At 42.2% G+C, this 72,089-nt stretch overlaps 1 protein-coding gene across 1 annotated transcript; it reads right to left on the reverse strand.

Moving 5' to 3' along the window:
- Positions 1 to 20,949: 20,949 nt before the first annotated feature.
- Positions 20,950 to 42,076, reverse strand: fgfr4 (fibroblast growth factor receptor 4). Its single transcript, XM_039777898.1, has 21 exons — positions 41,357 to 42,076; positions 38,920 to 39,141; positions 34,275 to 34,447; positions 34,010 to 34,160; positions 33,795 to 33,845; positions 32,513 to 32,782; positions 31,225 to 31,314; positions 30,960 to 31,126; positions 30,682 to 30,805; positions 29,589 to 29,779; positions 29,214 to 29,352; positions 28,817 to 29,010; positions 28,482 to 28,627; positions 28,053 to 28,174; positions 27,860 to 27,970; positions 27,464 to 27,654; positions 25,432 to 25,554; positions 24,964 to 25,034; positions 24,647 to 24,784; positions 24,097 to 24,202; positions 20,950 to 23,669 (listed from the first exon to the last, which is right to left on the reverse strand). The coding sequence occupies exons 2-21, from the start codon at positions 39,005 to 39,007 to the stop codon at positions 23,493 to 23,495; spliced, it is 2,823 nt and encodes a 940-aa protein (XP_039633832.1). The 5' UTR covers positions 39,008 to 39,141; positions 41,357 to 42,076; the 3' UTR covers positions 20,950 to 23,492.
- Between the last annotated feature and the right edge of the window lie 30,013 nt (positions 42,077 to 72,089).

Genomic DNA, 72,089 nt, shown 5'->3' on the forward strand with positions numbered 1-72,089 from the left:
CTGGCGAGTTTTCCCCGAGCTGTTTGTGCTATTTGTTTGCTCATGATCACTTAGTGGATTTAATGGGGATGTGTGTGTGTGTGTGTGTGTGTGTGGTAGATATTCAGAGAATGTGTGTGTGTGCATTCCACAGAGCGACTCGTCCGGCCTCTCCGGATCTCAGCGCAGCGCGTCGCTCTAATCCTGCCTTCCTGTTTTCCTGCAGGAGAAGAAGTGAGGCGGAGAGGAAGAGCACATCTGATGATTAACCTGATAACAGTCACAGTCAGTTTACCAGCGAGAGAGCAAGGAGAAAATGAAAGGACCGAGTTCAAGCCACACTGCAACATTATATTGATAGTTGGAAGACTTCCAACTCAACATAAGGTGTATTTGTTTTACAAAGTTAAAAATAAAGAGTGCAAATACAACTTTGACAGTGTGGGGGGAATGACATTTACACATCGAGGCCTCTGGTGAGCAAATGAGCCAAAGGTTATAAAGGTCAAGGTAACCTGAGAAAATTGTCTCGAAGTCCAGAAAAGAATTTGTTGGCACATTGCAGCTGCAGCTCTAAATGTTATTGATTGAATTATTGTCTATTGAGTTAGAAATGGTGAAAGGAAATACCAGCAAACAAAATTCAGTTTCCTCATGTATTAAATAAGTCGCAGAAACATATTTATTGGATAAATGACTCTGACCTCGCGTGATCCGACGGACGAGTGATTCGGTTAAAGTGGTTTTGGATTTCCTGAAAGCTCATATATTCACCCACCACAGCCTCCTAACCCGCTGCCTCGTGCGGTTGCATGAATGTTAGTAGATGCATTCAAATATTGGCAAGTTCATGTCTTTGTGTCCGCTTTTGGCTGAAAGCATGAAATATAGTCAACACATACAACTGAAACAAAAATGCTCATCAAAGATCTAATTCTTAGATTTTTATTTTTTTATTAAATGAATTAACCTAACAGTTTACACAAGTACAGCTGAAATGATTAGTGGATCAAACAGTCGATTGATAGATGTTTTAGTTAAGGTAGAACTATTATGCTTTTCTGTATTTTCTGTCATATCTATAATCTTATAATGTCAGATGTTCATATTTAATGTGGCTTCAAATAATGATGCCTCTTCCCATTGTTGTGTATCACTGAAGTCCACTTGTGAGAGAGAGAAAGAGCGAGAGAGACAGAGAGAGAGAGACAGAGAGAGAGAGACAGAGAGAGACAGAGAGAGAGACAGAGAGAGAGACAGAGAGAGACGATGGTTTTTTCTGCTGCTTTGACAGTATTGAAGTGTCTAATGGGAAACTGTCAGCAGCTCAGAGAGACCAGGGACCTCGAGACACTGTGGAGACACAGTACATATATACACACACACACACACACACACACGTTCTACATACATACCGTTCGACGCCTGGCCAATTACCACCCACCACCAATTACTGCAGCTCACACATGGCCGCGGCTCTGAAATATCTCCGCCATCTGTGGATCGACCTGTGATGTGGTCGCTGGAGCAATAACACACATGAAGCAGAGTTCCTAAAAGAAATCTAAACGAGGGCGTCATGATGGTTCAGCAGACCAAAGAGCCATGTGTGGTTCAAACAATTTATTAAGTCCTCTTCACAAATAGATGTTATTTAGTTTTGGACATGGAGAACAAAACGCTGTACAATGGTTCAACCTGACTGACAACCGAAAGGGCAGAAAGAGACAAAGATCCCTCTGAGCAACAGCTGAGTAAGAAGAGAAGAAACCAGCAGTCATTGGTAAAAGAAACGTTAAGGTTAGCGTCACAATGTGTGCAGATTTAAATAGGAACAGCACAATAATACAGCCTATAACAAGCTGGAGTAAACAGGCGACAAAGCTCTTCTTCAAACTTCACAACAGGAACAGAAGGTTAGTCTAGGGTTAGCACCTGAGACTGGAAAAAAACAATGAGGACCGAAAATTCTAATTGGAAATAATTCCCTCTGCACAATTTGAATTGTGTTAAAATAGGCTACAGTGATTTTCATATCTTTTGTTCTATTAAAAATAAAAATGACTTTAGACTGTAGCGAATGCTGTTAAAGGAAAAACTACATGTTGTGTTCTCGCTCTGATTGAATGCAGAAGAGTAGCGTAGATTTACAACAAATGGCGAAGTCAAGCCCAAGCCCTGGTGAAACAGGGAAATAGTGTGATTTACTTCATAATACCAAGCAGCGGCCGGTCTAACGTATAGGAAGCCAAGAAATTGCCAGCGAGGACGAGTCGGCACCAGCTCCAGCCCCTCTCGTTAACGTTAACGACACAGAAGCACATCGAGATGCCATATGTGATGACAGCTCCAAACGTTTACTGAGGCTTTCTCAACAGCCTGCGAGGTACTTATTGGGATAGCGGTAAAATGTATCCAGAGTGGGTCAAACTGGCCAAGGTAGCATGCGTAAAACCCATCTCCAGTGTGCCAGCAGAGAGAGGCTTCTCCGTGCAAATCCGCATCAAAACAGCGCAGCAAAGTCTCCTTGGGGAAGGCGGGGGCTTACGTGCATCGCGAGTTGCAGAAAGACATTTGTTTACAATTATTTTGATTCAAGTTGGCACTTAATAATTTTATGAGCCAGTTTGTACTGTTGTTTGTATTGTTTTATTTCCTCAGCCTAGCAATTGGAAAATAGGCCTATTTTAATTCAGATCGGCACAATTACTTTATGTGAATTGATTTAATTCTTTTGCCCTCTCTACCTGTAGCAAGTAGCCTACATTTCAATAAATAGTATAAATCTACATCCATTGATGATATTAGTCTTTATAGCCTGCCTAACAGTTGTTTTTAAGCGCAATAAACACGGAAAATATTTGACCGGAACTTTTTCCCATTTGACCGGTAAAATGAAACCTTACAGGTCACATGACCAATCACCAATTCCTTTTTCAGCGGAAACTCTGGTTAGCACTTAGGGAATATCCGCTGAACATACTATGGACTGACACGTCACAATACACACCTCTCCAATCTAACCACTGAGTAGACTGCAGAGGGCCCAAAGAAAAACACAACAACTCAACATTTAGAGCCACATTGCACCGTTGGGCTTCAATAACGATCAATGGTCACTTATGCTTTTCTGGACTGGAAAACTAATTCAACATCCAAGTTCAAACAGTATTCTCCTGTTTTTATTCATCCTTAATTTAATCAGAAATGTCCCGTTGAGATGCATTATCTCCAGGTCAAGATGGGCAGCAAGACAAAAAGTTTCATGTGTACAGACAGGGACAGATGACATCACAAAACAACATATTTACTTAATTCACAAAACATACTTAATTACGATGCACCATGTGAAGCTGATAGACTCTGCTCAGATCCATTTCACGACTACCTCGTTTGGATCAGACGTTCGCACTTTTCAATTTGATCGATTCCAAAATTACACCTGTGAAACTGTCCGGACCAAACCGCCGAACCTTGGTCTTACAAAAAGAGGTGGTCTCAGTCCGGATCAAACCGATCAGGTTCGTTTCTAGTGGTTTTTTTTGGACGGTTTGGACTTTCGGACCAGTCACAGGAAGTTCTGACAGGACATGGCGATGATGACAGGACGAAGGTATGCCTACAGGACTTACGGGGAAATTCCACCAGGTGCATTTGCGCCCCCCACCGGAGCAATTGTAGCCACTCAAGATAATATTGGTGCTTCCACTAGCCGCGACGCAGCGCGTCCTCGAAACATCCTCAAAGCGTCCTCGAAGCAGCACGCATCTCTGCTTCGCCCAAACTATGTGCCAGGTCTATTTTTAACGGAGCCAAGGGGCGTTCATCAGGTACTTTTTCAAGATAAACACCCTGTGCAGATTGCCGATTGTATCTCACATCACTACAATAGTTTATCTACCAAAACACAGCCACAACTCTTTGATCCATGTCATTCAAAACTGAACTAAATGGAAGAAACCATTTAACTATGTAGACTACTTACTTTTATGGAAGAAGCACAAATATCCAGGAAAAAATGACCAAAACATCCAAATCTGCAGGTCTGGCAGGCAAGGCGCTCCCAGTGTGGAATGGTGCATGGCTGAGGATGGAACAAAACCGCGGCGCAGCTAAAACGTGGCGCAACTGACGTAGACAGGACAGGACCACCTTCTCTGCTGCCGAAACTTTGAATCACGCCTTCATCACTTCCAGAATAGACTACTGCAACAGCATCCTCTATGGTTCACCTGCAAAAGCCTTAAATAAACTCCAATACATCCAAAAGTCTGCTGCCTGTCTCCTCACCCACACCCGTTCCCATGATCCCGCATCACTCCCGTCCTTCAGAACCTCCACTGGCTCCCTGTTTCCCAACGCATCCAGTTTAAAGTCCCCCTCCTCACCCACAAAGCCCTCCATAACCAGGCTCCTTCCTACCTCATAGACCTGCTCCACCGCCACAATCTCCCCCACGTAACCTCCGCTCCTCTGACGCTAACCTCTTCTCCCCACCACTCAGGACCCAAGCACCGTACCTGGGGGGACAGAGCTTTCACCGTTGCAGCCCCCTCCCTGTGGAACTCCTTACCCATACACATCCGCATACACAACACTAATCAGAACACACCTCTTCAGATTAGCTTTCCACATACAATAGTCTTACATTTCTCATCTGATAGTTACTGGTTTTATTGTTTTTAATTGCTTTTAATATGCTTGTTTTATGTGCTGGTTTTATTGCTTATCTGTTTTTAATGTGCTATATGTGCTGGTTTTACTGTAAAGTGTCTTTGAGTACCATGTAAATCGCTATATAAGAGTTCTTTACTAAACTAACCTGATTGAATGAATACAGTGTAACAAAAAACACAAACCCTTAGGCTCAGACTCTCCAGTTTGAAAAAGCCCTTTAAGGCCGGGACACACAGGGCCGAAAATCGGCCGTTGGACAGTCTGGCGAGGTCAGTGACTCAAATCTGTTCGGTGTGTCCCGTGCCGTCGTCAGTCTGGGGGGCTGTCGGCGTTCATTCTGGCCGACCTGACATGTTCGGTCGGCGGCAGGGCAGTCGGGACTCACCGGGAAATGGCGAGCGGAATGAGCGTGACTAGAGTCTCTCAAAACCTGATGAAAATCTTTTAAACTGACCTTTGTTGATCTGAAATGAAGACAGATTCAAGAACTGCAACATGGCCTATTTCTCGCTTAAAATGTTTTCAGAAACATGTTTCAGTGAACTATTTTAGTACAATATGAGATCGTATTCTGAACGAGCCACCATGACAGTCTGGCTTTGAATTTCTGGAGAAAACAAACCCATGTGACGCGTTCGTCCAATCAGCTGCCGGTTTTCATTTCTTGGGCAACAATACAGAGTAGCGCCGCCTGCTGCTATGGAGACGTATTACATTTCTCAAGTCGGTGTCGCCTCAGTGTGTCCCGAGGCAGTTTTTTGGACCTCGGGGACCCAACTGATCATTTCCACTGGCTTTTCTGCCGAGGGTCAGCTGTCTGGTTGGTGTGTACCGGCTATTAGATACACTGACCAGAAACCTGCTGCAATACAACAGGATCTATTTCTAATTCATTTGGACCCGGCCCAACTCCTATCCTATCTCTCAACACCTCTCGTTTCGTGGAATCTTTTGTCAAAACAAAATAAAAACACCAGAAGCTTCCATGTGATCCAAACTGTCAGACAGACACAGCGAGAGGAAATAAGTCATCTGGATGGGGAGGGATGAGACGGACCCCCTGCCTGGATGACATCTGCTGTCTGTTTATCCTTCACACCTCTCAGAAACGGCATCGCTGCTCTCTTCCCGACCGTCTTCTCCGTCTCTGACACTACATTAAACGTGGCTGTCAGCTGAAAAACATCCTGAACATTATTTTTGGTTTATCCAGTATTTTGATAAGGTTTCTTAAGCCAAAGGGAAGGGGAGGTTTCCCAAACCACACGACAGGATGTGATCATGCAATTTAAGTTGGAGCTCAACACTGATCTGGGTTACACTGGGAAGCCAGTGAAGGATCATGCCCTTGTTAGTGCACCAGTAACTCTTTCTGGTTGGTTTGAAAGCAAAGGGGTTCCAATCTCATTCAAACTAAAGTTTCCCATGAAAAAGAAATATCTTGATATCAAGACAGGCTCCAGAGTCAGAGCTTTCATTCATAAAATACCCCACTTAGCCAAGCAGTTTTCACTTACGCTATTAAATCCTTTATTTTTCCACCTAAATACTGTTACCTAATAACTGTTGGAGAATTCTCGCCAGCACCAGCGTGTCTGGTTTAAGATCCAGAAATCTTTCCCCATAAAAAAAGAAGCAGCCGTGGAGTTTTGGGTTGGATTGGATTATTCACACATTTTTCTGCCTCCTTCTCAGAGACACAACCTATTTCCCCCTCCTCTTTCCCGTCTGTCGTAAACTGCCTCGCTGTCTCCCTCACTTTCTCTTCATGCATGTTGCCTCAACATCTGTAACACGACACACGCACACGCAACAGATGCTGAGACTCTCGACAGTTTTACAAATGTTTGCGTGACCCCCCTCGTCGACACTTGACGACGTAGCGTCAGCGACTTCTCTCATTAGGAACTATATCGAGGCTCCTGGGAGACATTAAGCTCAGAAGCTTCACTTTTTTTTTTAATCAAATCCAACTTAAGCTCTGCAACAGCTCAAAGGTCAACGGTTCTACTCCAGTGGGAGCTTTGCAGAAGGATTTGTTACGCAAAACTGAAACTAAAAAACAGCACATTCAAAGAAACAGTTCAACATTCTGGTAAATACACTTCAATTTAGATGAGAAAAATCGATACCACTCCTCATATCTGTCGATTAAATATGTATCTGGAGCTGGGAGATGGTTAGCTTAGCTTATCACTAGAAAAAAAAAAAAAATCTGCCTACCATCTTCTTTCTATAGCTTGTTTGTTTAATCTGTACCAAATTCAAATTGTAAAAACAACAGTTTGCAGTTTCACAGGAAGGATATGTGCCGGACTATTTCTGGACCAGCACAGCGACTTCTAGACCTTGCAGAAACCAGGGTCCTGTGTCTAAAGGGAAAAGCCCCGAGAGCTGCAAACTGTGTGTAAACGGCTGTTTCTACACGCCTCCCGCCTGCTGATTTTGACTAATTTTTGTGAATGCTCTGATCAATACATGTAAACGAATTATGCTTTGGTTTAATTAATTAATTAATGTTTAATTAGTTTTAGTTTTAGCAGCTAGCACCTAGCCTCGTCCAATCTGCTTCAGGCTCTGTGGACTTGTGATGCGTTTTGGACTTTTTCCCTCCCCCTGACCCGCCCTTAGACCCCTTTTTGTGTTCCAGGCCCTTCTGATTTACAAATAAAGCTTTGAGTACAACACATGAAATGTACCATACTCACACTGTGATGTAAAATAAAAACATTCCCCAGTCTAGAATATGTTTTTTCAGTTTTTTCTCCCCAACCATCTGGGGACCCCGAGAAATGAGCTTGTGACCCCCTTGGGGGTCCCGACCCCCAGGTTGAGAACCACTTCTCTAGACCTCCAAATATTGGTGAAAGATCTATGGCGTCCCCTGACTACCACCACTAGGCCTACTACTAAGCTAGTAGTTTACAGTATTTTGTCAAACTCACCCCCTCCTATGTCATGACTGGCTTTCGTTTTATATTTCCTGTTTTATTCTGTAGTTTTTTCTCATGTGTCATGTCATGTTTTACTTCCTGCCTGTCCCTGATGTGTTTCACCTGTTCCTCGTCAGCCCTCGTGTCACCTGTCTCTTGTTACCGCCCTCCTTTCCTTGTGTACATTAGTCTTGGCGTTCTTTTGTTTCAGTGTCAGATTGTCTTTGTTCCTGGCTCTGAGTGTATCTCCCTAGTGTGTAGTTTCCTTCAGTGCATTTAGTGTCTTTCTAGTATTTCTGGATATTATTCCGGTGTACATAAATGGTCTATGTATTTTCAGGCGCGTTAGTATGGACGGAAATTACTTATGAAAAGGTGCTAAAACGCTCGTAGGGACGGTCAAATTTGACCCGTTATCAAAGTTTCTATGTCAAAAATATGGGTTTCTTTCAACCAAATTGCCCAAAAATAACTCGGACACAAAACAGGCTGTGATTATATTTCAACATAGGTTTCTCTGATCTTATATTAGTCAAAATAATTCATAATTTCTGGGGGTTTTTTAATAGAAAATTAGGTATAATTTAATATGAATGAGGTTTATTGACTATAAATTCCATAAATAAGTGCTAAACTAGTGGTAATTATTTGGAATGAAGTTGGAGAAGAAGATGTAACACAGAATTGAGTGATTATTTATTCTTTATGCTTTAAGAACAGGCAAAACAGACAGAGGACAACACAAGCGTTAAAATGCCGTTTTCAAAATGAAAACATAAAAAAGCTGAAAGTAAAGACTTAGGTCAAGGAAATGACCAATTAAAGCAAATCATTATACAGTTATATTTGAAGGGGGAAAAAAACTCTGTTTGAGGGAGCCAATAAAAACATGGAATGAACATAAATAAATCTTGTTTATATCAACAACAGCAGGAGCTGGGGTTGATGGAGGGGTTGCAGTAGAAGCGCTGGAGTTTGTATCTCCTCCAGTCCTCTTCCACCTGCTGTCCATCCAGTGTGTAAAATGAGCCCTGGGGGGGGGGACAATGTCCCCTGAAAGCCTTCTGTTAACAGAACATCTGGACAGCAGTTCATTGATGCTCTTTACATTAAGCAGGCTGATCTCAGCGAGCTGCTGACCTTTACTAAGTGTTACCCGGGGAATAATTTAATTGAACCCTCATTTTCGGACTTGAAACCACTTAGCATGGAGCCATAAATCGTAAAAAATCCAATGCTGACTGAAGGCCACGGCTGAAATAGTGCTAAGTTTGGCCTAAAGGAATATATTTTGTGTCTTTTGTATGTTTCACCCCATTTACTGCTAATTACATACACTTAATGTTTAATTTGCATTCCTGCTGACCATTTTTAAAAGCAGATTGTGCTGCTTTGGGACCGTTTTGAATGCGTTTTCCTCCAATCCAGATAGCTGTTGTTTTTATTTCATTTCATTACACGATAAAGATCAGTTTGCAGACTGAATCGTGCTCAACTTCAGGTAATCCTTCCATTTAGTTACAGAACTGCAGTTTATTACAGCTGGGGTCTTGTTTTCATAGTTTTGACCATCAGAAACTTATTTTAAAGAGACCTTAAGATGGTCTTCAAAATCTAACTATAAGTTACGTTTGCATGTTTGTTTCTCTCATAATCACGGTGTACCTTTTTTGAAAATGTTTTTTCATCACAATTTGTCAAAACTAAATAGAGGTGAGAGAATAAAGTAAGGTGGCAGGTTGACATTTTTATTTTTGCTCAATGGAGTTTTACTAATTTTCCAGGGACAGTTGTGTTACGCACTTCTTCAATGATTGCCTTCATCTGCAGTACAATTAGAGAAAGTTTGCATATTTATGCGTTCGGCTGTCTCCGTGGTTCAAAATACAACCTACTATACTCAAGCGGTACCTGTATCTATATGATACTAGTACCAGTACCAGTCAAAAGGTTACGCTTATGCACAGGCTTTTTGAAGTGTGAGATCTGACACAGTAAAGACATTTTTAACTTTGTTTACACCCAGAATACACACATATATATGTATATATATATAACACACACACACACACACACACACACACACACACACACACACACACACACACACACACACACACACACTTTCTTTCTTCCCTCTTAACCCCTTGGTTGCCTAACTTCCTGTCTCCCTGCAGCCTGAAAGCCGAGCCAAATCAATTAGTCTGCAGAAATTACAGAGCAATAAATAACGAGGGCCAGTCGGAGACGGGCGGAGGGGAAGCCAGAGTTATGGGGCCCCTCCTGTCTGCATGTGCAGCTCAGGATGCCTGGGCCTCCGACCTCCAACAAGATCACAATATGAGCTTTTCATGGGCTTCACCGCATGATGTTTACAGAGTGAAGGATTTGGTGTAAGGAGAGAAGGACGAATGCATTTTATTCTTTCATTTATAGATTTGAACTTGTGTCCTGTGTGCTGTGATTTAGGAGAAGAATAAAATAACAGATTTCTTCCGTACATTCTTTAATAGATATTACCATGAGCTCCATCCTATGGGTAACCGTAGACGCCAGGCGGGGGGTGGACTCTGATGTTACCTGATCCGGCTTGTTGCAGACTGCCTCAGTCAAATATCAAGCTGTCTCCACCGCGCACACTGAGATATTTCAGGTGTTCAAATTATGCTGTGTTCATTTACAAAAGCAGAACAGATCTTTCTCCAGACAAAGGGTGTGAAAGATTTGAACCTTACATAATACTGTTATTTGTGTCTGACACATATTGTTCCTTTCTATAGCCTTAAATATATGTTTTAAATTATTCCAAGTTTAAGATTCTTCTTGTATGGCTGCTACACGTTTTTATACGTGAAGACGGTTCCTGATCACCAGAGGGAGCTAAATAAAGTAAAAAGGAATCTTGAAACATGAAACTGTACATCAGCATGTGGTTGTGTGTATCTTTTTATTTAGACAGTCAGTTTAAAAATGATACTCTCATTAAAATAACTCACAGTAATGCTACATTTTCCAGCCTGTCTCCATGGATGCATTCAGAGAGCTGAATACAGCGCTGCTACGCAGTGGCCACCAGCGGCATTTTCCCCCTAAACCACCATCATAAAGGAGATGTTTGTAAAACAAGCAAACAAGTTTGATTATTACTCCTTAAAGGTACACTGTGCAGGAATTTCTCCCGTCTCGCGGTGAAATTGTGTTTTGCATTCAAACGAATAGCGCTCTCTAGCGCCTCGCTTTTTCAAATGCGTGTCGCAACTACGGTAGCCGTTATGTACCAAAAAGCTATGACAACATGTCTTCCAATTTTCCCTTTTTTGGCGATGAGGATTCCTTCTCCTGTGGCTCGGCATAAGTCTGATCCTCTATTATGAACTAAAGGGCAGCTCGCTGATCTCCTCCGTTTCAGCTGGTTTCAGTCACGTGACGCTGGCTCTGAACGAGAACGCGTTGTGGGTTAGCTAGACAGGTCGGCTAGTGCTTTTTGTCTCTCTCAGCGATTAGAGTTTTTCAAAATGGCGGAACGCCATGAAAGCCTCCTTGGACTTGCCCGTCCAATGTAAACACAGATAAGAAATTCTTCGCTTATGAGGATAAGTCAGATCATTGGCAGATGTCATTTTACACCAATGAGGACATTTATTTTTTTAAGATAATTTTTTGGGGGCATTTTAGGCCTTTAATTTCACAGGACAGATGAAGACATGAAAGGGGAGAGAGAGAGGGGGAATGACATGCAGCAAAGGGCCGCAGGTCGGAGTCGAACCCGCGGCCGCTGCGTCGAGGAGTAAACCTCTATATATGTGCGCCTGCTCCACCAACTGAGCTAACCCGGCCACACCAATGAGGACATTTATGAATGAAGACATTGATTTTAGCTAATACAATACTTAAAACACTACACAGTGTACCTTTTAATATTTAAAAAAAATGTTTGACTATGCACTTGGTGAGTCTGGTACCCACTTCTTATAATACATCCATGCCCGGCTCCTGTAGACCCCAAGACTTGGAGAATCTCAACAGTCAAAGAGTAAAACAGTGCATTGGCATGATCATATATGGTGTAAATGGGAACAGATGCACCACTGTCCTGTTTCCTACTAAAGCGTCATTAACGGCATATCAACTCTCCAGAAAAGCCAACCTGTTCTCACTAAGATGATGTAATAGTTAGAGCACCAACTGTGAAGACTAGTGTGAAAGGGGGTGGACGGGTCAAACAACACAGGACTTTCACCCAGGAGACTGGGGTTTGTGTCCCTCACTGTCACTGAAACGTACATATTGTGACCCCACCCATGATCTTTTCCTAACCCTAACTGTCCCGTTCTTGTCAGTTAAATGTATATTTAACCCTCCTGTTGTCCTCGGGTCAAATTTGACCCATTTTCAAAAAGTTTCTATAACAGAAATTTGGGTTTCTTTCCACCTAATTGTCCAAAAAAACATAACGTGGATGGTTCCATACAACCATTAATCTTTACAAGTAAAATAAATGATCAGTTCACTACTTTCATCGAAATTGGGTGTGTTATTTAATTTTATAGCATTTGAAAAAAAAAAAAAAAGATCAAAGAACATTTTTTTGGAAAAAAGTGACAAAAACGTCACCAAAAAAAGACCCCTGCATCTGACTGAGATGCCAAAGGTGATTATTTTATTTTTTTTGGCGTCAGTAACTAATGTCAAAGGCACCTGAACTGGGAGCGAGAATGTGTTTAACCTGCAAAAAAGCAGCAGTTTTATCACATTCGCTAAGATGATCTGCACATCTCAGCTACTGTACGCCGAATACTTTCTGTCTGGATGAATGAATGATATGTGTGTTGCGCTTTAGTGTCCAAAAAAAGCATTGTTTTCTTATTCCAAGATGAGCAAGCAGACACTGAGTTATAGAAGAAGAGTGTCAGAGAAGGAGGACATTTTGCTGGAAACCCCTCAGGAGAAGATGGAGCGGACCCCTGGGAGGAGAGGCAGGCAGAATCTTCTCATGCAAACAGCGGCCACAGCAGTACCTGTAAAGGCTGGGCAGTAATCTGACCCTGATCATATATGATATTATATAAATAGCATAAGGGTTAAACTAGTCTCGCTTTGCCAGACCATCCACACGCTGCGGAGCGGAGGAGGGTCTGGCTACTCCACACAGCATTCTGGGATGGGAGAAAAACGTGCTCTGGTTTATTGGCATTTCTTTAAACCAATCACAATGGTCATGGGCGGCACTAAGCTCCGCACGGAGCTGCTGCAAAATAGTTGTGCGAGAGAAAACTCCGATTGGACAGATAGTCTAGCTAGCTGTCTGGATTTACCCTGCAGAGATCTGAGGACCAGTTAACCATAGTCCTCACAAATCCACCAGAGTTTAGAATTCCAACACAAAGAAAGAGGAAGGAAACGGACATTGGCGAAAAGACATGCATAGGTGGAATTTCCTACGGCACCGAAGCAAGCCCGGAAGTGGAACGTCAAGGATATAGACTAGGGTTAAACTGACTCAGAGCAGATATTTTTGTTGACAACTAGTGATGAAACTTAATGACAGGCTTGTGAAATAACTGGTTGCACAACAGTAGAAAGGACTGACCTTCTGAAATGTTGAATATTCACCACGACCTCCCAGAGATGTCCCATCTCCGCTCTCTCCCATGTGCTTACAAGGCTCCACCATAGGGAATACTGGGCTTTAAGTGGTGCATATTTCAAGCATATTTGCATGTCATCATACTACCACAAAACCAGCCAATTAAAAGCAGCTTTCGAGCCTCTAAAGGCTCTGGTTTGCGTGAGCAGTTTCCTGATCAGTTATTCAGAGTTTCCAACACTTTTTTGATGTCTATGCAAAAAATCTATCTAGCAGCAATTTACAATAGTCTCAACCTTCACTATGGTGTTTTAGATTTATAGATAGAACATTTACTGTAAAGTTGTAGTGCAGTTATGGATCAGATAATAATTTAAAGATGCAGAAAGATGTATAAGTCCAGAGTGTTTTATGAATATTAATATAACAGTCACACCTTTTTCTATGTTTTATGACAGAGCAGATAATGAGCCCTCCAGCAGACACCAGTATGGATCCACATGGCTGCCTGTGGTGTTATGGCTGCTCCTCTGTGTGATAAGCTGCTCTCATGTTGCCCCCAGCGTAAACTCAACATCCTGTGTCCACACTCTCTTCCTGGCCTTATCGCACACTGTGCGTGTAGACGGAATCACAAATACTTCCGGAGGTCAACAGATAAAGTAGACCAACAAACATTGGACCTGACACACGCACACAAGCACGCACATGCACACGCACACACACAATATAGGGATGTAAACTGCGTGTGTGCTCATGGTCCAGGGTTCAGTTGGCAGCAGCAAAGCGGTTAAACTTTAAACAGTGATTAACAGAGGAGTTGCTACATGTCTCCAGTCCATCTCCTCATTCTGTTTACAAGCTGATTTGATTTTTTAAATGTCCAAGTTTTGTCGAACATGCAGCTGACTCTCCAGGACATTAAAGAAAGAAGACACTGATCATAAATGGTTCTCATTTAGAGCTACAAACTACAAGCCAAACTACTACCAACTATTAGAAACTACAACAACTGGTTTTGGGAAAGCCCCAAAATAAAGACATTGGCTGCGGTCGAATAGTCGAATTTGCTCAGGAAGGTTCTTAACGGTGTGAAATGACCCGGAAGTGGTTAAGTGGCTGCCATGATAAGAGCCGTTTGAATTGTCTAAGTGCTTCATTGCTTCCTCTGTTGCCTCCTTTAGCATAGGATACACTGGACCATCCTTTACGAAAGGAAAGGAGATAATGCCGTCCCACAAGTCCTTGCGGCAGCAAAATTTAAAGCGACGCATCACCATTTCGCCTTCATAATCAACATAAGGTGCGTAGTAGCGCCGTAATCCTGTTCGCACCCTGCATGCATTTTATTTTCAGTGAGACATTGCAACACATCTGATAGGCCTAATAATCATAATGTAGGCTACTTTATGGCACTGTTTGAGTGGTTTAATAAACCGGTTAATGTGAGAACTTTACTCTCCTCTCCAACGCGTAACATGACAGTGAGCATGTGTTTACAGAACTGTGAATGAATTGGACGCTGAATCCAAAGTTACACAGCGCACCGGACACTGGTTTATCCATAGCCCAGAGCAGCGTCTGAAATAAGTTACCTGTTCGCTTATTTCAATATATATGTTTTATTAAAAACTCACTACAGATGTGACTACATTATTATGACCATGTGTAAAAATAGAAATATTCTGTGAGAATGCGCGGATCGGCTCTGACGGCATTCAAATCAATTACCTGAGATACCCCACTCACACCCAACCCAAATAAGTTATTTGCACTTTTTCTACAGTCTCTGTGGGCTATTGCTTTTAAATGATGCATTGTAGTGATGTATCAGTGTTTTCTTCAAAGATTTACTGTAATGATGAGTAAGGCTGTTTTTAGTAAGTGTAAATGTTTCCATGCGCGCAGTAATCTCACTGTAGCTGATATCGTGGGACATTCAAACAGCAAAACTAAAATCTGTAGTTATAAAGTTGACAGAGAAAACATAACTCGACTTTTGGGTCGCTGTTGACTGCTGTCCTCGTGCGTAAAATGCACACAGCAGCAGCAGACAGCTCTGCTCTGTTTACAGTTTAGAGAATATTGTCCTCATTAATACTTTTCTTTCACCCACCTGCAACCATCTAACGCGTTCTGCTTATCTTGTGTATATATTTAACAATTATTTTTCATATAATCATCCTAATTGAGATTTATGTGGATAAAACGGAGTGGACAGGAGGATGAGCTGAGCAACCAATAATGAAAATAAACGTTATTTGCTGAACAACTTTCATACAAGAAACAGCCCACAGCCCAGTGTTTAATAATAACGAAATGACATGCAGTGGGTGCTTCACATGAAACGACATAACTATTGCAGAATAAGAAGGGGAACAAATGGTGATGAAGTAATTATTTTCCACAGGGTTGTCCACGTTTATTAAGCCTGCATGAAACATCACGTTTAGAATGCACAGGGCGAAGTATCCAGATGTGCTGGCAGACCCACGGTAACATCCGACGTCGCATGCTTAACAGCCGATTGTAAGGCGTCCGCTATACTCGCCGTACCCTACCTGTCGTGCGCCAGTGTGACGTCATGGGAGCGCCATAACTATTTATACTTGCGAGTGGTGGTCACGACACTAGTTGCAGTCTTCTCCTGAACAGAGGTGTCGCAAATGAGGAAAGGCTATCGACTTTGCTATTTCTACGGACTAGATGAAGAAGAAAAGGTAAAACAATGGCAGAACTGGCAGCAACATTGACGTCAATGCTTCAATTTGATTGGATGACCTACTCGGTCGGATCACCGTAAAAGAACTCACCCAGTAAGTTTACAAGAGAGACTTGCGGTCACTCTGAGAGTCCTTGCATCCGGTTGCCCTCGAACTCGTCCATTGTGCGCCGCTGAAAAAAATAGAGTGGTGGACGACCTCTGGTCGCGCACTTAAAATCCTGGCACGCCAGCGAGAGCTACGTCATATTGACGTCACATTGGCGTGTGCCAGGTCGGGTGTGGCGACTGTAAAGAGGCCTTAAGGGTAGTCGGATTCCCCTCGCACAGCTGTCTTATCCTAATTCCATACCATCGGGGTTAAGGAAAAGTGGTTAGGAAAAGGACTTAGGAGGTATGTTTTTGACTTTTCGACCGCAGCCACAAACTCCAAACCAAACCAAATGTTAAAGGACTCGGTGTACAGGGTGACAGGTTGTATAAGGATGACTTTGAAGATCCCTTTATTTTCAAAACCTAACTCTTTCTTTCGTGAGTCTGATGGCACTTCCTTTATTTGTTTCTCTCAAACCAACTCTTTATCCCATTGAGAGTTTAGAGCTTCCAGGTAACCAGTGGCTTTGAGAACTGGGAGGCTGTTTGGAGTTGGTACCATATCATTTTTGGCACAGCAAACCTTAAATATTTAGGCTGCCGGAGACGTTGGAGTTTCTGTGATGTTAAGGATGACTTATTGAGGAAGATGAGAAAGATATTGTCAGCAACGGAGTTTATTTTGCCTCTGAGAAACATTTGTCTTGCCTTTTTAAGGATCAAAGCGTCTCGTCCCAGTGCCTTCATAACAAATATGATCCTTTGATTATTGAAATTCGCCAAGTGATGATAACAGCTGTTGATTCAACAAATATAGACCGGAATTTACTGAAAATGAATCTGGATTATGTCTCTCTGTTCAAAGCTGACAGTCTCCTGTTTGGCTCAGGATGTGGGTTTAAACTCTCAAACAGTCCGTTACCATGACCTGCAGTTCACTCAAACTCTGGGCATTTCCCTCCTTGTTAAGCATATTTTTGCAGACGAAAACTTCCATGTGAACTTCCATGATGCTAAATAACTGCACCAGAATGGCTCTAAGAGGAGTGTGACTCGACTCACTTGGAACTATTCTTTTTTGGTTTCCAATTAGCAAAAGTTGTTGATAGTACCTGGTACTTTTTCGGTATCACCTCGGTCGATGTTCCAAGCTAGCTGAGTGCATACTAGAAGGTTGAGTTAAAACACTGCAGACCACTGATTGGTCAGAGAGAATCGTCAATAGCGCAAAACAGGACATTCTGATTTTTTTTTTAAATGCAGCAAAACTACGCCATGGTCAACTGACGAAGTGCAGACGTTCCTCTGTTTGGTTGTCGATGAAAGGATCCAGCGGGTGTCATGTTGAAGATGATGTCACGGCAGTTTTCACTGGTACCAACTGGTACCAGAAGTAAGTTGAGTTGAGCTGAACCATGCAGTAGAAATCCCGGCATTATTGTGGATGGAGGGCCAAAACACAAACGCAAAGATGTGTTCAAGTTAAGCCCTGCTAGCACGGACTTACTATTTGTTTCTTTAAAAAGGAGCTGGTTTTGTGGTTCCTACTGTCATTGAACTAGCTCAGCAACATCCGAAAACATCATGAAAGCCAGTAAAACTGGAGTCTGTGGAACAACAGCAGCAGCAGCAACAGTTTATTTGTCTGAATGAGAGCTGGATTAGTCGTCAAATAGAGTCGCACAATACATGCTGGACCCTCGCTGACAAATCACACGAGTCGAGGAGGAAACAAGTCAGCAGATTTACTGAACACTATACACTCAGAAACACACCCAGTGTGTGTGTGTGTGTCCAGGGTGAGACTGTTTGTATCAGTCTTTAGTCCCTTAGTGTCATAGTCAGCGCAGTTTTCTGTTTCCTCCTGTGTTTCCCCTCCCTTTTTGTGCGTCTACTTGTTTGTCTGTTTGTGGGCGGCACCTTTTTCGGGGCTTCTGGCTGAGTGACACACCTGACAGTCTTTTCCAATCAAGCATCCAATCAACCACCCTGCATAAAGACTCCTGGTTTCCTGATGTCTGTCGCCAGATTATTCCTATCAAGTGGTAGAGAACCACGGCCTACTTGGTGCACTTAAGTTGGTGAAATCAAGTTTATGCTTTCTTTTTCCAGCAACAGCCTGTTTGTCTTTTCTCAGTACTCCAGCCACACCATCTGAAACTGTACTTCACCTTGTAAATAAAAGCCTTCCCTTTAATCACCTGTCTGTCGTGATCTGTATCCGTCTGTGAGAACAACTACGAAACGTAACAGTTAGGGGTAAACGTGAGGCTTAACCTGAGATTATTGAAACATGAATGTGTTCATCAGTTCAATGTTGTAGCTGGTAAAGGTGGAGCTCATTTTAATGACTTTAAATACTGCTGGGTAGATTAACCTATAAAAATGCATCATGATTTATTAGTTGATTATTTTTAGTATTAATAATCTGAATCAAGAGACACGCACAAGAGAAAGAAACTACAAGAATCTTTCCAATCTTTTCTTTCCACCAAACATGCCTGTACTTCAACACTGACATCTAAAAGCAGTTTAAAATAATAAATGCTGGTAGTAATTAATGCGTAACACACACACACACACACACACACACACACACACACACACACACACACCTCCAGACACCCAGACTGAGACTTTTGTCAGCTCATGCAGGAGTGGAGCTCAGAGAGAGAGAGACGCTCGGGGTGATCAAGATTTATTGTGCATGGGAGATAAGACACACACACACTCTCCCACATACAGACCACACACCATGTACACAGGAGATAACACACACACACTGACACATAACCATGTACAGACACACACACACACACAGACATACACACACATCAAACGCCTGGGATCACTGCTGCCCTCTTCTCCCTCCTCTTGACCTTTAACCTCCATCTCTTCATTCTTCCGTCTCGCCGTCTCTGTCTTTCATCTTTTCCACATTTGTTTCTCTCGCTGTCTATAGCTGGCTCTCTATCTTTTCTATGTTTGAATTTTAAATGGCTGACGTTTATTTTTTTAATTTTGCAAGAAACACACAAAAGTCGAAGCTGGAGCTGAACAAAAAAGTAAAATCTGTCAACTTTAAGTGCAGATTGTGTGGTAATACTTTGGCAATAATTACATTTTATTCACCAAGTTAATTGCTGAGCTCTGGGAACTAAAGAAGTCCGACAGGACAAACAGTCAGGTTAGCATAACCTCCGGGGGGGAGAAAAAACAAAGACAAACAGTGACATCATGACCTGTAAATAACATGGTACATGTCATCTAGATAACCTGGAGGCTTGTTTGTAACCTGTCTGATCATCTGAACGCCCCTCCAGACTTTGCTGTAGCAATGTCACCGTGTTCCCAGATCTCAGCTGTTCATTTGTTGATCATTACTGATAGAAATGATGGACAAAAACTGACCTGTCATGTTCCTTTTAATTGCCAATGGAAACAAACAAACAAACAAAAAGACAACTTTTTACAGATACTAGTTGGGGATTCTAATGCACTGAATCACCAAAGAGCAACCAGAAACTGGTACAGTAAAGACATAGTGTAAACACAAAAACAAATTGTATCCATCTGCATAACCTTAAGAGTTGCCTGATACTCCGAAAAATCTTAAACACAATGCTAAACACACCAATGAATAAGCCGCCATTTGTCACAGGAAGTGGACAAAAAAGCCTGAGTTATGCTTTTTGCAAAGGTGCACATGAACGGCTCCGCAAACCTACACAGAGAAGGTTGTTGCAGGTAACCGAGAGTCAGAGGAGCCAATGTGGGGAATATAAAAAAAGGCAAACGTTATTCAATCGGTATGTACAAGAATAAAAGAAACAGCCATGGAAACATCTGCAAACCACTTCTGTGAACATAGAGAACCAGAATCGGCTCAATTGTCACTAAAGTTTCGCCAAAAGCTCAAAATCCTGGACAAGCCCCCATATGTCACATACGGTTTTCAAATTTGTGAGAAGTTCAGTCCATGCAAGAGAAGAAGTGCTCATATTATGCTTTTTGGCTTTTTCCCTTTCCTTTATTGTGTTATATATCTTTTTTGTGCATGTTATAGGTTTACAAAGTGAAAAAGTCCAAAGTCCACCCCAAAGGGACTTACCATCTCCAACAGAAAACTCTGTTCACCAACTGCTCCAAACAGCTCTATTGTAGTCCAGCCTTTACTTCAGAGACAAACATGGTCACTTTGTAACACATGTTATAATGCTCGCCTAGCTGCTAGCAGGGCACGCCCTCATTCTCTGCTTCTGACTGGCTAGTAGTCCTTACCTAGGTACTGTCAGGACACGCCCTCATACTCTGCTTCTGACTGGCTATGAGTCCTTACCTAGGTACTGTCAGGGCACGCCCTCATACTCTGCTTCTGACTGGCTATGAGTCCTTACCTAGGTACTGTCAGGACACGCCCTCATACTCTGCTTCTGACTGGCTAGTAGTCCTTACCTAGGTACTGTCAGGACACGCCCTCATACTCTGCTTCTGACTGGCTAGTAGTCCTTACCTAGCTACTGCGCAACAAAGATGGAACAGAAGTGAGATGTCTCACTCTGTAGCTAAAACAGAGAGCTCAACACACAGGGTGAAAAGAGGAGCTGTGCAGTACAACAAAAATATGGTGTTTTTTGAAAATTAAACCATGTAAAACTATTCTGGTACAACCCTTAAATACAATTATGAAACTGAAAATGAGCATAATATGAGCACTTTAAACAGATGTGTCAAAGGTAAAGGTAACAAACAACGGCATGTGGCAAACAGGAATGAATGCAATGCATTCAGCCGAGGGAGAGAGAAGTAGTGAGCACGTGGAGCTGCACGCAGGTGAACCAGACACGCTGACTGTCAGCCAGTTTCCTCCGGATCTCGACACGGACAGCGCATTTTTGTAGGTTTCCAATGAAAGTATCAGTGTAGCCAATATGACAGAGACAAGGACACAGAGCTGCTTTATTTTAAATTATACTTTATTTCATATAAAAACAAAACAATAAACAAATAAATTAGATATTTCTAAAATAATTCTCTTGAGGAAATGTTTAAGAACTCTGTGATTGTTTACGGTTTGTATCTGGGAGAAGAGCAGATAACTGGAATGTAAAGATGTAAATGTGTCCGGACACTTTGTGTGTTTGTATGTAAATGTAAAAAAGCTTAATTCCAAAACGAGACACCATCTCACACCAGATGATTGACAGCACGAAGAGCAAACAAATGAGGAGAGAAGATACACGAATCCTTCATTGACTAAACGGTTGACTGGTTTCACACAAAGGAAGATGATTGGAGGATGCATTTTAAGCATTTTGGAATTAAACCTTTTTTCATCTTTGCAACACTTAAAAAAAAAAAAAAAAACGACCAGAGAGAAATGAAGCGACACAACTGGCGATGCAGGTACAGCATAGTATAGTACATTTCGGATGAAAGTCAATTAAATTCAACGGAATCACCGGATTAGCTTGGTACAATCTCTTTTTTTGTTGAAATCTTTTTTTTTCTGTCAATGGTTGTTTGCTTTGTGTCTAAATTGTTTTGTCTGTGGTCAGATTCAGCAGGAGGACCGGGACTTAGTTGGCATTTTTACCCCACAGGGGAATTTTCTGCAGCTGGTCCCGATGGTGAATCTGAATTAAGATTGGTAATTTCAAAGATGGTGGCTGTGGGGATAAAGATAGGGGCGTTTGGGAGAGAAGAGGACACATTACCATAATAAGAGCCTCTTCATTTGCACACAAGCAATCCCCACACATCCACCACCAACCCCCCCCCCCACCCCCGCAAAACTCCCTCTGGTCCGTAGTCACACCCATTAAGCCTGCAAAGCCTTCATTGTCCGGCCAGGCTGCGGACCTGAGGACCCCTAACCAACAGATTGGGCTGGGTGAAGGGTTACAGCCAGACAAAGGAGGCTTCCTCCCCCTTCTTCTCTATTTGAAATCAATCACACTGGCTTTCACATTCAGTGCCCCCACACCCCCCACCACCACCACCACCACCTCCTCCTCCTTGTCAGCAGTGACAGTGGGCTTGGGCAAGCTCCCCAACAGAGTCCCCAATGCTATTTAGGTTAAGTCCCACCCTGGACACAACTGTCTCTGACAATGTAGACTGAAAGAGTAAAGCTGTTGTTAAAGGAAGCGCACGTAATGTTGTCTCCAAGTTTACGTGGTTGTTTGAACACGTACATGAGTCTCATGAGCTTTGAACACTTCAAAACTTGCTAAAAACATTTTGGGTGGTTTCCGTCCAACAACAGCAACAAGAACTGGAACTCTCTCTGGTATTTAACCACTAAATTGTTTTCCTGGGCTGGAGGTCGAAGCAGTTTACTACAAAATGACAAATGGAGGGTTTCATTCCAAAATAAAAAATTAAGCCATCTTTCAAGGCACCAATCCATCATTCTTTAACCACATACATTTGAGGTTAGAGTTGTTGAATTTTGTGTTTCTCAGTTGGTCAAGATATGGGTTGAATTGGAATTTTTTTTGCAAAAGTTGCTGATGTGCACCAATTTTAACAGCATGTATTGTTACTTTATGATTTGGGTGATCTTTGGAGATCATTGAATACAATTAGTTTTCTAAATTGAATATTTTTGGGATGAAACCTGGACATGAAGACAATGTGACAGCTGCGACAGGTTTGGCACTTGAAACACCAGATTAAATTCCTCTCTCCTTTCGCCTCCAATAACCTTCATTTTTGTGTCATTCAGAATAATTTATGAAAGACAATCGTCTTTCTGCTGTTGATATGTACATACAATATTTTTTTAATATTCTAATATATTCACAGGAAATCATATGGCACTTTGCTGCCGCTACAGCAACTTCTTAGCACAAGGGATCCTGAGATTTAAGACCGTTTTTCTTTTTAAATAAGCAACACAAAAGTAAAATAATCTTATATAGAGAGATTTAAATTTAACAATCTGTTTTCTTCTTTTTTATCATAGCAAAATAAATCTTTTTTTTTTTTGTTTTGTTAAAAATGTCTTTATCACCGAGGTTTCTCGAACCTGGTTTTGGGATGTGTAAGGAGATCATTGTCCGTCGCCTCGCTGAGGGAGAGTTGATCAAAGAAAGCGTGGGTACCAGGTTCTTTTTTTTTCTGTGGTGTTTAGTGCCGCAGTTTTCCGACTTTTCCAACTGTTCTTGGGCACAGTGCCAGAGCTGATAACGTTTAGTTTGTCCTTTTTTCTTCTGTCCACGATGAAATGCTTTTCTTCAAAACCTTCACCGTGTGATGAAGCCCAGCGGCCTCAGTGCTCCACGTGCCTGCATGTGTTTCTATGTGTGTGTGTAAATGGCCACCTGTATCTAAGGGCTTCGACTGGTGCCATGATGGAGGTCCAATGGAAAACTTCATGAACAGAAGCTTCAACTTAACGTTAGAAAATGCAGCGGCGGGCCTCCAATATGGCCACCAGTGGATGCGTTACCTTGTGTTCGTGTCTGTGTATGTGTGGGTGCCTTCAGTCGTGAGTCTATCGGAGCGGCTTTTTCATGTCTATCCGGGAGCGCACGTCCTGGTAGCCCAGGAGGCAGGGGTCGGTGGACAAGGCATCGTGGGTAAAAACGGAGTCGTTGTCGGAGGAGCAGGAGCTGGACGTGTCCTCGCACGACGGGGAGTACTGCTCGAAGGGTGTCGACAGGTCCAAGTACTGAGGGGAGACAAGGGAGGTCGGATATTAGAGAAACGTTGGTGTCTCAAGACAAGAGGAAAACAAACTAATCAACATTTAAATGCCTCTCAAAGTGTTTCAGACCGCTTTAATGTTTTAGACCAATGCGTCTGTTATGGAAACAAATTGAAATTTAAAGCCTAGAATATTCTTTTAGTGCGTGCACGAAGCAAGAAATCAATCACATGACTTATTGACCCATCCGCAGGCTGCTCTGACATTTTCAGCAAATTTGCAGCCAAACATTTGATTTAGTATTTGTTAGAAGTTCATAATAATTGGATGCTGCTCTCTGTGCATTTACTCTCATGTGCTGAACACATCTGGACAGCGTATTATGAAAGGGTGAAAGAGAGGATGCGTGGGTGTCCATCTTGACGAGCCTGTGTGCATGTTTGAAACCCACCTCGTCTGAGATGGACAGCAGCACTTTGTCCAGCTCCTCCACCAGCTGTTTGAAGGTCGGCCTCTGGGTGGGAACCGCATGCCAGCACTCACGCATCATCATGTAGCTACAGAAAAGAAGAAGAAGAAGAAGAAAAAACTAAATAAGTACAGCTTTCAGCTGTGTAAATTTCTAATTTGAGCAAAAGAAAATCATAACAAATTATGCAAATATGACTTTTCATCCATGTACGTACATGATGCACTACTACACTGTCAAACGAGGCCACGCACATTTAGGAGACAGGAAGTGTGAACTGTTTCATACCATTGGCGCATCTTTAGTTATAGAGAATTTTTGGTTTAAGTTTAGTCTTTAAATTCCCTAAAAAGATAACTTACTGTCCAAAAAACAAACCTTTTTGAGTCAAAGAAATGACATTGATGACAATACACCCACCTCCCCCAATGAATGGACTTTATGAAATGTTATATATGCTTATGCTGCACCATTTGTGCTGATGGAAGCCACAAACCTGCTAAAAAACGACATAAGAAAGACTCTGGCTTACAGTTCATGTGTGCAGTTGGAGGGTTTGTCCATTCGGTGTCCCTCCTTCAGCAGCTTGAAAAGCTCCTCGACGGGGATCCCAGGGTACGGTGAGCCGCCCAGCGTGAAGATCTCCCACATCAGTACGCCAAACGACCACCTGTAGGATCAGGGGGTGTACAAAGATATGTTAGCCTATCAGACAGCATTTCAACATATGATACAATTAGGTTTTTAGGGGGAGTTCAGACTTGATTACATGAGGTTTTGACAAGACAGGAAAGGAAACATTACTGTCTTTGTCATAAAAAAAAACTTGTTACGAGAAGTTGGACTTACACATCGCTCTGGTGTGTGTAGACTCGGTCAAACAAAGCCTCTGGTGCCATCCACTTCACCGGCAGCCGTCCCTGCAGAGCGGACACGGACACGTTAGAGCCTCACCTTCATTCACCATAACAACTCGCACATTTTTCTTTTTTTTCGCTCACAATCCTCCCCCTCTTCCCTCCTTGTCTCCCCTCTTTTCTAATTAAGTCCCATTAAGCCTGCTGCCAATCAGAGGAAAACATCAGACATCTGTCCTGAGGAGCATTAAAGCTGTGAAAGGAACCTGACTGAGGAGCAGACATGTTTATGAGAGGGTCAGAGGTCAACTTAAAAAGCAAAAACATTCGAGCAGTAATTTATCTGCACTCATACGCTCACTACTGGAAAACAAAAGTTCATCGCTGGAAGGCTAAAGGAGCGAAGAAAAAAAAAAAACAGTGGTTCCTGAAAACTACGCAGCTACAAACTGTCACTTACGTTGGTCGTTTTCTTGTAGTAGTCGATCTGGTGGACTCCTCTGGCCAGGCCGAAGTCAGCGATCTTCATCACGTTGTCCTCGGTCACCAGAACGTTCCTGGCCGCCAGATCTCTGTGGATGCACTGCCGAGAGAGAAGAGAGAGAATTAAAAGAGGGACACAAAGCCCTAAAGCCAACTGCTGGGCCTCCCGATTAGAAGAGTAGCATGCAGTTGAAAGGGTGCTGGTGAATGTGCTCAGAGATTTAATGTCTAATTTGGAAAGTGGGCTGAATGCTATTCAGTGTGTTGCCACTTGTTTTTAACACCGCTCTCCTTTTTACAGTCCTGGCCTGAACAAGGAGGGCGAACTAAACTTTATTATCAAAGCTTGTTCCTTTGAATTGAGACTCGTGACGCGACACGCTCTCCTCTCCGTTCCAGGCCGCGGTTTGGAGAAGTCATGTAAAAACACAGAGGTCCGGGAGGTAGAAATGATTCACTGTAGGTTTTCTCCAAAAATGAAAAGACTCAGCAGGAGTCTAAAGTCATTTTAGTGAACGCTACAAAATTAAAATGTCTTTATATAGAAACCCGGGAGTTTGAAGAAAAAACAAACCCTTTTGGGAGGGAAAAAAAGAAAGGCGCTGTGTGCCCACATTGAATGGATGTCATTAAGTTTATTTTGGTTTTCATTCGAAATAGACGTGGGATTTGCGGGGACGTGCGAAATGAACCAGTCCTGGTTTGTGGGTCTCCCCATAATGGAGGGTTAGTTTCAGGCTCCTGCATTCTTGAGAGGTCGTAGAGCCAGAAACCCGATGCCTGCACCCAGACGACGGCTCTGCTGCCTGTTTGCTAACAGATTTATGGCAGCGCTAAAAAGGACAAAGCCCTGCGACGGAGGGGACGGACAGATGGATGGAGAAGAGTAAACAGGACTGAAGCTGCAGCAGCTTTCTGCTCAGGAATGTCTGTCTGAGACACCGGCTGGCAGACAAAGAGACGTGTTGATAAGAAACACACAGCCAGAGTGCATGCTGGGAAAATGAAAGGAATAGAAGCATGGGGGGGGGACAGACAAGAAAGAAAGGGACAGACAGAGAGATGGGGGGGGGCTGCTGCTGCCATCCAACTGAAGGCCAAGTGCCCAAATCCAAAAACATTGAACTCAGTCCTAATAACAACTCTCTTTAATTCACAACCAAACTTCTGATGTTACCGACGTTGCTTTCATTTTGTGGCTGTATTTCCCTCCCAGGGATGTGGAGACATTTTACTGTAATGAGGACTGATACGTAAACATCCATCTTAAGTTCCTAAGAAGCACCTCAAACCATAAACCCACCGTCTGGCTCACGCCAAAAGTATAACTTCTGTGTTTTAGAAATGTCAAGTTATATTTGAGTACAGAACATATCTGTTGTGGCTACGCAAGCATACGAATAGTTTCTGCTAAAAGCAGCAAAAAAATACATGTTTGTAGTTCACGGTGAAATTTACAGCACTGTACAATAAGCTTAGGAGCTACATGATTTTTTTTTTTTTTTATTATTATTCAAGATATAGTTAGTCTATCATAGTTAGTCTATTCAAGATATAGTTAGTCTATCAGTCTATCATAAGTTCCCAGAACCTAAGAGAATGTCTGCAAATATCTTGTGTGGTCGGACCGACAGTATGAAATGTAAGGATGTTCCATTTACAATGATATAAAACGAAGAAAAGAAGCAAATCCTCATATTCAAGACGCTGGAACCAGATCATTTATGGCTTTTTTTTTTACTTGATTAGCTGCTTAAACGATTAATCGATTATCAAAATAGTTCTCAATTAATTTCCTGCCAGTCGACTGGTCAATAAATCGAATCATTTCTGCGCTAAATCTTAGTTTCCTGACGAGCTTTCCAACTACTGGTAAAAGAGGACAGGAACTCTCTAGACACAAAGTGCCCAAAATAAAATGTATGAGCATCCATGAACTGCTTGCGAGAAAAGATTTACAGCCACTAGAGACTCTCTTTATTTATTTCCACTCTTTAAAGTGAACATACCCTTTTAGAGGCCAGGTACTCCATCCCTCTGGCCACCTGGTAGGCGCAGGACAGCAGGTCTTTGAAGGTGAGCTGCTCCTCAGGCACCTTGGTCACATCAAAGGTGTAGTCCAAGCCTGGGGGTCTCCGGGCCCGCAGGTACTCTCTCAGACTGCCTTTGGAGGCGTACTCCACCAGCACATACAGAGGGCCTGAGGGGGGAAGACAAACAGGATGAAGGACCGGCTTGTTTCTATTGTTGTTTTAGCCTGGAGGCTTGGGACCACCATCGTTGAAACACTCACTAAATTAGCTGTCTGTTGAGATATACAATAACGAGGAGGTTTGTAAGGAAGCTAACCCTCAGCTGAAGCAGAAATAAAACCAGAAACAAGAAAGGTTTAGCCAGATGCTCACCATCCTGCGTGCATACTCCAAGCAGGTTGATGATGTTCTTGTGTTTGTCCATCACCTTCATCAGCTCCATCTCCGAGATGAGGTCTGCCAGATCTTTGTCTGTGGCGTCATCTTTGGGGAAAACATATACTTTATTTAGAAAAAGACAGCAGACTTTCACGGATCTCTCGAGGTATTTTTGTGTCCTTCCTACCTTTGAGCATCTTAACCGCGACAGTGGACGCCGGATCCGGAGAGTCCTTGTTGATGCCGTAGGCCTCAGCTCTGACCACCTGACCGAAGCAGCCTTCTCCTAGAGGTTTGCCTAACGTTAAACTAGAGAGAGAAAGAGTGAGAGTTAGTGAAAATAAGTATGTCCAAATGAAAACTGTACAAATCCATAATTTGGGGCTCTGGTTTTTAAAAACATAGCTTGGGTAGAGCCAAAAATGGCCTGCGGGCTTGTTTCTTTTAAGCTCCATGCACAATGTTTAAATGAGTCCAAGAAGCCAAACTAAACATAGTGAAAAAATACTCTTCGTTGCAGCAACTTTTAAGTAAACTCTGTAAACATATCGTTAGAGTAGAGTGTAATTTCTTTGCAGACAACGACAGAAGTAATTCTAACTTGCAGATAACTTACTTCTCCCTGGGGAACTCCCAGTCCGGGTCGTAGGGCAACTCAAACTCCATGACTCCAGCCAGCATTGGGGAGCAGCTGGACGAGAGGCGAGCCACCCTCATGAGCGACGCACTGGACTTCCCTGACGAGTTGGAGTCCACCGAGTACTGAAGGAAGAGATACAGAAAATTTAGTTTTTAGGAATATACAGGAAGTTGTCAAATGTGGCCACTCTGAACTCTCTATGAACACTTTTGCCTCAGGAAGACGCTGCGTGCGAACTTTCAAACAAATCCCCCGGCCTTAAGTCAAAGTCAATTACTTTCCAAAGTTAGAGAAGACATTGCGTCCTGTACCTGTCTGCGTAGAGGAAACTTGGAGAGCTTCTGGACAGGGAGGGCGTCAAACGGCTCCCTTCTGGGATGGACCTGCATTCGACACAACACCACGATGACGATGGCCATGATCAGAGCCAGGAAACCGCAGGCGTAGATGATGATGTCAGTGTACTTGGTCTCCATGGTGTCCATGGCGTCTGCTGCTTCCTCCTCTGTAGGAAGAGGGGGATCAGTTCAAAGTTTGTCAGTACTAAGATGTCACTCGCTAAATCTGTTGCTGTCAATTTAGAGCCATGAATATCAAGTTTTTCTTTGTGCAGTGTAGCTTTATATTTAAGTTTTTTCAATGACAATGTGAGCTATTAAGTAAATACTTTGCAGCGCTGGATCCAGTAGTCTTCCGTTCGTTCTTTACCTGAGAGGACAGTGAGCCAGGCGGACTGGTGCGCGAATCCGATTGAATTTCCGGCCAGACAGGTGTACTCTCCTGAATCCTCCATGGTAACTTTGGACAGGTAGAGCACCTCCACCTCTGACATGTTCAGACTGCCGGTCTGCACAACACGGATGTAGAAAAAGTGACAAACAGTTAGTATCCAAAACAACTTCTCTTAAAACTTCCACTAGAGGCTTTAACTGTTATTGACTATGCTTAGCAAATGCTACTTTTTTTGTGCACCTATATGTCAGGAAATCAGTTTGTAACTGTATTAAAGATCTGAAAAAAAAAATAGCAAATGGGAGCAGATAATGCGGGTTCCAGTCTTTTAGACGGAGATAGAGGACCAACCTTGAGGACCCGGACATAAGGCGTCCCGTCAGAACCGTAGCGGCTGCCGTTCCTTTCTATGTGTTTGAGCCACTGAATGTGAGGCTGGGCATCGCTGTAGACCTTACAGTGGAACTGGACGTCGCTGCCCACCACTGCTGTGGTGTTGGCTGGTAGACCGGCCTGCAGGATGGGTCTGTGTGGGGAACGCTCTGTGTTGGGGAAAAAAATCAAAGGAGAGATGAGCAAAGTGAGCATAGATGAAAGATAGCATTGTGCTCCAGAGAAACCAGCCAGAGCGTAAAGGCTATCTCTCCTACTTGGGGCAACAGTTCAAAGGAGATTCAGCGACATGGAGAAGAAGATTGAACTGATCTGCCAAACTTGGTTTCATAAATACCTCAGCAGGACAAAAGTGGGGGAATCATAGGCAGCATTGGCTATAGACATCCAAATATGTGGCCATTTAAAAGCCGACCAACATGGCTGCTTTGTAAACAAACATCTAAAAATGCCCAGCAGTTGTCACTGTTACATATAATGTGTTTGCATGCTGGCATACAAGAGCAGGAAATGTCATTTTAGGAGGAAAATCGGTTCCATTAGCGTGGCTCTTTGTCAGCTGGTCGCCGGGCTCTCTTTGATCTGCGATTACTCTCGCTCTCTGATCTCGTTAGTTGTCTCGTTAGTCTTCTCCCCCCGTAGACGGGGACGGAAACTGACCCCGCGGTGGACAGACAGCGAACAAATGAACAAACAAACCGCAGCCCTCCTTGATCTCCTGTCACAGGTCAGGTAGAAAACTGGTGTGGACACCTGACCGTCCACATCCTGCTGAGGCGCCCCTGTCCCCTTCTGCTCACCCCGCTGGTTATCCCCTCCCTCAGACTGGAGGCAACTATTTGAAGGCATGATGCTTTCTCCACAAGTGCTATCGCAGCCGTGAATATCGTCAGCCAGACCACAAAGCATTGACACTCAGGTTTAAAGAATAATCGCTAATGTCTGTTTTGCCTAATTCAACAATTCAACCCGAGTCCATGACATGTTACTTTTTAATTTGCACACACTCTCTAAAATGTGTCCAGACAGAACTGGATCATCCGTTTCTTACCCAGGACATCGAGGACGTAGCTGTGAGCGATGGAGCCGTATTTGTTCTCCACCATGCAGGTGTAGTTTCCTCTGTCTGAAGGCACAACGCTCTCCATCACCAGGCTCCAGTGCTGGTGTCTCAGCTAGCCAAAGAAACGCACAAAAAAAAACATCAGCGTGGATCGACACACATTGAATTTTACAAACTCAAATATCTCTGAAAGCCCTGGCGGATCATCCGAATGAACCCAGCTGTCTGATTTATTTACCATGCAGGAGACAAGAAACCATGCTCACCTTGATGCCTCCGATGCGGTGCTCTCCTCTAAATTCACGTCCATTTTTGAGCCAGCGGATGCTCGGGATGGGGCTGCCCATGGCCGGGCAGCGAAACTTCACCGTGTTGCCTGCAGGAACGGCATACAGCTTCTTCTCCATACGCTGGGTGTGGGTCCAGTAGGGACCTGTTTAGACAAAAAACGGTCAATGAGCTTTTAGTCCGAATGCTCGGATGAAGCCTGAAGGTTAAGTTGTAATAATTCCTCAAGGAACAACAACACACCTCTGGAGAAGTAAACCTGGTCGTTTTCGATCTCAGCCGATGAGTCCTCCAGCCCGTTGTCCTCATCGTCGTCCCCTGACCCCAACGAGTCTGGAAACACATAAAGGCACTATGAATAAACATTTCTCGATTATTGTTTTGTCTATAAAAGAATTGAGTTCAAAATGCTCATTGCAATCCAACAACGCCTGAGTTGGCTGATTAAAATTTCTTGTTTTGTCAAACTAACAGTCCAAAGCCTAAAGATACCATTGACATATATATAATGGACCAACAGATCCCGTTGCTCTGGATGGAGACCAGTGAAGGATATTAGAAGCACTTTTCCGGTGAGCACTTGCTTTACTGCGCAGCCTCCAACTGAGAGATACAACGTAAATGTGACGTGAGCAACGTGTCTGAAAGTTGGAAGTCTTCTGGTAGCTGTGCCAAGAGAAATCTCAATCATTCCCAATCTTACAGAGACGGAGAGCGTAGGTATATGTAAGGAGATAACATCGGCACAGGCTAATTATTGCTAACTAAAATGCTAGTTAACATCAGTAATTAAACCTAAACAGCTCATGTAAGTCCAAACTGCCTGCAAGCTTCTCCTGTACTATACGGTAATTCCTCTACTCTGCGACAGTAAGTCGCTTGGTTATGACACAATCGTTAGCCTACTTTTACAAAAATGTCTGCTACGGAGCCATAATGTGAGATACAAGGTAATGGAGCCTTTTATACATTGTCGTGTTTCTTTAGAAATGAACAATGGACAAATAGAGTCTTGAAACGCTTCAGATGTAAAGTTATTCGCTGTCAAAGTGACGTCAAAATGAATGGCAGTCAATGGAATGCTAACGGCGGGTGATCACTTGTTAGCATCAAAATGGCGCCATGGGAGCTACGCATTCCAGACGCTCGCTTACCCCCTTGAAAGATACTCAGTTTACTACGATATAAATTAAGGAAATTAGGCATTTTAGAAGCTGGAACCAGTAAAATGTTGGCATTTTTGCTTACAAAATGACTTTTAACGATGGCTATAATCTCTTTGCTATTAACTTTGTTTCGAAAGCAATCAATTGACTCGTTTCCCTTCTAATGTAATGTCACACAAAGTTTGGCACCCATATTGAAGGTCCTCAGTAAGAGTGTCAGGTGACTGTTTTGTACATCTACATAACGTTAGTGTGTTAACTTGGCTTACTGTTAAGCTAAAGACATTAGCACCAACACTGACATAAAACACAAATCTTAAGGCAATACAACAACTGTCAGTTAGTAACAGTGTTGGTGTCCTTACCTGCCACAGTGATGGTGAAGTTCCTCACAGGCTCTTTGGTTCCCCGGACAACACAAACGTAAACGCCAGAGTCCTCGTATGTCACGTCCGTGATCTCCATAATGGCTACGCGGATCTGGATGCGGGGCGTGGGCAGAACCCGGACTCCCTCCTTGTACCAGTTGACCGCCATGCCTGGCCGAGTGCTCGTGTCGCAGCGCAGTTTCAGGACGTTGCCCGGCTCCAGCAGAAGATGTTCTGTTGTGTCCTCACTCAGGTCCTCGAGAACATCTGTTGAAACCAAAGAACATCGGCACAACACTGAGTCTTCCTTCATTTTCTACACATTTTACTCTTTCACACACATTGCCACTCAGGCCAGTCAGCCGGTTATTTCTTCATCTCCTTTCTAAAGCAAGTAGCCTTCCCCTCAACTCTGACCTTAACACTTCAACCCCATTATCTCCTCTACCCACATAGAAACACACAATGACATTACCATGGAGACCAGGAGGCCTGACTGACCCAACAAACCCCCTCCTCCTCTTCATCTTTTTGTTCCCCTGTGGGTTATTGTGGGACTGAGAGCGATCTAGCTAACACGGCAAACTCCCTCCCAAAAAAAAGAAGAAGAAAGTAAAGGAGGAGGAAGAGAGGCTGAAACTAATGAACATGTTGCAGCGTGACAGTGGACAGAGAGTAAATCTAAGGGGCGGTGAAGTTTCACTGGAGATCTAAGTGAGCGACGGGAGGAGAGAAGTTCATTCCAGCCTGGGGAGGAGGACGAGCCCACGCAGATGGCCGCCATACCATCCACAACAGTCTCTTAGGGCCGTCCTCGATGAAAGATGTTCTTTGTCGATTAACACTAATATGATTTTGTCGACTAATTAGTTATTTGATTTGAGTGACGGATCTGTAAAAACTGAGTTCTCCATAAAGAATCATGCAAAAGCATCACTTTAAATCTTTTGTTTCATGTTCACGTTGTTCAGAAGTTTCTTGAAAATTAGTCATTAAGGATGAAAAAAAAGCACAACAAATGACTAATCGACTAAAAGAAATTAGTCAACTAAGACTATGACAATCCATTAGTCGACGAATCCACTAAGAGGGGTAGCCCTACAGTCTGTCTTGTCCTTTCTGGGTTTTACAAACGTATTCTTTACAGCAGTTTATGCATTAACTTCTGGATCAGACATTACAATCACGGATAAGGAATGCAACTAAAACATTTGTCGTTTTGGATTGAAAATATTTCCATTTCCACGCAACTTTTCCCAGCATGAGATTGTGAAGTTACCTGATGGGATGTCAGCAGCAGTCAGGTCCACAGTTTGGGAAATGAAGGTACCTGTGGAAGGGAAAAGTTGTGGTTAGAAAATAGCGCGATACTTGGTCCGATAGATGCAACATTGTAGTGTAATTAGGCTCAAATTCACACTGGGCTCTTTCCAAGCTGGCACAAAAACTAACAAGATACGTCCAAGCGTTGGTGTGACGATAAAAGTGTCTCACCAGGCAGGACGTCCAGCCACGCCGACTGCATGGCCTGCACTGTCTGCCCTGCGTGGGTGCTCTCAGCCATGCAGAGGTACTCTCCTGCGTCCTTCAGAGTGATGTTGGACAGATGCAAAGTGTTCACCTTGGACGTGTTGCTCTGCAGGGCCTGCATGGAGGAGAGATCATTGCAACATCTTATATATAATATCTAATATAACAAGGACAGAATTGGAAACTGACTCAAACTTGTTTATTTGTATCTCAGCTGATCTGTTCTTACCGTCAGAGCTCTGAGGTGAGGCTGACCTCCCTGGCCGACCTCGGTCTTCAGCCACTGCACCTTGGTGGTCGCCGGCCGGTGGACTTTACACACCAGCGTCGCCTGACCGCCCACCAGCCCTGTGGTGTTTTCTGGGTAACCTGGCACAATCAGAGGCCTGGAGACCCGGAGATCTGGATAACGAAAAAGGAAGGGGTGGAGAAAAAAAGATTTTAGGTATTGTGGAGGCATTTTACCTCCTTGTGGATTTCACTTTGAGATTAATTTTCATCGTCTGACTTTAAAAGCAGCACAAACAGCCTTTTCCTCTGACTGATTCTCATTTCATCCTAAAATACCAGATTTCCAGGTGTCGTTTTATGGTTATGTCACAGAATAAAGGAGTTTTAAGAAACTGCTACAAACCTCCTTGGTCTAAACGCACTCTCCAGTGAGTGAGACAAGAATTGTCAAAACACACCCTTGTAGTTTCAGTTTACCTCTAAAAGGTCCGGCAGCAGTAGTACACCATGTTCCTTAACAACCGCTGTCATTTAATGCCACCAGGCGCTGGTGATAGAGTGCCCTGATAACCCGGCTACTATCGTATCAGCATCATCTACAGTGCCATCCATTCACTGGGTCACTCGCCCATTTATGTGCTCGCCCAATCCCTTGTTGGAGCATATGTGCGCCCTGGCCGGGGACTCGCTGCTCAGTCACTCAGAACGAGCAATTTTCCAGGGCAATTTTCTGTCTGATTGCTTCCTGCGAGCGCTTAGTGAAAAGGCAATCTGTTCCCTTGTCGGAGTGAAGTGCTGCCCAGAGTGCATGTGGAGGTAAAGCTTTCAGGAGCACACACACACACACACACACACACACACACACCTACAACCTTGTTAGTGGAAAATCAGAAACGCTGATTGGTCAAAGCAGCCAAAAGGAAAACGCATTAAAAGAAACGTTGTGATGGATTGCTTTAATGTGAACAAACTACCAACTGTCCTCTGAGTTCAAATATATTACGAAATAAGAGATCCCAACAAGCCACACTTTCATCTAATGGAGCAAACACAGTAAAACAGTTGGCAGTAAATCACAGAGATGAGCGCACACACACACACACACACACACACACACACACACACACACACACACACACACACACACAAACTTACAGCCGTGCTAATGAACTTGCAGAGACAGGGACGGTGCCCTGGAGATGAACTCGCGGCAGAGTGTGAATTGTCACCCAGAGGCGAGGGGGCAAACAAAACACAACACAACACAAACAAACCGCTCGAGGGATGCGAGCCAACCATCAGCCAGCCGGCCGGCTGGGCTGGCAGAGCGGAGCGGAGCAGAGCCCTCTGTGGAAACCAGTTGGGACAATGAGGAGTCTCATTGCCTGACCCGGGAACCAAGCAGCAGAGCTATGGATCCCTTTTTATAACGGCATCGCTACAGAACATCTCAAATCATTCAGTGTTGTTCAGGATGCTAGAGAATTTCATCCAATCAGGTCAGTTTGCGGCTTTAATACTAAGGAGCTGGGGTAGCGCCGTAGTATTATTTTAACCCCCTAATTACCAAAGGAAGTATATTACAATTAATACATGATTTATAACACATTGTTATGTAGTTGTATGCAAAAAACTCACTAGAAATACTTCTTCTCCACTCTCATGGCAACTGAGCAAACTATCTGCTCATGGGAGGCCACAAGATGCGACTGAAAGCTCCTGAAGAATTCTAGTAAGTGAACCTTGAGTTACTTTTTCTGTCAGGAATGAACCTTTTGAGCTCAACATCACAGATTTGTGAAAACAGTTAATGAAGCATTTGCTGTCATGTGTAATCAAAGATATTATTAGATACGATTTAGTTTATGTTATACTTTGTTAGCAGTCATTCACTATCTATTTCATGTATGAGAAGTTATAATAAATTGTTCCAATGGTCCAACTCGGTCCGAAACGCTGTGCCTAACCAGCAGATGCACTCCTACAAATAAAAGCCAACCTATTTATTCCGCGCAGAGACTAAAGCAAAAACATTCTTTGGCCGCACTCTGTTCTCCCTAATGTTGTGAGGTTAAACAATTGACAGCCTTTTGTGATGCTATTCGAAAATGTATGTTAATTTATGCCTCGACGCAGAGGTCCAGGGTTCGAATCCGACCTGTGACGATTTCCTGCATGTCTTCCCCCTCTCTCTCCCCTTTCTCACCTAGCTGTCTTGTCAAAAATTAAAGGCGGAAAAGTCCAAAAAATAATCTTTAAAAAAAAATGTAAAAAAAATCACAGGATTAAACCAGCCATGGATTTAAGTTGCCGTCCATCATTTTTACTTTGACATCATCTGTGTACACTTACTGATTTTATATCTGCATTGTTGACTGGATAACAAGCAGCCAAGACAAAAACTGTACTCAGACTTTTCTATAATCTGTAATGATGTGGCAGAAAAACACTACTGAAAATATGTTTTTCCGGGGAGGGGGACAAGAAACATTGGACAAGTCATATCCCTACATTTAGCAGCGTGCGGTTAGTAACATTAGATGTATCATTATATTTAGCCACACGACAGAAAAACGGCCGGAGGCTGAAAATACCTCAAAAAGATTTATGAAAACTTTGTTGGATGAAAACAAGGATGTTTCTCTTCCAACTCCAATTCCAACTTCTTTTTCATCCTTAATTCTGAAGACTGAATGAGATCTACCCTGTCAGGAGTCTGAGCAGTGTATTGTGGATCCCTCTGACCCCTCACCACCTCTCCTCAGTTGGACTCATCTTTGGGGATGTGGGGGTCTCTTCACTCTTTTAACTGACATTGGGGGATGCCACATCTCTGTCTCCTCTCAGTTACAATAATCTTCCTCCACTTTCTCTTCGATGCGTGTCTCTTATCTAGAAAGTGACGCCCCACAATAAACTTCTAGAGTCAAAACCAAGAGTGACAAATCCTGATCATTTTATTCATTCGTTGAATCCGAGCTCTAATCCCAATATTTCAACTGATTATTAGGACATCCAGGATGTCACAGAGCCATGTTTTTTGTGTTTCCTTTGGCCTATTTTTGAGTAACATTTCTAGATCGCAAACCAGCTGTAATAAATGGGAACTGCTTCCTGAACTCACTGATAATCCTACGTTATACGTTCCACTGGGGAACTACAAAGTAGTTCCAAGGAGGTTTGTTTGTATAGATTGAGGCTTGACTTTGGCTTATGAAAGTGGTTCGGATCGGATTGTTTTTGCGCAGAAAATCTGGAAGCTTTCATCCACTTTGAATTGAGTTCATTCTTGCGATCACAAAATCACAGATTTGTGAGGGAACTGTTTGAAACAACAAAGCACCAAGATAAAAGTTGCAGCTCTATCTCCACAGCTGCAACCTGCACGTTTTACGACCTTAAGATCTTTCTATCATCAATCCTGCTTTGACTTTTTTCTCGCCGCCTTGTAAATAAACCTGAAAAGGTTTTTTTTCCTGCACATTGTCGTCTGAACAAGCAAGCCCCGCCTGGCCTCACGGGCCCTGAAGTACAAAGTTGGGCAACAGAGACGAAGAAGAGACTGCTCGATGCCTCCGGGGCAACAACCCACTTTGTCTTTCATCAATCTACGTACAAAAATGTCACCTAGTCCTTTAATCTGAAAGGAAAGTTTGGTGTATGTAGGTTCTGGTAGAAATTTCTGGCTAAGGGTCAGAGAACAAAACTCATTTTAAGAAAACTGCCTCTCAAGATAAGTATTGTAAATTGTACAATACATTTTTATTGGAAACCATTATTTAAAGACACAATATTTAATCAAATACTGAGCATCCTATACCCTATACTTTAAGCAGAAATCTGTAGACGCAAATAGACGTGTCGTAAAATAAACTCTAAAAATGTGTATTTTGGATGTTGTCTTTATATTGTGAAAGAAGACTTCTTATGGAAGCAAAATAGCCCATAATCTCAAAATTGATCAGGGAATGAAAAAGATAGTTTTGCCTGCCATGTCTGGCCTTAAAAACATCATCTACTTCACAGCTAAGGGGAAACAACTGATTGTATTGAAAGAGTATTCTGATTACATCTCAACTCAATGGAAACATTAGAATGGAGCTGACAATGGCTGACTTATTGCATTGGCTTCTGTTCGTAAAGCATCAATGTGAAAAGCCCCTGTACCCCCATCCTCTACAGCTGGCACACAGCCAGGCAGATTTACACTTCCGAGCCCCAGGGCCTCGGACGGATCAGGTAGCTTAGTTTACGGCAGCAAATACACTGAGAGCCTTTTTCCCTCCCTCCATCCAAGACTCGACTGCAGCCGCTCTGTCATTTTTCCTGTCACCTTGACTTCCTCTGGGGCCACGGCTGCCAAGAAACTGACACTTTCTAAGGAGTAAATGTGGGCTGATCGAAACCTTTACAGATTCATTCACACAGTTATGTTTAGGCACGCTTCTTTTGAGCAGTTCACTGCGATACAATCAGACCTTTCAGCCACACGCATATCTGACTTTTATGCAACACAACCCCCCCCCCAAAAGAAAATAAGGAAACCATCTGTAAAGCATCTTGTGATTTCAGATCAGATTTGACAATGTTTTATAGTTTCAGGTGTCATCACCTGCAGAAAAAAAACCCAGTTCAGGCCTTACCTTTAGTCCTTCCTTCGTCAATGGACCTGGCGGAAACTCTGTCCATCAAACAGAGCAGGAGAAGGCAGAAGGTGCAGATCCTCTCCATCGTCTGTGTGTGTCTTCTGGTTTAAAAAAAAAAAAAAGGTAGAAATGTACGCCGGAAGCCTGGAGTTGGCTTCACACTTCGGTCCCTGGCATTGGGAACTTCAGAAACCCACAAAAAGTCTCTAAATCGGAATCCTGCAGATGCAAACGAACACAACGGGAGACAGTTATCTGTTGATCGGAGATCTGGCTGGAGAGCAGCTTAAAGACACAAACTTCTCCGTTCAGTTTTACACCAGGTGGCATAAAATCACAAACAATTGTTCAGACAAATAGTAAAAGAGGCTTTTTTGACTGCGTGCAGCTGTATTCTTAACCAGATGTCCTGCTAACTGCCCCACTCATCGGCCTCACATTGTCCAGGCTCTCCTGCGTCATGAATAAGGAGCAGGGCTGTTACCGCCTGTTGTTTGTCAATGGATGGCCCGGCTCAGTCTGCCCCGGGATAATGGGCCCTTACTGGGAAAACACTTGAAACTTGCCAGGAAGCTACAGAATGTGAAGGAGCAGCAGAGACTGGCAGGGCAGCTGATGAGACTTCAGGTGGAAATGGGTGAGCGCTCACCGAAGCGTCACATACTCAGAGTGCCATCTCCTCACTCTGAATCTGACTGCAGGCCACACCTGTGGTACCTTAACTCTTGAGCGTTTTACATCCCAGTATAACTCTAAACTTTACTAATGGTCTGGCAATTATGTTTTTGTTTAATCGAGTAACTGTTTGGTCTATAAGTTGTCAGAAAATGGCAAAGGAAATGGCCATCAGTGTCCAAAAGCCCAAGGTGATGTCTTCAGATGTCTAGTGATGTGTCACCAACAGTCCAAGGCCCCAAAGATGTATTTATTTAAATATCACAGTGAGTTGGAACTAAGATTTAGGATCTGTATTTAGCATTTTTGCCTAAAGAAGGACTTAATCGATTACTCTAAATACTTGAATCCTTCTCTTTTAGCTTTAAACATTTTGAACCCTTTTTTATATGATTAACTGCTGCATGTTATCAATGGCATTTAAATAATTACATTTCCTTATTGAAATAAAAGCAGAGTTCATAAACAACTTCCAAAAATGTGCGTCTCTGTTAAATGGTCCATGGAAGAACAAATTCCTCAGTTTCATGAGCAATATGTTTCTACTAGTATTACTACTGACAATATTATTGTAGAAAAGTTTATAGAAATCACATTTAAGTACAACACTGTTGCCATTAACTCATTCTGAACACAAGCTATAAACACCAACACTAAAGGAGTAATACGGGGATTTTATTTATTTATTTTTTTTGCTGTTGCTGCGAGTCGGCCCAACTGCGCACAGGCGCCAGACCCTGGTGCGTGTCTCCATGCATGCAGGCCGCGCCCACACACACACATACACACACACAGACACACACACACACCGTTTAAAGAAAGCAGCCTGCTGAATGAAACGTATTCTTTCTCAATTAAGGACTGGAAAAAAAAAACGTTATCCTCCTTCTTCTGCTGATTCCGCTGCCTCGCTGCTGCAGCCTAAACACTTCAACTGTATTCTACTCTTCAGGCCTGAAACACGGAGAGAGCTTTTATTATAAGCATGGCATATTTCTGTCACTTAAGCCACACTTAATAAATCCGTCATATGCACTGTTAGTCTCAAACAGTGCATGTGAACACGTTACTATTTACTTTATACAGTTATAAAGCTGTCAGTCGATCCATTCAGCATATGCTGAGTGCCTGGCTGGCGCATTCATGGGCTCAATAAAACATTTAAATGCAATAATGACTTTAGATGTCCCTCAATTAATAGAATTGTCCTGCAGAAGTGTCTGATGAGGACTGCCATCGTGGACGGTGTCAATTCCTCAAGTCCATGCGGGTGAAATAACTTTTAAGTGTCTCGTTTTTAATAATTTAATATGCGGTTATTGCTGTGATCTGATGGAGTTAAAGCTTCGCTCTGAGTGTCTTTCCTCTTGACAAATAGTCCGTGCGGACGGTTCAAGCTCTGATAAGTGACTCGTTTAGCTCTGTGAGTGTTGCAAAACACAAAAATTAAAATAAAAACGTGGCCTTAAATGAAAGCCACAGTTTATCTCCTGAAATCCCTGTTAAAAATGACAAAACGTGGATTTACAATGCAAATGAGCGATCCTGGTAGGTGGAGAAATAGACCTTGTACTGTGCATTATATCAAGACGGTGAGCTGTTTTATGAAAACAAATGGAAGAAAGTAGAATGAACTCGCTCTAATAACAACTTGTAAGGCTTTAAGTAGCCTAATTAAACGTGAGACGTTTAGTCGCAATCCATAACCCACATTCTAAAATGAATGAAACAACAAAGCTGTCTGTCTAGATTCACTCACCTTTCCTCCCGGTCTGTCCACGGAGCGATGACTGGCACCAGGGGGGGGGGGGTGGGGGATCACTCCTTATCCCAGTCGATTCGAGTGAATATTGAAATCCTCATTTGGAGCTCTGTTGTCGCCGCTGTATCCTTTCCTTAAAAGCAGTCTGTGAGCGGGCGTTGCGTATCCCTCGGAAAACGAAGTCGATCTTATAAATCCATCAAAAGCAGCCCCTTTGGAACATGAACGACAGCTGCCGGGCTCTCCTGGTGACCGGGGGAGCTATGATCCCCCCTGGGCAAAGTCCACTGCAGCCCGGCCGCTCAGAGGGCTAAATCCATGGAGAGAAAGAAAACCAAACACGGAGCGAGAAGAGTGGATTAGCGCGAGTACAAAAACCTGTCCTTTCTCGCTGTGAAAATGTTGAAAAAGAGTCGATGTGGCGAGTAAAAGAGGTTAACAAGAGGGTGATAAAAACGTGTCCCCGTAGTTCAGAGTCCCCTCTCGGTTAAACTGTAGCCTTGGATAACTCTTTACGTGCGTCTTTACGCAGCGCTCCTGCAAGCTCTCCTCTTCTCGGTGAGTTTGTCCCGGTTAGATCGGAGCTCTGCCCGCTCAAATGTTGGAGCTCAGCCTCCTCAGTCCCGTTACCCTTCGACAGCAGAGAGAGACTGCGCGTCCTTCACACACCAGCCCGTTCTACAGCACTCTGCTGACTGTCCGGACTGCAGTCACAACAACAATGGTCTGAGCGCGGCCCGGAGAAGGAGGAGGGAGGGAGAGAGAGAGAGAGAGAGAGAGAGAGAGAGAGAGAGAGAGAGAGAGAGAGAGAGAGAGAGAGAGGAGGGGTGCGCTTCTATTACCCCCACATTGAAAACACCCCTTATCCCTCCGAAGAGCTGGTAAATAAAACCCAAGACGCCTCTCCCTCCTTTCCACATCTTGCTGGAAAGTTCCTGAAATCAGAACTTCCTTAACTGTTTTGTGCGCAAATGTATCTTTTTTTTTAAAGTGTCTCGTACACAGTGACCAAACACAGTGTGGCGCGTGCCAAATTAACCACAAACAACACTTTTTTTTGCCTCATAATTTATTGCGGGGTTCATTGTCCTTTATGCAAACAGAGCATTAAGGCCTCTTTTAGAAGACGCATTCAATTAAGTCGCCGCAGTGAGTGAGAATGCTGTGAATTGCATCCGTGTTTTTAATTGCATCAGTAAAAAAAAAGAACAGGACCGCGTAATCCCATTAGCTGCAGCAGAGAATCAAGATCAGCCCTGTTTTTTATAAGCTTAACACGCTGAGCCTTCATGGTGAAGTAAGACCCTCGTGTTAATGTCTCTCTAAGACTGGTTTGTTGATTCACAAAAAAAAAAGAAATATGAAAAGCAAGTTATTACAGTAACACAGCTGATAATGACAACAAAGTGATACAAATGTGACCACATGAATACACTCACTGACTCATTAACGTTTCCTCTTCTTTCTCACTTCAGTTTATAAGTTGAAAACAATGAACAATGCATCTTTCTGTATCCCACCTTGATGATTTTTAATGCAGCGTTGCTCAGGCTTTTGAAATCCAGAAGCAAAAAAACAAATAAAAGAGAAATAATAAACCCTTTAACCCTTTAACTGTGTGATTTGTGGATACAAGAGCAGTAATGTGTTTGGTTTCAACATTACAGTTAACATCTGTCAAGGGTCCAAGACATCAGGACATGTTCCTATGATTTAGAAAATGTAAAAGAAAACAGTTCTTTAAAAAAGAAAAAAAAATATATATATATATATATATATGTGTGTGTGTGTATATATAAGTTTTCCAAACCTCTTCTTTCCTGTTTCTATTTCTGTGCCTCCCTTTTATCAAAGTATGGCTTTTGGAGAGTTTGATGGATGCATTTATCATCACTATATCACTGAGGAGATATTATTTTAGCATATTCAGAATGCACTACATGGCCAAAATACCATCCCTATAGATATCCAATGAAGGAAAATCTTAATGCTACAACATACAATCATTATTTAGACAACAATGGGTTTACACCTTTGTGGCAGCCCCCGTGCACAAAGCCCGCTCCATTAAGAAATGGTTCTCCCAGTTTGGTGTGGAACAGTTTAGATGCCGCATGAAATTCCACCGGCTGGATGTCCGTTACCTTCCACTTTTTTTCTGTTGTAATTTTAAACTCCGGTCACTTTATGAGGACTATGGTTAAAAGAAGCCAATAAACCAGAGCACACAATACTGTGTGGAGCCGACCTGATCACCCAACATCAGTGTTGGACATCACCAAGGCCATTAGCGCTTTAGACCGGCAGGTTTAATGCCAGCCACTCCAGAAGAAAACAGACTTTGATTATTATGTGAGCTAGATGAAATTGAGAATGAGGTTCAGTTTGTGTTTTATTGTCCTGTTTACGAGTACTAAAGGTATGTACTTTTGACTAAAATCACCTTTATATATGATGATTTCTCTAGTTTGAGAAAGGAACCTTTTTGTAGCAGATTTGATTTGCAAAGCTTGGGAGAGAAGACAGAATATTTTGTTTAATAGCGAGCTGTAAAGTAACTTATAATTTTGTGAAATGTAACAAAATGCAAATGACATTTTGGTGACTATAAACCCATAAAGGTTGGGCACAAACTCTAGAAAAAAAGAATTGATGTTATAGAAAAGATTTGCAACAAGCAGATGTCTCTTTGGATTTATATAGATAAATCCACCAAAATCAATACTGAGGAAATATGTTGTTTCTAGTCGAATAATATCAGGATAACGTTTGACCAGAATTGGTTCGAAGCCATTCAGGTTTGCCAGTTAGTTAACCCGTGTCCCTATAAACGCACGTCGTGGTTAAACTCTGCCAGTAAATTCATTTCAGCCTCTGAGAAACCCTTCAGGATGATTGTTTCTGCCTCTGCAGAACATTTTTATTGTGAAGAGAGACAGGAAGTGATGGGGAGAGAGAGCTACAAAGGCCCCCGGATTCAAACATGGTTACGAGATACCTGCCTTAGCTGAGCGAGCCACCGGGACACCCCAAGAATTGTTTGACTGAAGCTAAAAAGCTCTGCCAACTTCAAAATAAAATTAAAAGTAAATCATGAAAAGAAGCTGAACACTCGTATGCTTTTAGCTGTCGGTCAGAGTCCTCCAGCAGCCACAGTGTGAGTGTGTTTACACAAAATTTATGTGTGGAAATAAATTCCAGATTTGACCTTTGACACTTTGCAGTGCTACTGCAGGTCATACAGAGCTTTACAGCGAAAGTCAAAGTACACAAATAAACGAGGCAGAGTGGAAGTCATAAAGCAGATAAGAGCTGTGCTAAAGCAAGGGCCAGCCGCGATATGTGTGAGTCATACCTGACCGTGTGTGTGTGTGTGTGTGTGTGTGTGTGTGTTGTGTGTGTGTGCGTGCATGTGTGTTTGTAGCCTGATAGATTTAGACTAATTCAGATACCTTTGTTTTGGGAGGGGACGGGAGTGTTAATGTTATTGCACCTTGTTGTTGTGCTAATGAGACACAGGTGGGATTGCTGCCACCTCAATTGCTACGCACACACACACACACACACACACACACACACACACACACACACACACACGACTATCAAGAGATCATTTGGCTACTTAATGCTAACACTTTGGCACAATGCGATTTGATACACAATTATCTCTCATAATAGAAAGAGGCGGCTCCGAAGTTAAAAAGTATAAAATAATGTGAAATGATATTTATATATGCAGATAAGAGATCAGGAATACCAGAATGCATTGCAGCCACATTAAATGTATCCTCACTGAGAGGATCAGCTGACAGAAATCCCTACTGTGGTTTTAGGAGTTGAAATCTAAATTATTCTCACAAGCAAAATAGTGAAATAGTGAAAGTGAAATAAGGTTATATACATTTGTGGAAGACAGTAATTGCAAATTAACGAGCTGAATGTAAACATGAATGTAATAAATGTACATGCATGATGAGTAATATTTACAGAGGTGAAAACAGTTATCACACAGTACGTACAAGTATTGAAAGATAAAGTGAGGGTTTTAGAGTAAAGTGCCATGCGATGATTTCAGAGCTCAAGAGTTCAAAAGTTCAGAAGTCTGATGGGCTGTGGGATGAAGCTGTCCCGGAGCCTGGAGGTGCGGGACCGGATGCTGCGTTACTGTCTGCCGGACGGCCACAGACACAACAGTTTGTGTCTCGGGGGGGGAGGGAGGTTTGAGTCTCTGAGTCTGATAGTGCGCTCCATTTACCTCGGAACTCTGAACTTTTCATTGTGGGGTAAGCGCTAGCGAGGTTAGCCATTGTTAGCGATACCAGTTGATAAGAAGGCATTAGGCAGTTGTATGTGCATACAAACACAACAACATAACAACATGTCCACAGATAGAAGTTGGACAGGACTGTGTGTACCACTGATTTAGTGAGACACGAATGAGACAGAAGTGCTAATAACTGTATGTCACTACAGCTTTCACAAATGATGATGCACGGGGCGTCTATGTTGGATTTTGAGCTCGGGGTACATCCGAGCTCGGAAATCCCAGGTCAAGGGGCGTTTCCGACTTTGACCTCGGAAAATCAAACTTCCTAGTACAAATGGAACGCACTATGATTATCCTGGCAGCCTTCTTCTTACGTCGCTGGGTGCAGAAGTCCTCATGGATGGCAGCTCCGTCTGCTGATGTGCTGAGCACTTTTTACCACCACCACTACTTATACGGAATCAAATAGCTCAACTTGAGATCCCCCACCTGGACCAGACTCTCCATCTCTCCCATATGTTTATCTGATGACATCAGTGATATGGTCGGGTCACTCCCGACCCTCCCGCCTGCCCTCAGGTCCTGATAGCATTGATAGCATGCTGCATACTGATGTTAATGCTAATGGAGAGAATACCAGGGCTGGTTGGTGCCTGACAGCTGATAACAGATTGGGGAGGAGGAGGGGCTGATGTTGGGGTGAATGATAATCATCGGGGTGTGTGTGTGTGTGTGTGTGTGTGTGTGTGTGTGTGTGTGTGTGTGTGTGTGTGTGTGTATGTGTAGGGAAAGTGAGGTGGACTAAAGGTCAGGAGGAATGTGCGAGGTGTGGCCGGTCGCTCATTAGTCCACATCACAGCAGGGAGACATTATGGAAACATCAGGTCCCATTTACATTTAAATTTCAGACTGTTTAGCTAATGCTCCTCTCCAAGATGGCAATAATAGTGCATCTTAATTAAAAAGTATATTCCCTCTCATTTATTTATATTGCTTTTGCCAGGAGCCAGAAATCCCTTTAGGAAATGTGGGGGGTCAGAATTGGTGGAGTGTGCCTCTGCCCTATTTCCCCCCCCTCTATATTACTTGGCCAATCTCTGCAGAGCATATGCATGGCTGTCTCGTGGATTCTGTTCAGTTAAATGAAAAAGAAATTAAAGCACATTTATTGCCAACACCTTTCTGAGCTTTCGGTCAAACAGACTTTTGTCCGAGTGGGTGATTGCAATGGAGATAAATGTGCAAATGCTTTGTTTTCTTTTTTCATTCACACAATTATTTTGTCTCCGGCAGCCTCTTGATGTTTGGTAGTATGCTGGCTCTGGAAACTGCAAATCAGACCAAACATCATGGAGCTTTTCGCTGATTTCTGGTCTCATCGGCCTATTTAAAAATTTGGAATACAGATTATTAGGTCTCTTAGAAAGTGTTAATGCACCACGAGTGTCATCGAGAAAAATGCATTGAAAACACATGCAGGTGACCAACATGGTGAAAGAAAGCAAAAAGCTGACATCATACAGTATTCGTGGCATCTTGTGGCTTCAGGTCAGTGACTTGTCTGCTCGTCCTGAACCTTAATGCCATGGACTCCCACGCTGGCTGGGTGCTGAAGCTCCCATTGTTGTGTGTTTGTGTTAATCATTACCTGCGATGTTCGCAAAACAATGGGACAAGCTGGGAGTACGGGCTTTGTGATGCAGGGGAGCGCTGCTGCCAAAACACTGAGCTGAAAGAGAGACAGAGCCGAGAGGGAGAGGGGGGGAGAGAAAGGAACAGAGAGGGCCGGGAGGAGGGTCCCACAGCAAGAGACCTGCTATTAAAACATGTCATCTGACGTACTGGTGGTCCTGTCAGCGCAAGCGCATGCTGTGCTGCCAAACTTTGTTCAAACCCACAGAACTTTCTTCTAAAAGGGAGCAGAGCACCCAACATTTCTGCAGGTACCAAATATTTTTGGAAATTCTTTATTAGGAATAACCCCTTGAGATGTAGCATCTCGTTTTCAAGGGGTCCTTAAAGGCAAACATATACAATACATTCACAATTAGACAAAACAGTTAACAAAACAACTTGAGGAGACCTCAAGAAAAACATACATCATCAGACATACATACATACTGACAAACAAAAGCAAAGCTCTCCTTCACACCAAAACCACCCATATCCTCCCCATTTAAACCATTAAATATTAGACAGTAAACAGTGAAGGTCATTTATATACAGTTAAAGGAAAAAGAAAATAATAATAATAAAAAATAAAATAAATATATATCTATATATATATATATATAAATAATAAAATAAAATAAAAATATAGAAGATAAATAAATAATAATAATAAATAGTAGATGAATAAATAAAAATATGAGAAAAATAATTAAGAATAGCCATCTTAAACTGATGAAAAGAGGAGATAGATCTAAAAGACCTAGGTAAACCATTCCAGTCGGAAGGGGCTTTAAATTTAAAGGCTCTCCTCCCAATTTCTTTTGATATATGTGGTACAGAGAAAAAAATTGGTCAGTATCCCTTAAACTATAGTGTGATTGATATAAAATCAGGTGTTGTTTCAGATAGGATGGGTAGTTTGAAAAAATGCATTTATGAACAAACTGCAACCAGTGAAACTGACGTCTAGCAGTTAGTGAAAGAAGATTCAATGACTGATACATTTGACATTGATGGGTTCTAAATGGACACCTCAGAACAAATCTGCAGAGACTATTATAAATCACATTCAAAGGTTTAAGATTAATTTTGGCTGTGTTCTGATAAACAACATCCGAATAATCAATTATAGGCAATAATAGTTGAGTAATAATTTTTAGTCTAATCTGTTTTGTAAAACAATTAATTGAGCGGTATAACATTCTTAAGCTACAATTTATCTTTTTTACAATGGAGTCAATATGAGGTCTAAAGGTAAGTTGTGAGTCGAGCCAAAGGCCAAGATATTTAAACTCCTCAACATTGTCTAGAGGTGTACCATCCAGGAATTTAACCTCAAGAGAGTTATTTTGCTTATGGAGTGCAGATCTACTTGCAAAGAGCATGCTATAGCACTTCTTTTTATTCAATAGAAGCAGATTAGAGGAGAACCATGTTTGAATACGATTAAAATCAAATTGAAGTGAGGTTTGAATCTCAGATATGTCATGTTTAGATGTATACATAACTGTGTCATCTGCGTGTAGATGGACCTGACAATCTAAAGATATTTGTGGTAAATCATTTATAAAAATGGAAAATAAAAGTGGCCATAGGGAAGAACCCTGAGGGACACCAGTTTCAAATATTCTAGGCTGAGAGAAAACAGCATTGAGAGACACGCTTTGACGTCTATAATGAAGATATGCATTAAACCAGAGAACAGCTGCTTTGGAAAGACCAATAGCATATAGTTTATCAAGAAGAATATAATGATGGACCATATCAAACGCCTTAGTAAGGTCAATGAAAATTGCACCAGTAGACCTGTTGTTATCTATCTATATATATCCGGAGAAAGTTGGATGAAATTGGATGGAATCATGCAATCATAAATAACATGGAATCTTAATATTTAAGTTTAAACATCAAAAAGCTTCAATGAAGAGCTGGAACAAGGTTCATTATATATGGTACTGTCAGAATAAGAGGATTTTAAGGATAACAAAAGGGATTGAAATCATCGCAGGTCAGTCAGTTCTTCATGTTTCATGCCATTCAGCAATAAGAAACATGTTCCAAAAAGATAATTTCATTTCTATCAGATCATCTGTTGTGTTTTGTGCAGAAAATGCTGCCAGAAATTGAGTGTTTTCCTACTGCACAACTACAAAACAGAACATTTTCATTTACAAACTTCAAAACACACAAACTACTAACATGAGATAAAACTTTATTGATTCCTCAGGAATCAAAAGAAACAACCCAGAGACCAAAAGGAAAATAGAAAAGGTACATACAGATAAATAAGTTAGAGAGCTACATTACGTTACATTTCACCAGTGTGAACAATGGAAGTGCAAAACCGAAACAGTCTTCTTATAAGTAGTAGACAGTATATTTGGAACGTTTATTTTAGAGATACGTGGTTCTCAGAGGACAGCGACGCTCCAAACATATGATCTTATAGAATTCATTGCAGTAGATTAAACTATCCTACAGTACATAAAGGAGTTACAATGAGTACGTACCTTAAACATCTACAGCAGTAAAATGCAACATGCACATGAATGCAGCAGGAAAATTAATCCAGAAACATCAGATAGAAAACACTGACACAATCAATACGTTTCATACTTTAAGTACATTTTGCCAAAACATACTTTTACTTCAGTAAGGTTTTAAATGCAGGACTTTTACTTCTAGTGGAGTATTTACTGCATTAAAGTATCTTAATACTTCTTCCACCATTGACTGTACTGATGTCAATTTTTGCCACCTAACTCTTATTTAGTTAAATAACAAACACACACACACACACACACACACACACACACACACACACACACACACACACACACACACACACACACACACACACACACACACAGCTGTTTACATGAAGATGGATATCAATGACAGCCAGTGTTTTCCCTAGCCTCTTCTCCCTTTCTTCTCTGGTTCCCTAATCACATCCAGCGGGGAGTCCCTGTCCCCCTCACACACACACACACACACACACACACACACACACACACACACACACACACACACACACACACACACACACACACACACAGAAGGCTGAACCCTGCCTGAACCCTGCTGCTTTAATTAATCTCACTGACTTTGTTAATTATTTGTTTGGCTGGCTGACTGCCTGTGTGTGTGTGTGTGTCCCTCTTTGAAGTATTTGGGACGTATGCCACTGCTGAAACAACCCGGCACTGATGATAACCTCGAGCAGAAAAAGAGGAGGAGGATTCCCTATTTTTCCACTCTGTGACGTAACTTTTTAATTGTATTTACACCATCATACAAAAGTTATGAATCTCCTGCCACAAACGCTTCCTCTTTACAAATAGATGTAATTTAGTTTTGTACATGGAGAACAAAAACGCTGTACAATGGTTCAACCAGAATGACAACCGAAAGGGCAAAAAGAGACAAAGATCCTTCTGAGCAACAGTTGAATAAGAAGAGAAGAAATCAGCAGTTATTGGTAAAAAAACTGGAAGCTTAGCATCAAAATGTTTTCAGATTTAAATAGCAACAGGTTCCTGTTTCAGTGTCAAGGGAATTGTAATGACTTTGGTGATCCTCTGACTTTTCATCCAGAGCCATCATCAGGTCAAGTTCAGGTTTTAAAGTATCCTAAACTTTGGTTTATGACCTAATGACGTTTTCATCAGCCTCAGCTGGACTTTGAGTTCACTGATTCAAATGTTAGAATGCCAACACTAATAAAATCACAGGAAGAGAGAATGATTTGCATTCTGAAGACTACCTGTATTTTATCACCCTTTAATATTAACCCTTGTATTGATTTTGGTAAGAGGCTTGCTTTGTGCAGCTTAGCCTTTTTAGCGTTTTGCAACCTGTCCAATTTATCAGCAAGCTCTTATGCAGTGATCTTAACTAACGTTACCTGTTTTTCAGTTTGTGCTTCAACACCGCTAACTGTTAATGTTCAGCAGCGGTAACTTTACCCACACCAGTACCATTTATTATGTCCGACGCTGCGTCGCGCATCTCCGTGATAGTCAGTCAATCAAAACTTTCCCGTAACAAACAAACTGTAACAGTGCAAAGTCTATTGTCCGTCCTCGTTGGCAACCAATGCATTGGGTTTAACGTTATGCCACGTTAAGTGTGCACACAATTTAAATGGTCATTAAGTGTAGCGCGACTCATACTTCCTATGTTGGACTCTGTGTGATCATCCAGAGAACCGATTCTGGACAGCCTGTAGCGTCAGCACTAGCACGAAGCTCCTACGTGTCTTTACACCAACAGCTGATAGCAAACGTCCTTTAGCGTAGCAGAAATCAGAACAGCTATAAGGCTGCGCTCCTCGTCCTTTCACGCCATGTCCTTATGTCCCAAAACGTTCCGTGGCTTTCAAATAAAGTTCCAAACGGGCTGGGTTTTTGATTAATTCAACGGTGACAGTGCTACAGGAAATATCGCCATATGTCCTCCTGTGTTGGAATTTTAAACTCCGGTGGATTTGTGAGGACTATGGTTAACTGCTCCTCAGATCTCTGCAGGGTAAATCCAGACAGCTAGCTAGACTATCTGTCCAATCTGAGTTTTCTGTTGCACGACTAAAACAACTTTTGAACGTACACATGTTCCACCAAAACAAGTTCCTTCCCGAGGCTATTTTGCAGCGCCGCTGTAGCTCCACCCAAGATGACTGTGATTGGTTTAAAGAAATGCCAATAAACCAGAGCACGTTTCTTTCCCATCCCAGAATGCTGTGTGGACTCGCCAGAAGGTCTGGCAATGCGAGACTAGTTGTTAGTGACGAAACCACATGATCGGCAGCTCGTCGACGTCAAGGTCAAAAAGTCATTGTGGAGGAGTAAAGTCGACTAGTCCTTAGGACGGACTAAGACGCAAGGAAGGGAAGCAAGTGAAGGAAATGTGGATGCAATTTAAGCGAAGTGAGATCCAGCCATTGCCACTGTGAACATGTTAGCATACTGACTTTAGCATTCAGCTCAGAGCATCCCTGTGCCTCTGTGGTCTTACAGCATTCAGAGGTAAGTTTTAGGAGACAGGGTTGGAGTGTCACTGTGGGAACATTACATGTTCCACCTGCTGAATCTTGCGCTGTACTTTGATTTGGGGAACAGAGGATACAAAGTAGTGTCAGTGAAGTATGATTCCATGTATATAAAATCTTATTCTTATGGTTATTCACATGTGTGTTGTTACAGATCGTTGGCTGGCAACAGAGGGATCACTGCCGTCCAAACACATTGCAGTGTGATATACCCAGGATGTACATGCAGACATGTTTAGTTAACTTCAATACAGCGTGGGCTTGAGCAAACGCAGACTCCCGGCTGAAGTATCTCGGAGGAAATCCGGTAACGTGTTACATATGGGGGGTATTATTCATGATTACACTTCAATAAACAGAAAGAGAGGACGGAAACTGATCTGTGGTCTGACTCTGTCGTCTTCGCTCCACTTATTTCCTGTCTTTTTCTACTCCTCTCTTCTCTTCCTGTATAACTTTTTAGGGAGATCTTTCTGATATCACCTAAAAACAGTTCTACAGCAACTTGTTGACTATTTAACGTCCCCTGAAATGTGTTTGGCTTCTCTGTGACTCTCAGCTTTATGAAACCGTTATGGAACAAACTTGATAAAGTTGTAAATTACAGTTTTCCTCCATTGGTTTGATGTGACAAAGTATGTTTACTCAATTACTGTACTTAAGTACAATTGTGACGTACTTTACGTCCGAGAGCCGATATCTGTTCATTGGGAACTCTCAGGTGAAATCTGCACTCAGAGTCTGTACCGGTATAAAATGTTTTGCAAAAGGTGCTACATCTACACTGCTACGTTTTGGTTTTAAAACGAACATCTTTTGCTACGTTTATGCCTCGCGTCCACACTACTCCGGTGTACCTGAGCCTCTAAAACAGAGATATTTGGAAACACTGCCCCTGTTTTGATTTGAAAACTCCAGGGTTGCAATGTAGTCTGGACGGGCACAAACGGAGACCTTTGGAAACAACGTCAGTCAGTCTTATCGTTTAGGTAGGCTTACATACCTTTAGTAACAGTTCCATCTCGTCGTCGGTCCAAGCAAATAAATCCCTGGTCTTACTTTTCGTCATTGTTCTTCTGTCTCCAAAGTATTTTCTGTATTTTTGACTTATACATCCATGATTTTCAACCGCAGAGTAAAATTGTACACAAATACGAAGTGCGTGTGAATGGTCATGTCATACAGTCATGTGAAAAATTAGGACACCCATGCTAAAGTTGACTGAAAAGAGGAATAAAACAATCATCTTTTGGAAATAAATTGATCTTAATGCCTTAATTAAAAAAATGAGGAAAAATCCAACCTTTGAGGACACCAATTTTCTTTGTGAATGAATAATGTATCGTAAATAAATAAATGTTCTTCCTTCAAATACAGGGGGCATAAGTAAGTACACCCCTATGTTAAATTCCCATAGAGGCAGACAGATTTTAATGTTTAAAGGCCAGTTATCTCATGGATCCAGGATACTATGCATCCTGATAAAGTTCCCTTGGCCTTTGGAATTAAAATAGACCCAAATCATCACATACCCTTCACCATACCTAGAGATTGGCATGGTTTTATGTCAGGTAGCCTAATAGCTGGTTTCTATGGGAATTTAACATAGGGGTGTGTATAATTATGGCCCCTGTATTTTAAGGAAGAACATTTATTTATTAACGATACATTATTCATTCACAAAGAAAATTGGTGTCCTTAAAAAGGTTGGATTTTTCCTCATTTTTTTAATTAAGGCATTAAGATCAATTTTCAAAAGATGATTTTTTTATTCCTCTTTTTAGTCAACTTTAGCATGGGTGTCCTAATTTTTTCACACGACTGTATGCATTATCAGACGTGTTAATATAGACTGAGATTAATTCTGCTACTGGAGCTAAAACTGTTGTGTGGACGGAGATTGTTTTTGTCCCAAAATGCCGCTTGAAAATGAAAATGCAGTGGCGTAGATGTAGCCTCAGTGTGACGATTGTGTGAAAAGAACGAGAAATAATTTAAAGTTAAAGGTCCAGTGTGTAACGTATTTAGTTGTTCATTATCAAAATCTACGTTTTTCATGAATATTTACCTCCACCATCAATTCCAAGTATTCCTTTTGGCTTGAAATTTTACATTTGCATTTGCATGAACTGGGGTAGACGCTCCATATTCATACGCCATCTTGAAATATGTTAGCCTGTAAGGGACATACAGGATTAGCTGCTAATGCTGCTAATGGGTATTGTAGCTTCCCAGCCCCGGCAAGTTTGAAGAAGGAAACATGGAGGACCACACATATTCAAAATTCAAATTTCAGGAACAGGAGTCTTCTTCTTCTCCGCCCAGAAAAAGAAAAAGGAGATTGAAAAGAGCAAGAGACCGGCTTTTTGAAGCATGAAAGCTACCGTAGCTGTAATACGTACTTTGAACTGCGTGGTGCGAGAGAGTTGATTGCGATATATGATCTCAACGCTAGATGGGAGAAATTCCCACACATTGGACCTTTAAGTGATTGCATGTGAAGTTGCACCTGCAACACTGCATTCACAGTCTTATAGAACACAGTTGGAAAATGGGTATATAATAAATTAGGAAAATTAGGAATAGGGGGGCCTCGGTAGCTCACCTGGTAGAGCGTGTGCCCCATGAACCAAAGCTCACTCATAATGCAGCGGCCCAGGGTTCGATTTCAACCTGCGGCCCTTTGCTGCATGTCTTCCCCTCTCGCTCTATCTCCCCCATTTCCTGTCTACAACTGTCATATCAATTAAAGGCCAAAATGCCCAAAAAATTATCTTAAAAAAAAAAATTATGAATAAGCCTGTTTATTTGACAAGTTTACATTCTGACGATTCATTGTTTTCGCGCAACAGGAACAAAACTTCTCATGTCCATGAATGGATGGGTGCTCCTTCTGCACCCACGGGTCTCCTCTCTCTGAAAGCCCTCAGGTCTTCGCTCCTCCGCCCTGCAGCCTGCTGCTGTGAACACATCAAAGGTCTCGAGCGCCTGGTGTCACAGTAGCTTTTGCTAATGGGCCCGCCCTCTCCATTGGGGCAGAAAGGGAGACACCCCTTCCTTCACATTAAGAGCCACACACTCCTGCTCTCCAATGAATGAACCTTGCACACCACGTCGTCTCTTGTTCGCCTCCACTGACTTAAAGCCTCGACCAATACCTGCTGCTCATCCTATTCAGTTTTTTTAAGAAAATATAAAGTTTTTCTATATTAAATATCTCGAACAAAGTTGATAATTGCCTAAAAATATGTTATACACAAACCAAGTAAACTGAATTCTAAAAATAGCATTTGCAACACAAACACTTTGTAGTTTACTCGAGGTAAATCTAAGTAAAGATTCAAGTTTGAATTGAGCTTATTATTTTTATTTTGAATATCTTTATTTGTCTTTGGAAAAATTAAATCAGTAAATACATTTAAAAAACACAAATGTTGGCCCTGGTAACTGAATTGGTCAAAATGAAGCACAAATAATGAGCGATAAACATAGCTTATCAGTGTCTGAACCTTAATTGTAAAATGTCAAAGGCAGCATTTCTTATCAGGTGTTCAATTTATTGACACTAAAGGAAGAAAAAAAAACGACTGAATGCAACAACGCTGATTATAAATGCCTTAACCTTATTAAAACTTGCGTCTTTGCCTTTAAACACTCACAAAATCAGTGCATCATCAGAATGCAGTGGGAGAACTGGGACCCGAGTCTGACCGGGGTCTAGATTATATTCCATAGTCTAGTCAGCTCGGCTCTTGTTTTCCTGCCATGGGTCTCTGATCACGTGGTTCATCATAATCACCAGGAGGAAAAATGGATTTAGCTGCCTGTGTGAAACATTATGCTATTAAATCACAATTGCTTTTTTTAGAATGTGATTCACAGAGAATTACTATTTTCTGTCTGTCAGCCACTTGGCTTCTGAGTGTTTTATTGTTTGTGCAGTTGGCGAAAATTAGTTCTATGATTTAGTCTTTGAAGCATTTAAACAAATAATTTTTTGACCTTATTTCTAGCTACATTATAATTCTGTTGCTGTTCTTTTTGACCGCGGCTGCTTGTAGCATTGTACTCCGATGTTGCTGTTCTCTCCCCATTATGGTCTGTTCAGGTTGAACGCATTTTTGGATCAAGACCAACATTTTGGTCCCGCAAGAAGACCTTGAGCCATATGACCTTGAACCATTTCATTGTTCTCTTTTCACTCAGGTTCAGTTCAGCACCTTGTTTACTCTTTTAGCCTTTTTCAGACCTTTAAATTGCTGCCCACATCTACAATTACTTTTAGCCAATAGGTTCCGAAAGGATCATGAGAATGAAGTGAAAACTAAATGGCAATCTTGAATGTTTTATTCGTGTTTTTTCATCCAGTTCTCGCAACATACAGGAACATACTGCTTTGTTATGTGCGTTTTTTTTGCCCACCTGCTCGGTCAGTGTTATGAATAGATGTAATCATGTGACTGAGGCAGATCTTTCATGGAGGAAAGGGGGATGGTGGTGGGCAGAGGTAGAAGGGGCCTCGAGGTGATGGCTGGGTTAAGAGGTGGCTAAGCAGGGGATGAAGGAAAAGTTTTGCACTGAGAGGCTGAGGGGGAGAAAAAGGGGGAGCTGGAGGCCTTCCTGCCCCCCCTGACCCAATGCAACTTTAGCCACCATCCATTAGTTCCTTTTATACCACTCACTCAACATACCTCTCTTTTCTGTTTCTCAAAATGAAGAGCCCATCTTACATGAACACCTCTTGCTTCTCCTCCTCCCATCTCCTCCCAGTATCACTGCAACTTTTTGCAGTGGGCGTGTAAACACATACAAATGCATTATTTGGATATGCACAGAAAATACGAAAATCAGACTTCATACATGTGTATGTTGTTTCAATCAGCAGAATATACTGTTTACAATGGGGCCAGGATCTCTGAACGACGTCCATAAATCCGTTTACAGTTCATACAAAAGGTGCTCCTTTGACTTAATCAGATTCAGACTTTTTCTTCAGTGTCGAAAGGTGCAAACAGGAACTGCTATTAGCCAACACATGAGGAGTTTTCATGATGCAGATGTGCCAAAAATGTAAACAAATAGCTGCAGGCTAAAAACACAGAGGTGTGCTTGGGTCTAAGATTTAGCAGCGCTCATTCTCAATGATTATTTAATCCATTTTTACCAGATTAGTTGCAGAATAAAGCTTGACTGATGTTCTACAGGAGATATTCTTACCCTATGATCTGATATTGAAGCCTGACACCGTGCAGAAACTGAGGAGTTGAAGTTAGTCTCAAAAATGCACATTGCTGGGCAAAGGATGCTTTTAAAATTTGTGTCAATTGCTTTCACTTTTTTTTTTTTTCAGATAAACTTAAATTATATCTCCTGTTACACATACAAAGTTTTTATAAACAGTCAAATAGTTTTTTATATTATGGATTATTTACCCAAACTAAAATATGGTTAGACACAACAAGCTCAACTTTTAGCTTAAAACTGTTTCGTTAGTCGTATAAACAACGTGTGTATGATATTCAAAATTGCAAAGGATACATGTATATTACTAATAATCAGTAACAAATATAGGCATGTACATTTTAAAATAGCTAGAGTGGATAATAACCATTTGCAACTGTACAATATTTTAGTTTGGGTAAAAAATAAAACACCAACATGTTTGTGTTTTAAGTAAAGTTTTACATAATTACAGAGCATTATGTATTCATTGTGGGGCTCCTTGTTTGCAGCATGAACATGCTCAAATTCTTTAATACTTTTATTGCTTCTCTTCATCATTAACTTCCATCCCCATCTACCTTTACTTTTCATTCCTCCTTTCCCTCCTTCTTTCCATCCTCCCAGATAAGAAGCCCCCCTCTCCAGGGTAGATCTCTCCCAGTAATCCCTTGGATCCCCCCCTTCATCCCAGCCCTCCTCTGCTTATTAGATCAGGCCCTCTGTCAAAAAGCAGGGATCTGGGGTCTCATTGTTTGGCCCCTGATTAAGAGCTTCTCACACCATAGGATCAGGGAGTGAAGGAGAAGGGAGCCAGGGGTAAGAAAGAGAGAGGATCTTTTCTTTCTTTTTGTCTGGGGGGGTCTTATGGGCCACATTGTTGCAGGGCTCAGAGAAGGCTTCTTTTAAAGGTCGGCTGGATTTGGGGGGACAATGGGATGTTAGACGATGAGGGATTTAGATCTTAAGCTCATACTATCAGGACCTGTGGCCGTCCGTTTGTCCCCGACTTGGTGAACACCCAGTCCATCTTTAGATGTGACGTGACGTTGAAGGCAACATCTCAATATAAAGGGATTGATCACATCAAAACATCTCAATACAAACTGATTGATCACACTGACAGGAATGTTGCACTCACAAATAAGAGGAAAGATAGACAAGTAAGAGCTCCCGCGTGTATTATTAATCATTCTTACCTCTCTTTCTTTTAATCACCCTGCAGTATCTTTGCAAATTAATATTTAGCATGTTTGTATATGTTTTACTATTACAACTTACCTATAAATTAGTTTCAATCAAACACCTTTGAATCTGCTAAATACAGAGTTCCACAAGGTTTTGTATTGGGCCCCAAACTTTTCATTTATCACATTTGTGTAAAAATCCTTTGTAAAATATACATTGCATTTGTTTTGTTTGCAGACCATTTAAATGCAGTAAATGCTTAAAGCTAGTATTGAACATGAAGTGGGTAAACATAATAGGTCGTTTAGTTTAAATTACATTTCAGCAAAAACAAATTCATGGTTTCTGGTAGTTGAAAAAAATAATAATAATCAAGTCTGTTGAAAGTATTGGCTGACTGTTCAGCGTCATGGGCAAGATTTCTGTGCAGAGTTGTGGTTCATTTATGTGTTTCTTTTCTGACCAGTGAAGTAATGTGCAAGGTCAAAAATCCAGGACCCTAATGACTAACCACCACATCACCATGCCGCCTAAATCTGTTATTGTCAAAAAGAAGAACCTACAAATTTAATGAGAGCACAACACAAAACAAATTGAGGTCATTTCTAAAGGACAGATGGAAACCTTAACGGCCATTACATAATTAATGATTTTTAATGGCCTTTCTCAGCAACAACATAATTCAACAACAACATCAACAGGTAGTCGGTGAGAGACGGAAACACAAAAAGTGATATTTCTGACACAGATCAAGCACAAAGAACTTTGTAAAAGGAATAAACATGTAAAATCACCATGCTAAACTGTTGTACTTAGTTAACAAACAAAGTGGTGCTTGTTTGTGGCACCATTCTCCTCTTTTCTTTGAACAGTTTGAAATACGAGCCAGGAGTTTAGACAGTAAAGTGGGTGTCTCAACAAATGTTAAATAAACTAACAATCTGACAGTATTGGTGTATGGATATACAGTTTATATGATGATTTTGTTCTTGCTTGCCAATGCAGCAGGCCTTTGCTTATCAAATAACACCTTTCATGTGGAAACACAAGCAAAACTCGTGATCCTATTGAGGTTCAGACTCATATTCTAATTAGCCTTGAATCTAAAGAAAGACGTTAGTTTGAAGGGACAGTGATGCAGCATTCCAGAGGGATTGAGAGGCCATGTGGGAAAAGCAAACCGAGGTGTTAATCTCAACAGACCGACTCCCCTCCCTTCATGTCCCATCATCCTCCAGGGGGATATTCTTAATCCCACAGTCTCTCTGGCATCAGCTCATTCATTCCCTGACATGAAGCAGGCCCTCTTCACCATCACCGGACACACAAAGGGTTAATTAAAGTTGGTCAAGCTGGAATGTGAGTCAACGGTTGTTGTTTATCATAGATGTTGGTTGGTCAGGCTTCAAGGATGCATATGTAGGAATGCCCTTATGCTTCAGATGAATAGTGAAAGTAGGAATCACTGAAATATAGGACCATTTGTTGTTGTCAATTAAGTTGAAACTCATTGTGCAGTAAAATGTTCCCTGTCAGTGTTTTCTCTCTTCTATCTGATGTTTCTGGATTAATATTCCTGCTGCATTAATGTGTGTGTTGCATTTGACTGCTGTAGATGTTTAAGGGTCATCTGACATACTGTTGGATAGTTTAATCTACAGCAATGCATCACATTCTATAAAATCATCATATGTTTGTAGCGTCGCTGTCATCTGAGATCAACGTATATCTAAAGAGTTTTTACTTTTCATGGTGTCGGAAAAACAGCCCTGTTTTCAGTTTTGTGACGATGCATTTTCCAGTTGATCCGAGAGGCTTTTTAAAGTGGCCATATTATGCTCATTTTCAGGTTCATAATTGTATTTTGAGGTTGTACCAGAATAGGTTTACATGGTTTAATTGTCAAAAAACACCATATTTTTGTTGTACTGCACATTGCTGCAGCTCCTCTTTTCACCCTGTGTGTTCAGGTCTCTATTTTAGCTACAGAGTGAGACCTCTCACTTCTGTACCATCTTTGTTGGGATTTGCAAATGCGCAGTAGCTAGGTAAGGCTCACAACTGCTAGCTAGCTGTTTCTCTAACTGCAGTCAGTACAAGGCAGGATTAGCCGGGAGACTTCTTCTAAACGAGGGCGCACTTCCAACTTTGCGTGGAATACCTGCAGAACAGGGACATGGAAATAGTTCTTTTGTAGATTATGGTAAACTTGTTTGTGTTGTAGCAGTGTTTTGCCATTGAGAACGAGGGGGCTAACCGCTAGCATGCTAGCGCTAGCATGGTTTAGCCCCCTCGTTTCGGCTAGTGACGTAGATGTCCCTGCAGATTTTGAACAGCTCACCCGGAGACTGAAGGCAGGTTACTTTCAGAAACCCGTATCTCACTTTTTTTTCCCCAAGTTTGTATGTGTATGGAAGCACCAGAGACACAAAATTACACCCAAAATCCCAGAAAAAGTGATTTTATTTCATAATATGGGCACATTAAAGACTTTATTTAGCTTAAGAAGTAGGAGAATCTTCTCAACACATAAAGGAACACTTCATCCTTCAGTTTATCACAAACATTCAACATCAACACATCTGGAGATACGTGGTTTTCACTGGACAGGAAGGGGATGAAATCTGAAAAGTAACTAAAGCTGTCAGACAAATGTGACAGGGAGCTCAGATCAGAGACGCTTAAATTGCACAAAAAGCCTGCTAACCACCTGGTTGTGTGTGTCAATACCTCACTATCACTACCATGTAATACATTTAAGACACACACACACACACACACACACAGGTGTATTCCTGCTCGGTGACAGGCACACAAAAAGAGGTGATGATAGAGGCGGAAACACACCTTTCTCTGAGTGTGAATGAACTGAAGAAGACAAACAGCGGTGGGGTAAACCTGGAGAGAAGGTTTCTGTGGATGTTTGGTTTCGGCTGCTCAGTCAAGGGCGAAGAAACACCTGGCAGAGAATCAGAGCCTCCATCAGGTTCACCTCTTTCTTATAAGCACTGTTCAAATTACACCCTGGCTTTTTGGGGAGCCCTATTTCTCTAGAGGTGGGAGGGTACTGTACACATGCATACACGAATGACAGAGCAGATCTTTGTTCCCAGGGTCCTATGTTCTCCAGCTTAATATCCCCTTAATATGACACATTAAGGATACCTTTCAAAATGAGTTTATGTTCCCAGCATGTCTTTTTCCCTATATGTCCAATGTTTACTGTATGTTTCCCTGAGTCAATATGTTGAACTCCCCCTCGTTTTTCTCGCCTACTGATGTCAAACTCCTCAATGCGCCCTCAAATTTGTGGGCAAAATAGTTTTCTTGACTTTAGACATTTATATCTCCGCAGTGGCCGAACAGATCTTTACCGTTCAAACTGCATTTGAAACGTCCATCTCCCTACGCTCATTTGGCAATTTGAACAGCCTTTACCAATCACTTACAATGTTAGTTTATATCAAGAGACACACCTCCTCTGGGAACATAGTGATGATCCCCATGAATATGATATCAACACATTTCAATTCATACAGAAAATATTTAGCCTGCGACAACAAAGACAGAGAGCAGTTAAACAGACCAGACTGAGGATAGGGTGATTATGAACCATAGCCTCAAATGAAGAAGACGTTCACTCGAAAGACATCGTACGGTGCGTAACGTGCGTTGAGTGCGCGCCAACGCGTGGACGGCCACAGCAGGAATAGACAGCATCGTGTTTACCCGACAAAAAAGATCAGAAATTGTTCTGCACGATAAACATGCACGTTGACATCTTGAAATGCCTTGCTCAAGGGCACATTAGTGGTAGCTATTAAGGAAGGGATGATGAAATCTTTCTCTCTCCCCCATCCATACTTTTCTCTTTTCGATCCCTGACAAAAGAAGCCCCTCTCTTCCCTCCACCCACCATCATAAATATCTCAGTTCAGAGGTTGACAGCTCAAGCTTGATTCATTTTCACGCATGTACATATTTGTATTGGATCCCTGTCAAAAACAATTATAACGGTCCCCCCAGGATTCCAACCCCCCCTCTCCCTTCTGAGAGGCGTCTCCTGTCAAGACGGCTTGGATGATTTTCTGGAGTCCGGGTGTCCACATCTGTGCCTGATTAGCACAACAATGAGGACCAGCACCCCCGACTTAATGAGAAGGCATCTTCAGCATGGGCTCGAGGACCCCACTGACAAAGACGCTATACAACCACTACCCAAGTGTTTTCCTCCAGGTCCATTAGGCACAACCCTGCCACCCCTGCACAACGGGAGTTTATCAGAAAGAAAAATCATAAAAGTTCGAGGCAAGTAGTGATTCTCATTTCCAGAAAATTGTTCTTTGTGCTTCAACCTGAGCAAGAATGTAAACTGGAAAATAAAATGAGGCTAGACATGGAACCAAAAGTAAATGAAAAGCCAGCGCCAACATTAGAGGGGAAACCTGGCACTACATTGTTCTTCCATCGATCTTGTCATTTAAACGGGAGCTTGTGATGCTCTCTGTTTCTCTAAAGTCAAATTACCCAAAAACTTTCCCATGTGTGCAGCCTGTCGTTAAGGGTCGCCTCCCCGGGAGTCTGAGAAGCCTTTTGTGTAAACGTAACGTAAAATTACACAGGAGATGCATTCAGACTGGCAAATATATAGACGCATACTGTATGTTTAAATTTGTGGTGATTCACTGACGCTGCCTGTCAGAGCAGCTCACTGAGTAGTAGGAACAGACAACAATGGCTCTGTGTGTGTGTGTGTGTGTGTGTGTGTGTGTGTGTGTGTGTGTGTGTGTGTGTGTGTGTGTGTGTGTGTGTGTGTGTTTGTTATGTCTATCTTTGTGAGGACCAATTGAGTGAGGATGTTTTGGCGGGTCCTCACTTTATCAAACTTGTTTTTAAGGTTAAGTTTCAGTCTAAGGAAGACCCTACAAAGTTCTAGCTTCAGTTTAGGAATGTAGTCGCGATGGTTGAGGCGCCAGTATACACTGCCATCTTTTCGGAAACCCTCTCCCACCCTACGCCTTTCTGGACAGTGGAGGCTGTGTTGGACAATTTTGGTAATTTTCCTAAATTGACGATCCAACATTTACACACATTTTCATTTGTTAAACAATTAATTCTTTCACAACCACCAGGTGCAACACTATGAATAACTTCCAGGAGACACTGTCTGTAAATATGCAATGTTATCCCCCATATATATATATATATATATATATATATATATATATATATATATATATATATATATATAGCTACAAAAAGTAATCTACTCTACTGTTTGCCCCACTTTGACTGCAGAGCTCGTGACACAGGAGTATTACTTAACGGTATTTTAACCCAAACCACAAACTTTTATAAGTCGTTTTTTTTCTAAACTTAACGGTCAGCTAAACTTTGTCATCACGAGACCAGTTGGCGGTTGCCGTAATTTCATATGATTTCATACAAATTGTTGTGCATAAGTTTTCGGACAATATCGTACTAACAACATGCAAATGTAATTTCCTCTTACAGGATTAATTAAAAAAAGAATTTCTTCCTCTGAACCCGTTCACGAGAATGCGTTGTTTCAAGTGTTGTCGCTTGGTATGGAACTGGTTGGGTGATATGCTGCACAAACATAACAAAACTTCTTTTTAAGCATAACCCAACCCTTACGGTCAGGGTTAAGGCAAAGGGAATGCAATGTCAAGTATAGAAGTTCAAATCAAAGGGAAATGTCTGCTTAATTCCTCTAAGTCCCATTCATTTTCCATTTAAGGCAGATGGTGGCTCTGTTTCTACAATTTGTGATCAAAGCGTTCAGTGATCCTCTACTTCAATATCTTCCACCAGAAAGTGACTTGATTTGTAACTCCATAGTGCAAATAAAATAGGTCAAGAAAGTATTATTTTTGTATTATTAAATCCAACCACTAAGCCATAGAGGTTGCTTTTATATTTGTGGGTTCACACAGAAAAACAGAAACACAATTTGTGACACAATTCCTTTGACTATTGTCTGTCTTGGGCGTACAGTATTTGATGGGATTTTGGTTGTAAACAGCAGAAAGCCCAAAGTCAGCTGATCCAGTAAATTTACCCAGCCTGGCCCCTCCCCTGGTAGTAAATGGTCAATTAATCTAAATCTCTCACTGTTTATTGGTCTCCGTTAGCTAAATGAGTGTAGACATCTCCTCCCTCTTTGAGCTGTAAAATGAAAAGATGGTGTCAGAAAAAGAGACTTGCTGATTGGCACTGACGCCCTGTGTGGCCTTGGAGGAGTGAAGGGAGGTGGGGTGGGGGGGTGTTCTCAGTCAGAGGGGAGTTTTATGAGCCCCTGTAATCACCAGGTGTTAAACTCAACAATTAGGAGCTGCTATTTTGTCGCTGGTTTATAGTAAGCGGCTCACTGGCTGCTCAGTCGACAGGCGGGAGGGGGGGTTGTTCTGAGCTGACGTTATGACATTTGTGGTCCTGAGTTTACACATATCTCTCGTTTCTGGTGTGCCTCCCTTTACCTCCTCTCTCATCTTGTGATCACTCAGTAAGGTTATCAAGAAAGGAGCGTTTTCACTAGGGCTGGGTACCCAATTCAATACTTTTCAGGCACCGACCGAATTGCCTCTAAAGTAAACGAGTATCTAATAAAGGCCTCGTCATTTAATACCCATTTTCAATACCTAAGGAGTTAATCTCATCAGTGAACAGTGAGCCAATAGGCATGCTTCTACCTAGATCTAATAATGTCTGTGATTGGCTGTCTAACGTTATACGTCGTAGAGACACGCAGGAAAAACTCTACGTTACACAGAGACTGGGCTCACTCAGGAGGAACTGAAAAAAAAAAAAAAAAAGATTTGTGCCGTAATGAGTAATGTTTTAATTTTATTTTTGAAAATTGTTATTAAAAAAAGTATAGTTTAGGAACTGGTATCGAAGTCACGGTATTGGTATCGGTACCACTATTTAAACCTTTCAACGATACCCAGCCCTATTATTCACCCAGAAGTGACTCATCAGTGACATTCATGATTGTCACTAATATTACATCTTGTTACTGTGATCTCCAGATTAGTTTTATGACTAAAAAGTAACGCCGGAGTTTTCAAACCAAAACGGGGGCAGCAGTGTTTCCAAAAATCTCAGTTTTAGGGGCTCGGAAACGCAGTAGTAGCATGGCCGCGGCCCGTGATGCTTAAACTTAGCAAAAGATATTCGTTTTTAAATTGTTGTAGTGTAGATGTAGCCACAGCTGGGTCCACTCAAAGGGTGCGGATGTTGGGTAATAAGATGTGTTATTGTGCCGGGAGGAGTTTACATGCAGCAGCTCATCGACTTGAACCGCCCGCCTCTCCCTTCCCACAGCCTTCCTCACCTGACTCCACTTTCTCTCGGGTAAGTTCACATCTTCCACCCTTTACTCCAGGCACCCAAAGTGTTTCCTAGTCTTTGGGTATGTTGAAAATGCAGATCCCAGAGCAAAGGTTTCCTCCCCTGACCTCTGCTTATCTAACCTCGCCTCACCCTGCCTCACCTGATCTGCCTCCCTCAGGTGACACTGCTCAAACACCTGTCACCCAAGGGTGCTCGGAGTTAAAATCACCTCAGAGCAAACAGATCCTTCTTCCTTGACTGCTGCAAAGACAAAAACAAATTTGAACTTTAAAAGTTCATCATAAAGTAGAGTTTGTGTTCAAAATAAGTGTTTTGTGGTTTCATTTTTCAGTGCAGGAGAGCTGCACAACCAAGCCAGATAAATAATTTCCTACGGTAAAATAATTGCTTAGATTTTGGTTGGTAGTTAATTGGCATTCTGGAAAGGCAGCATGCAAAGCCAAACAGAAATGAATGCCTGAAATACAAATTGTCCACACTATTAGGTATTTTCAGATCCTTTTTTGCTGTCCACATTGAAGCGCTAGAAATATGCATAAGAATTAAGAAAACTGACCATGTGATACTCAGACCAGTCTGGCAGAAGAATAATGGCAACACTGTAATGGGAGCACTTTACACCTGTAACATTGTTAACTCTCAATGGACAGTAAAAAAAAAAAGTTTTAAATTTGATGCAGCAGAACCAGAGATATCATATCTTTTTTATTGCACACATTCTCCTTCCTGGTGCCTACATTACCCACAATGCAGCTCAACCACAGACAGTGTTTTTGCTAGTAGCAGCTAATGTAGTGTTGAGCTGCAATCCTGCAGCAGAGATGAGCAGATGGCTACAGATTTTTATTTTTTTATTTTCAAACTTGTAGTTTTCATACCCCTTCACGGACTCAAGTGACATCATTTGAGGCAAATGTAAATGGTTGTATTTATATGGCGCTTTCCTAGTCTTAACGACTACTCAAAGCACTTTTACATGGCACAGGAACCATTCACACACATTCACACACTGTGGCCGAGGCTGTCATACAATGTGCCACCTGCTCATCAAATGAATATTCACACACATTCACACTCCCATGGCGCAGCATCGGGAGCATTTCGGGGTTCAGTATCTTGCCCAAGGACACTTCGCAGCCGCCCAATTGATCAGACTTCGCACAGCTTCGTCTGGAGGCACAATAAGACTTTACACAACTTTGTACACACATACAGTCGATGATGTGAAAACTCATTGGATAACAAGGAACCAGTGAAACAAACGGAACCCTCCACAAACTGGGACTACTGGATTTCTCTCCAACTGGTGCTGGTACTGCTCACGCTCTCGTGTGAAAGTGTGTGTTTTGTGTAGTCGTCGGGCCATTAACAAGGAGCAGGTGGTCAGAGCTGTCCAGCTGAGGCCTTCTGGGAGAGATCTCAGGTCACAGAGGCCAGAGGTCAGTGTGCATGTGTTTGCACGTCTGTGTGCGCATATTGTAGTCCATAGGTAAGTGTGTGTGTGTGTGTGTGTGTGTGTGTGTGTGTGTGTGTGTGTGTGTGTGTGTGTGTGTGTGTGTGTGTGTGTGTGTGTGTTTGTGTGTATATAACTGACATGCCGTCATCAGTGTGGACAGACCCACAGCTGCAGTGCGGCTGATTGGTCCTTTGGGAGAACAACAGAGGAGCTTTATGTCCGGTCAAACAGAGCATACACTCCCACACGGCTCTCGTCTTTTTGGGCTTTTTAAAAACAAACATTGCATAGTTGTTGGATGAGTAGCAGCATCCTTTCAGGAACGAGAAGCAACAGGTTTTATTTTATTAATGTGGTCTTGGCTCGGAAACATCCAACTATCATCCAAGAAACTATTTCTAACTTATGATGATAGGTAGCTAATGTTATTGTTATTAGGATTTAGTTTCCATCTTATTCTTAGCCTGGCTCTGTCCAATTGTAACAAAATCCATCTTCCAGCACCACTAAAATGTCATGATCCTGGCTTTTGTTTTATATTTCCTGTTTTATTCTGTAGCTTTTTCTCATGTGTCATGTCATGTTTTACTTCCCGCCTTTGTGATCGCCTGCCCCGCCCTGATGTGTTTCACCTGTTCCTCGTCAGCCCTCGTGTCACCTGTCTCTTGTTACCCCCCTCCTTTCCTTGTGTACATTAGTCTTGGCGTTCTCTGGTTTCAGTGTCGGATTGTCTTTGTTTGTTCCTGGCTCTGAGTGTATCGTCTGTTCTTGTGTTTTTTTGGGGATTCTGCCTTATGTGTTTTAAAGCTCATCTGGTCTCCGGCTTCTGGGTCCTCCTTTCGAACTCTCAATGCGTGACATAAAGCTCACTAATTAACACATTATATATTTTGCTGTTGTTTTTATACTCTGTTTTTGTGCAAATTACAGTAATGTAATATAACAAATGGCAGTTATTTAGCATTAGCTAGAAGTGATGTGCTGATGTGAGACTTTGATGCTCTGACTTGGCTCTTTGTCTGCTTTGAAACAGACACGGTGATGGATTCATCTCCTATAATTAAAACACAGCCAACTTTATTACTACAGATAAACATTAGTCAGTAGTCTATAATTTATGCAGGGTGTAATGGGGCTAGAAATGAGATGGATAAAACATCAGCTGCCTCTAGTTCTTAAAAGCCAAACACCTCTTCCATTTGCTTATTAACCCTTTTTCATACAGTGATGGGTTGTATTGCCAGTTGGGAGGGTTACTTAAAAAATATATTCAGATACATTCACTAATTACCTGTTAAAAATGGGGCGCCTGGGTAGCTCACCTGGTAGAGAGGGCGCCAATAATCAGAGGCTTAGTCTTCGAAGCAGCAGCTGCGGGTTCGGTTCCGACCTGGCCTTTGCTGCATGTCATCTCTCTCTCTTTCTCTCTCTCTCTCTCTCTCTGTCTCTCCAATTTAAGGTCTATGCTGTTCTATCAAAAATAAAGGCCTAAAATGCTAAAAAAATAAATAAACTGGATTACTTTCCGTTACATTATGGGCATAACATGCACGGTATTGTGATGTTCCCCTTTTTTTGCTCCAAGTACAAAATGGCGCAATTTTTTTACCTATTAAAAGCACTAACGTTACAGGACATGATAATGAATAGGTAACTGTTGGTTTCACTGGAGACCAGAGTGGTGTTGTGCGAGACTCGTGATGTGTTGTAACGTGTGTATTTCAAAATTGTATTCCTGCTAACTGATTACCTATTTCTTTCTGCAACTAATACAGTTACCGTTTTTTTTGTATCCTTATTACGTAACGCTGTTCCATGCATTCCGTTGCTCCCCAAGCCTGGTTGTAATCTATTGTTTACCAAAGACAGCACAAAACACACCTCATATCTGAAGGATATGAAAGAATAAAAGGAAGCCCTCGGAGGAGTCTCCCTGATACCAAACAAAATGACAAAACTGTGACGTAAATCCTAAAAACTACTTAACATTACACACACATACTGGACGTGAAATACAGGTAAACCACAAGCAGCGTAATCAGACATGTAAAAAACACAGAGTTCAGTATGGAAGCACTTTGAGCTCTTGGCCTGAGTGGTGAACCGTGTAGTTTCGTGGTGCCACACGTCTTTCCTGTGTTGGTTTATGGATGTGTGGCGACATAAGTGATTCCAGGCCTCTGTGGTAGCGCCGTGACGCAGATCCAGCCAAAGAGAACCTTTTAGACAGACGTGTGTGTGTGTGTGTATGTGTGTGTGTGTGTGTGTGTGTGTGTGTGTGTGTACACGTGCGCGCGTTTGTGTGCGTTTTATTAAACTTTAATCTGTAAGAGAAGCACTGTACTAGGTCTTTCAGAGTGTGAAATTTAGACTAATGTGACTAAGTTCAGAGTGTGCATGTTTTTAAAGGTGAAAATATTGTTTTCTTGAATTTCTTCTATTTTAAAAGCTGTAAACACCACTACACTGCTTGGAGCGGTGAAGGAGGAATAATAACAAACGTATCCAGGCCTTTTGCTGCTTAATTGCCTTTGTGTGTGGATCACTATGTTCGTGCATTTATAAGAGCAAGTCGCCGCTCTCCTTTTTCCACTTGAATTGCAGTCATTATGTCCATTAATTACCTGTGAAATGGCTCTCAGGCAGAGGCAGGCCTGCTGCTTTCAGGCTGCCAGCAGGCGATTTGGGTTGGCATCGAGCCACCGGGCCAAATATCGAGGGCGATGCACGCATACACGTTTAGATTTTAGATTTCAGTCCATTAGCACATTATCCACATTAATTTATTATGACTGCAAGAGGGGAAATGCCCTCCTTTTGACCAGGACAGCTCAGAATATGCATCATCTTATAGAAAGTGAAGAAAATGAAGAAATCTTACCTCAAAGTACTTTTAAAAATGAGTTCAAAGTGTTCAATCAGTTTATCCAGAATGTCTATAGCGCTACTATAGGATCTACTTTGAAACTGCAAAATTTTGAACATATATTATTTGACATATACAAGAGATAACTGAACAATTACCACAGGAACCCAGAATCAGAACTTGGAAGATGTATTTCTATTTCACTGTCTTTAAGTCTTGGGACCCTATCTTGCACTCAGCGCAATTGCCTTTGTACACCGACGCATGTATCATTCCTATTTTGCACCCGACGCACCGCAGACTTTTCCCTCCACAGACGCACGTCAGTAAATTAGGGAATGTATTTGCGCTCCGGGGGGCGGTTCAGTGAAAAGAGGAGGCGTGTTCTGGCGCAAACGTTCCCTGGTGCTATTTTGCAGTTTCACAAAACAATTCCGCCACAGACCAGGAAAAACCTGATCTAAAGTCAGTGGCGCTGGTCTGATTTCAGTGGTACATATTTCAGATGTACGTAGTCTATTCCTTGACGATCCACTTCTGGGATTGCTCCGTTGCCGATTTCACTCATTTAGGCCGGATATCCGTTGCGTTCCTCTTTCTTTGTGTTGTCACTTTAAACTCTGGTGGATTTCTGAGGACTATGGTTAACTGCTCCTCAGATCTTTTCAGGGTAAATCCAGACCGCTAGCTAGACTATCTGTCCAATCTGAGTTTTCTCTTGCACAAGTAAAACAACTTTTAAACGTACACATGTTCCACCAAAACAAGTTCCTTCCCGAGGCTACTTTGCAGAGGCACCGTGGCTTTTCCCGGTGCCTAGCACCGCCCAAGACGATTGTGATTCGTTTAAAGAAATGCCAATAAACCAGAGCACGTTTTTCACCCATCCCGGAATGCTGTGTGGACTAGCCAGACCCTCCTCCGCAGCACCGTGGAGGAGGAAGGTCTGGCAAAGCGAGACTATGTTGCCATACGTCTGCGGACTACTTTGCTTAAACTTCACGGGTCTTCAGACCGCGGTGGAAACACAAACAACAAAGGTCTGAAGGAACCTTCTAGTTCCTTCAGAATAGTTCTGGAGACCTAAAACACCCAAAAACCTTCGGTCGAAAAGCGGCTATAGTTGTGTGGTATAGCAGCAAAGTATGGTATATGTAGAGAAATGATGACACCACCAACTATAACAGTACACATTAATAGTGTAATTAACCCTAGTTTACAAAATATAATTCCTTTCATTAAATGGATGCTCCGTCCTTTGTAGATATGGCATCATTATTCACATGATATGATTCACTCTCCTGAATTTACATAATAATACTGGAGCATACTTCTGTTTTAAGAGCGGACGGGCCCCTCCCAGCATGCAGTGCAACGAGGCCCCCAGGCAGCATGCGTCCTCTCAGTGAATGAGCAGCCAGGTGGAGAGGCCCATTCACTCCAAACTGACCTTGACAGAGTTTGATTGAATCCTGCTTCCTCTTCCTCTCTTCCTTCCCTGCCGCCCAGTCGGCAGGAGTCCCCCCCCCCCCTCCATCGTTTGTTCACCTCCTCCGACTGACACCACCCATCAATGTGCTTTTTGTTCCCAGCTTGAGAAGTTTCTGTCTCTTCTGTTTTATTTGCTTCTCTGTC

The sequence above is a fragment of the Perca fluviatilis genome, chromosome 16 (assembly GCF_010015445.1).
Source record: "Perca fluviatilis chromosome 16, GENO_Pfluv_1.0, whole genome shotgun sequence".
NCBI lineage: Eukaryota > Metazoa > Chordata > Actinopteri > Perciformes > Percidae > Perca > Perca fluviatilis.

Coding starts and splice junctions, on each gene's coding strand:
- fgfr4 (XM_039777898.1), bottom strand. CDS start 39,007: ATGGAGAGGATCTGCACCTTCTGCCTTCTCCTGCTCTGTTTGATGGAC. Junction 31,315..32,512: donor CTTCACCATCACTGTGGCAG/GTAAGGACACCA, acceptor ATGTGTTTCCAG/ACTCGTTGGGGTCAGGGGAC. Junction 27,655..27,859: donor TGGAGTATGCACGCAGGATG/GTGAGCATCTGG, acceptor TTCCCCCCTCAG/GCCCTCTGTATGTGCTGGTG.